The sequence below is a fragment of the Salmo salar genome, chromosome 01 (assembly GCF_965601325.2).
Source record: "Salmo salar chromosome 01, fSalSal1, whole genome shotgun sequence".
Lineage (NCBI taxonomy): Eukaryota > Metazoa > Chordata > Actinopteri > Salmoniformes > Salmonidae > Salmo > Salmo salar.
In genome coordinates, this window is record NC_138291.1 from 100548946 (window position 1) to 100621034 (window position 72089).

General features: G+C 43.5%; 2 protein-coding genes across 8 annotated transcripts in view; both read right to left on the reverse strand.

Moving 5' to 3' along the window:
- Nucleotides 1-3511: 3511 nt before the first annotated feature.
- Nucleotides 3512-50270, reverse strand: LOC106590975 (F-box only protein 11). 6 transcript variants are annotated; one of them, XM_045724859.2, is made up of 22 exons: nucleotides 49958-50270; nucleotides 33849-33960; nucleotides 32456-32586; nucleotides 31636-31717; nucleotides 31198-31339; nucleotides 28084-28213; nucleotides 27621-27704; nucleotides 26862-26994; nucleotides 25227-25333; nucleotides 18699-18810; nucleotides 18326-18432; nucleotides 18085-18222; nucleotides 12021-12238; nucleotides 11663-11843; nucleotides 11313-11435; nucleotides 10839-10924; nucleotides 10555-10631; nucleotides 10036-10290; nucleotides 6466-6573; nucleotides 6193-6301; nucleotides 5585-5683; nucleotides 3512-5296 (listed from the first exon to the last, which is right to left on the reverse strand). In XM_045724859.2, exons 3-22 carry the CDS (start codon nucleotides 32564-32566, stop codon nucleotides 5167-5169), a joined length of 2532 nt encoding a protein of 843 aa, XP_045580815.1. In that variant the 5' UTR covers nucleotides 32567-32586; nucleotides 33849-33960; nucleotides 49958-50270; the 3' UTR covers nucleotides 3512-5166. The 6 variants fall into 6 exon arrangements, 5 of the variants coding, with proteins under 5 accessions (XP_045580815.1, XP_045580804.1, XP_045580798.1 ...); XM_045724848.2 differs by having other exon boundaries at nucleotides 31198-31342; XR_006771243.2 differs by lacking the exon at nucleotides 33849-33960 and having other exon boundaries at nucleotides 6251-6301; nucleotides 31198-31342.
- A 6715-nt stretch (nucleotides 50271-56985) lies between these two features.
- Nucleotides 56986-72089, reverse strand: part of LOC106611131 (forkhead box protein N2) — a 57085-nt gene continuing 41981 nt past the window's right edge. For both annotated transcript variants that reach the window (XM_082978390.1, XM_082978393.1), the window contains exons 3-5: nucleotides 66988-67177; nucleotides 64896-64967; nucleotides 56986-61050 (exon numbers count right to left, since the gene is read on the reverse strand). In XM_082978390.1, the coding sequence (XP_082834516.1) occupies nucleotides 60584-61050; nucleotides 64896-64967; nucleotides 66988-67177 (729 nt within the window). In that variant the 3' untranslated portion in view covers nucleotides 56986-60583. The remainder of the gene's footprint in view (nucleotides 61051-64895; nucleotides 64968-66987; nucleotides 67178-72089) is intronic.

Here is a 72089-nt window from a genome sequence, read left to right on the forward strand (position 1 = left end):
GTAGGCTGCTAATGATAAGTCAGTTCACCAATGACAAGGCATGTTGAATGAATGGTAGTCAGACCTAACTTGATGGATGAGGTCAGGGATGGAGATTATAGGCCTAATCCACTTGTTTCATATTCCATAGTAAGAGGGGCTGCAGGTAGTCTAGTTGTTAGAGCGTTGGGCTAGTAACCTAAAGTGTTGCTGGATCGAATCCCAGAGCTGACAAGGTAATCTGTTGTTCTGCTCCTGAAAAAGGCAGTTAACCCACTGTTCCTAGGCCGTTATTGTAAATAAGAATTTGTTCTTAACTGACTTTCCTAGTTAAATAAAAAGATGAGACTACTACATTGCATCCAGTAATTGAATTATTCTGAATTTTCTCCCCAATCAAAATGAAGCCAGTTTATACACTGCTCAAAAAAATAAAGGGAACACTTAAACAACACATCCTACATCTGAATGAAATAAATAATCTTATTAAATACTTTTTTCTTTACATAGTTGAATGTGCTGACAACAAAATCACACAAAAATAATCAATGGAAATCCAATTTATCAACCCATGGAGGTCTGGATTTGTAGTCACACTCAAAATTAAAGTGGAAAACCACACTACAGGCTGATCCAACTTTGATGTAATGTCCTTAAAACAAGTCAAAATGAGGCTCAGTAGTGTGTGTGGCCTCCACGTGCCTGTATGACCTCCCTACAACACCTGGGCATGCTCCTGATGCGGTGGTGGATGATCTCCTGAGGGATCTCCTCCCAGACCTGGACTAAAGCATCCGCCAACTCCTGGACAGTCTGTGGTGCAACGTGGCATTGGTGGATGGAGCGAGACATGATGTCCCAGATGTGCTCAATTGGATTCAGGTCTGGGGAACAGGTGGGCCAGTCCATAGCATCAATGCCTTCCTCTTGCAGGAACTGCTGACACACTCCAGCCACATGAGGTCTAGCATTGTCTTGCATTAGGAGGAACCCAGGGCCAACCGCACCAGCATATGGTCTCACAAGGGGTCTGAGGATCTCATCTCGGTACCTAATGGCAGTCAGGCTATCTCTGGCGAGCACATGGAGGGCTGTGCAGCCCCCCAAAGAAATGCCACCCCACACCATGACTGACCCACCGCCAAACCGGTCATGCTGGAGGATGTTGCAGGCAGCAGAACGTTCTCCACGGCGTCTCCAGACTCTGTCACGTCTGTCACATGTGCTCAGTGTGAACCTGCTTCATCTGTGAAGAGCACAGGGCGCCAGTGGCGAATTTGCCAATCTTGGTGTTCTCTGGCAAATGCCAAACATCCTGCACGGTGTTGGGCTGTAACCCCCACCTGTGGACGTCGGGCCCTCATACCACCCTCATGGAGTCTGTTTCTGACCGTTTGAGCAGACACATGCACATTTGTGGCCTGCTGGAGGTAATTTTGCAGGGCTCTGGCAGTGCCCCTCCTGCTCCTCCTTGCACAAAGGTGGAGGTAGCAGTCCTGCTGCTGGGTTGTTGCCCTCTTACGGCCTCCTCCACGTCTCCTGATGTACTGGCCTGTCTCCTGGTAGTGCCTCCATGCTCTGGACACTACGCTGACAGACACAGCAAACCTTCTTGCCACAGCTCGCATTGATGCGCCATCCTGGATGAGCTGCACTACCTGAGCAACTTGTGTGGGTTGTAGACTCCATCTCATGCTACCACTAGAGTGAAAGCACCGCCAGCATTCAAAAGTGACCAAAACATCAGCCAGGAAGCATAAGAACTGAGAAGTGGTCTGTGGTCACCACCTGCCGAACCACTTCTTTATTGGGGGTGTCTTGCTAATTTCCTATAATTTCCACCTGTTGTCTATTCCATTTGCACAACAGCATGTGGAATTTATTGTTAATCGGTATTGCTTCCTAAGTGGACAGTTTGATTTCACAGAAGTGTGATTGACTTGGAGTTACATTGTGTTGTTTAAGTGTTCCCTTTATTTTTTTCAGCAGTATATTTTCACTAGACTATCCAAATAAAGACACCTAATAATCATTACGCCTAAATTAAACCTAGAAACACCTGTTTCATTTAGGATCCAACACCAGACTTCTGTTTTGGCTACATTGATATCATTTGTGACTCTAGGTTTCTGGAAATGACAGTCACATGTTTTTTTTTTTAAATGCTCCAACTTCCTGGAGGGGGAAGTTGACTACATCAGCACCACCTTGTCAGAAAATACAAGGGTTGTACATTTAAATTTGTTTTTAGTTAGCTACTGAAGAGCAGCAAATTATTACTAAGTATCCGTAAGTCTATAGCCTTCCATTCCTGCAGAGGCAGTCTTCTGCCAACGTTAGGCAAATGCAACATGTTTAGCCTATGGTTTGAGCATTGCATGCGCGCCGTCACGCTGAACTGGTACTCAAAAATTCAGTTGGCAGGTCTGCGTTAGTTGCTCAACATAACGCTTGCAGAGCTGTCGATCTTTTACTCCCGTTACAGCCGGTATGTGCTTAAGTCAAAATAGAAATCTGCATGCTTTCGGTTGCTTGTCTATTCGGCACCTCCCAATGTAAATCACTCATTACTGCCATGCACAGGTCAAGTCTACGACTGCACAATACATCGGAGGTGCCAAAAATATATATATATTTTTTCAGTTGCTTGTAAATTTCTACTTAGAACTTTTTTTTTTGGAAGCACATACTGGCCGTAATGACGATAGTTGCTCAGCTAAACTGCACATTTGATGTAACCAACGTACAGAGTATACCGCACATTTAGAACACCTTGCTAATATTGAGTTGCGCGACCCCCCCCCCCCCCCCCAAAATCCAACTCAAGGCTTAAAAACCCTTTAACCAGTGTCCTCCCCATCATCTACACTGATTGAAGTGGATTTAACAGGTGACATCAATAAGTTATCATAGCTTTTATCTGGATTCACCTGGTCAGTCTGTCCTTAATGTTTTGTACACTATTGATACTTGCAGAGCTGTTCTACCCATGAGCAAATATTAAGGCAGTCCCCCGAACCTCTGATGGTGGGGTAAATGCAATTTTGTAAAACTGACTAGGTATCCCCCTTTCAAATAGTTAGACGGTATACTTCCAGGGTGTTCAGACTTGTCAGCATCTCTAACACATACTGTGGTGCACTCGCTGTACAGGAATAAAATAATCAATTGAATTGATATGGTGTCATAAACAAAATAGTTGTATTTTTTTTTTTTTTCACAGGAAGCTGTGTTTGTATGCTGAAGACCCTGGCATATAGTTTGCCTTGCTCGTCCAGATGATCGGCAACCTGTGAAGATGCTCCGTTTTGTTGTTGGGGCCTGTTTAGGACATAACTTTAGAAAACGTTTAGATACTGTGTTCTATACAATGCATTTGTCAAAGTATTCATTCTATCTGCAACATTAAACCTTTCCCATCCCTGAATACACCCTTTTCCTTCTCTTTGTAGTTTCTGCTCTTTTCCACAAGTCACTAATGTATTATCATCTAATAAAGTTAATTTTAAAAAAATCACCAGTTTTCTCTATCTAGGAAAGTAAACCCTTTTAATTCACTAGCATCTACATAATGGTTATTGAATACTCAACAATATATTAAGTCTGGGTGTTATGGTACATGCATACAATTCAAGCTGTTTGAGAGCCCACAGTCACCAATAAACATGGATGGGGTGGAGGGGAACGTAATAAACCATTTACTGCTGTGTGGATACTTAGTCTCATTCCGTAGAGCTCTAGTGTTACTAAAAAAAAGCTCCACTCCCCTGGTCGGTCCCAGATCTGTTCGTGTGGCGTTGACAACTCCTGTGGTCATTATGGGAAACGGCACAAACAGATCTGGGACCAGACTAGGAAAGCACTACAGTACACCCTGGAGCCTAAATGAAGAGAGCTGTGATTTCACAAGACTGAGGGCTGGATTCAATCCGTATTACAGAAGATCTGCGTTATAGAATGTCTTTAAATCAATGTTCCTGCTTTCACAGTGAAAGTTGCATGTGTCGGCTCAATCGGAAATTACCCTAAATTTAGGTCAGATTTCCCACAATACGAATTGAATCCAGCGCTTATACTTTGACAATAATACTGAGGTTTACCTGCAGTATGGTCCAAATAGGAAATATGTAGAGAAGCATTCATGGCTCCTTGAACTCCATATTGCAGACAAAAAGAAAAGGTGTTCAGACTCGAAACAGCCACAACCAGTTCTAGATCAATTCTAAAAGTCTCACATTTGAAAGTCAACATTTTTTTTTCTTTTTTTTTTCTCTTTCACAGAAAGAACGTAGATACTGCGACATGAGTACACTTACAGCAAGTCTATGGTTGAATAACCCAAAAAAACTATTATATTTAATAAAATAAGACATTCAAGTACAGTAACATTTTTGCATGAAAATACAAAGCTACAGGGGAAAAAAGCATTTAAAATCAAAAACTTTGTTTTCATCCAAAAAATTAAAAGCGGAAGTGCTAGGTCATTAATATTTCATTTGTTGTATCCATACCAACGCCACGGGGGTTTGCTGCCTGGAGACATAGGCAGTGTGTGGCGAGGAACTGGTTCCTTTTATGGCTCTGAGCGTTGCTGTGCTGTCCTGCCATCATTCATGGCTCTGTACAATAACTACAGTCTGACTTGACCACTTCGCAAAGGCGGCGGGGGGGGGGGGCATGAAGATGGCTAGCGTCCATCCACCTCTCCCCAGCTCCGTTATAAAACTGCAATGCTTCCCATTCATTCTCCTTCAACCTGAGTCAATATCTCCGAGTCCGAAATGGCATCCTATTCCCTTCATAGGGCACTACTTTCGACCAGGTCCTCTCCTCTCCGCCAATACGTCGCTGGGAAGGAAAACAAGGGGGGGCGGTGTATCCACAGCAGAACATTTTTCAGTATATAAATGTATGTCTCCTTTCAGCTTGTCTTTATCCACCACAACATCCATTTTTACATATTTTCATGTGTGAAACAATTGAAATATTTATAACAGTTTGTATTGTATTTTTCCTCCTTCCCATGCATTAGTGGACAAGTTAGCTGAACAAAGAGGAGTTTCTGTGACGGTCCAAAATGGCACCCTATTCCCTACATAGTGGACCACTTTTGACCTGGCCAGCATAGGGTCCTAGTCAAAAGTAGTGCACTATATAGGGAATAGATCCGGAGGTGGGAGGTCCAGCTCAGTTGTGTTGCAGCGTATTGGACTCTATAGGAGGGGCGGAGTCGTACAGTGTGTCTGTGTCGTGCGTAGGCTCTCCGGCTAGCGTGCAGGGGTTTGACAAGGTTCCGGCTCCACAGTCACAGAAGAATCTACAGAGAAGGTACAGAATATTATATTGAACATGACTGAAGTGGAAGACAGGGAGGAAATATCAACTGATCAAGTAGCCACTGAAATACTTTCACATCTCCAGTCAGCTCTTTAGATTTCTCACATTTCTTAAAGTCAATTACTGTACACAAACAGATTTGAATGTGAGATATAATTTGGCACAGGAGGGAGAGGTTTTGCACAATATAAAACCAGATATAATTAAAAGTAATTTAGCGTGAAATATCGCTGTCATTAAAAAGGCATTAAACAGAACAGTAACGTACCTATCATGCCTAATGAACTCAACGTCGTGCCCCTGGTGGCACTTCTTGATGCAGTTCACACAGATGGCGTTGCGGTCTGTTGTGTTACAGGTGTGACACCTGACCACACGAAGGGACAGAACAAAGAAACAGGTGACGAGCCAAATGAGTTTCATCCATTAAAGTGGACAGATGGATCAATGAGTCCAACATTGCTTAAAATAACTTCATCTTTTTGAGAAATACAGACTTAGCATTCTCAATAAACCAGAAAATCAAGAGTTGTATGTGGCTGTTTATCCAAGTTTGCTGACTAACTTCATAATCCTGCTTTCTGGAATACCCCACTGCATGACGATCTCTATCTATAAATCCAGATGTGTGTGGAGATCTCTCTATCTATATATCCAGATGTGTGTGGAGATCTCTCCATCTATATATCCAGATGTGTGGAGATCTAACTCTCTCTCGCTCGCTCTATATATATATATATATATATATCCAGATGTGTAAAGATATCTCTAACGCTCTCTATCTATATATCCAGATAGGTGTAGAGATCTCTCTCTCTATCTATATATCCAGATATGTGTAGAGATATCTATACACACAGGGTAAGAAATTATTACCTGTAAAAATCGTGCATTGGATAGCTGGTGTAACTGGAAATCTTGTACAGGCACTGACCTCTGCTCACAGCTTTTTCAATGGCATCTTGATTGTTCATTATTTTGTTATCTGGGGGGGATACAGGAGAACGGGAGGGGGGGTTGGATCAGACCAGGTACAGATAAAAAAAGTAATTTAGAGGCAATTTCAGAGAATTCAAAACCACCATTTTGCCAAAGAGACTGAGCATAAGTAGTTCCTATAGATTCTAGTAACAATACGTTCACTTTTACCTTTCATTGTAACGTTGACACCCGATGCGAGAAACAACCCTCCAAAGCGGTTGTTGAAGATCTGATTGCCCTCTAGGGTTGCCGTGGCATGATTGGTGATCTCAATACCTGGTGGACATAGAAACAGAGACAGGTCAGGATCAGCATGGGGGAAGTGGAGATTCAGGACCCCCTAAGCACCTGTGCAGATCTGAGAGGATTTCATTAGTATAATATAGTTAAACTATAATGACAAAGCAAAAACAGGTTTTTAGAAATTCACATCAGTATTCAGACCCTTTACTCAGTACTTTGTCAAAGCACCTTTGGCAGCAAATACAGCCTCGAGTCTTCTTGGGTATGACGCTACAAGCTTGGCACACCTGTATTTGGGGAGTTTCTCCCTTTCTCTGCAGATCCTCTCAAGCTCTGTCAGGTTGGATGGGAAGTGTTGCTGCACAGTTATTTTCAGGTCTCTCCGGTGATGTTCGATCGGGTTCAAGTCCGGGCTCTGGCTGGGCCACTCAAGGACATTCAGAGACTTGACCCGAAGCCACTCCTGCGTTGTCTTGGCTGTGTGCTTGGGGTCGTTGTCCTGTTGGAAGGTGAACCTTCGCCCCAGTATGAGGTCCTGAGCGCTCTGGAGCAGGTTTTCATCAAGGACCTCTCTGTAATTTGCTCAGTTCATCTTTGCTTCAATCCTGACTAGTCCCTGCAGCTGAGAAAACACCCCCACAGCATGATGCTGCAACTACCATGCTTCACCGTAGGGATGGTGCCAGGTTTCTTCCAGGCGTGATGCTTGGCATTCAGGCCAAAGAGTTCAATCTTGGTTTCATCAGACCAGATAATCTTGTTTCTTAAGGTGCCTTCTGGCAAACTCTCCCATCTCCACAGAGGAACTTCTAGAGCTCTGTCAGAGTGACCATGGTCACCTCCCTGACCAAGGCCCTTCTCCCCCGATTGCTCAGTTTGGCCGGGCAGCCAGCTCTATAAAGAGTCTTGGTGGTTTCAAACTTCTTCCATTTAAGAATGGAGGCCACTGTGTTCTTGGGGACATTCCATTTTGTTGGTACCTACAGACCTGCTCTGACCTTATATAGACAGGTGTGTGCCTTTCTAAATAAATGTAATTTACCACAGGTGAACTCCAATCAAGTTGTAGAAACATCTCAAGGGTGATAAATGGAAACAGGATGTAATGGAGCTCAATTTTCAGTCTCATAGCAAAAATAAAAAATAAACAGTTTTCACTTTGTCATTCTGGGTTATTGTGTGTAGATTGCTGAGGATTCTATTTAAATATAATGCACTTTAGAATAAGGCTGTGATGTAACAAAATGTGGAAAAGGTCAAGGGGTCTGAATACTTTGAAGGCACTGTAGATACAAAAGTATGTGGACACCCCTTCAAATTAGTGGATTCGGCTATTTCCGCCACACCAGTTGCTGACTGGTGTATAAAATTGAGCACACAGCCATGCAATCTCCATAGACAAACTTTGGCAGTAGAATGGTGTTACTGAAGAGCTCAGTGACTTTCAACATGGCACCATCATAGGATGCCACCTTTCCAACAAATCAGTTTGTCAAGTTTCTGCCCTGCTAGAGCTGACTCCGTCTAATATTGTGAAGAGGAAACGTGTAGGAGCAACAACGGGTCAGCCGCGAAACGGAAGGCCACAAGTTCACAGAACGGGACTGCCGAGTGCTAAAGGAGGTAAGAAAATAATAATAATAAAAAAATATATATATATATATAAAAATTAAAAAAAATCGCCTGTCCTCAGTTGAAACACTCACAACCGAGTTCCAAACTGCCTCTGGGATCAACGTCAGCACAATAACCGTTTGTCGGGAGCACCATGAAATGGGTTTCCGAGCAGCCGCACACAAGCCTAAGATTACCATGCACAATTCCAAGCCAATGCCACTCCAGCCGTCACTTGGCATTGCGCATGGTGATCTTAGGCTTGTGTGCTTGCCATCATTGGACTCTGGAGTAGTGGAAACGAGTTCTCTGGAGTGACGAATCACGCTTCACCATCTGGCAGTCCGACGGACGAATCGGGGTTTGGCGGATGTCAGGAGAACGCTACCTGCTGAATGCATAGTGCATTGGAGGAGGATTAATGGTCTGGGGCTGTTTTTCATGGTTCGGGCTAGGCGTGGCAGGTAGCCTAGTGGTTAGAGCGTTGGGCCAGTAACCGGTTGCTGGATCGAATCCCCAAGCTGACAAGGTAAAAATCTGTCTTTCTGTCCCTGGTAGGCCGTCATTGAAAATAAGAATTTGTTCTTAACTGACTTGCCTAGTTAAATAAAGGTCAAATAATTTAAAAAAATGTAGCTCCAGTGAAGGAAAATCGTAATGCTACAACATACAATTACATTCTAAATGATTCCGCTTCCAACTTTGTGGTAACAGTTTGGGCCCTTTCCTGCATGACAATGCACCCTTGCACAAAGCGAGGTCCATACAGAAATGGATTGTCGAGATCGGTGTGGAACGTAACTATCCCTGACTTCAACCCCATTGAACACCTTTGGGATGAATTGGAACGCCGACTGTGAGCCAGGCCTAATCATCAGTGCCCGACCTCACTAATATGTAAGAAAGTCCCCACAGCAATGTTCCACCATCTAGTGGAAAGCCTTTCCAGTAAGGGGAAGCAAAGGGGGGGGAGCAACTCGATATTAATGCCTATGATTTTGGACTGAGATGTTCGATGAGCAGATGTCCACATACGTTTGGTCATGTGTCCATTTGGGATTGGGCCTCACCTCTTCAATTAACCCACTGCAACCCTGGCGCAATTTGGAATTCTAACCCCATTTAAACATTGTGTTTGAGCTGTTTTGTGAGACAAGGGTGGATCCTGGGTCTTTTTACAAAAACGTCTGTAGAGTCAATGGTTTGAGCTACAAGTCATCTATGAAAAGCTGGGACTCGAGAAAAATGCACGTGACATGTATTTGCTCTACGTCGCTAACAAGCTACACAAGAATCGTTAGAAGGTAAGGGTTTCTTCTTGTGTGTATAATACATTGTGTGTATAATACTGTGATAAGCTCACATAGTTGCTGTCACAAACTCCACACAGTTGTTACTGACTAGTTGGATATTCATTTCCCAGGGAGAAAACAATGTCTGTGCTTACAGCATTCATACGAATTCATTTTGATCAGGTTTTTGCTTGAGAGGACCTTATTTATTTTTACAGTCTATAAAACTCATGAATGCAACTGTTAATGTGAAATTGTTTTGTGTTCAGCCCTGGTCATCCTGAAAATAAAATGGTAAAAAATTTAAGTCAGATAAACAAAAAGCCGATTTTAGCTGGAGTCTCGGGACTGATAGGGTTAACGTCTACCTATGACTGTCTATTAATCACATGGAGTCAAAGCTAAATACTGCCCGGTCATGCTTAATACGCACACAAAGTCAAATACATTTTTTGCAACAAAAGAAATTAACATTTCTTATTGGACCAATCCAAGTAGTCCCTCCCCCTTTCAGTCTGCTTTCCTTCATATGGTGCCTAATGAACACAACTCTGGACTGAACCCTGCTTTCTAGCATAGCGTCGCCCACCTGCAGCAAAGCCGTCAAATATCCTGTTCTTCCTCAGGATGGGGTGGCTGTTGGTGCTGATGAGGACCCCTGCCTGGGCGTTCCTGAAGATATCGTTCTCCTCCAGTAAACCTCGTCCTCCGTTGAATATACAGATCCCTCCGTCACGCCCGTCGTGGATCTTATTCCTCCGGAGGGTGGGGTTGCTGTCTGTCTTTATCCACACCCCCGCCATGGCGTTGTCAAATATCTCATTGTCCTCGATGAAGCCCAAACCTGAAACACAGTCAGGATATCAGCCAAGAGGTCATGTAGCATGGTTCCAGAGTTCATGAGGGAGCATCTGAGTGACACAGGAATATGATGGAGCCACTCCACTCAGACCCTGTGAATCCAGGGTGTCTTAACTGTTCTGCATCATGAATTTCATGTAGAAAAGGTACACTTTCTGAAGAAATTATGTGCTTGCTTCACCCCTCCCAAGACAAAATCAAGCTGAGAGGAGAATGGATGGATAGAGACTAACAGTTGGTTTCTCACCTGAGTTGTAAACCAGAATGCCTCCATTTTGACCTCCCCATATCTTGTTCCGTCTGATTTTGGGATTGCTTCCAGTTCTGTTACAGTGGGAAACATTAACCAACAAATCAATCAATGCATATAATTCAAATCAATAGTATGACAAAAGTGCATAGCAATGTGATAATAAAGGCATTTAACGGATGATTTAAAACAGCAACATGCACTATATTATTTACACAGGTTGTCAGTGGGTCCCACCGTGTGGTTGTCTATTCATTTTGAGTTCCAGCCCTTTCACTGACCTGATTTGAACTCCAGAGTACATGTGGTTGTAGATATCATTGTCCTCCAACACTCCATGGCCGTTGTCGTAGAAGTAGACACCAACCTGCATGACCCACAAGACAAGAGGGGAGGTGGGAGTGTTTAGTTTGCAGGTTATTGGCAAATTTCATTCGTTCATTCATCCATCCGTGGTAGATGAGTGGCCCATGGAGCCAACTGCCCCCCCATCTCTCTCTCTCCATCTATCTCTCTCCAGACACATGCATACACACACATTGTGATATTGTTGTATGGTGGTATTGAACATGTTGTATTGTGGATATGTGGTGGTGTAGGGATGTTATATGATGTACCGTTTTATCTTTAGCTCATTCAGTACAAACATAGTTCACTGTTTTACATGTAATGTGGGTGCTTTGGTATGTTTGGACCCCAGGAAGAGGGATCCCTAATAAATACAACTCTCCATCTACCTCCCTCTATGTGCATACCTGTTTCCCACTATGTATCCTGTTCCTCCTGAGGACAGGTGTGCTTCCTGTGGTCACCCAGACTCCTGCCAGCGTGTTGCTGTAGACCTCATTCTCCTCAATCACCCCCTGTCCCTTTTCATGCTACAGGGGAGACACACATGAATTACATTACTAACATCCTTATCCTCTGTCAGTCTGCTGCCTACTGTATGAAGGTTCATTTAACACTAATATGGCAGGCTAATACTGGTTAAATATCCTAAAGGGTTGCAGATAAACCACAGCTATAAGCTTCATAAGTACTAAACATGTGATTATGTGCTTTCTTTAAATACACATTTAAAAAGGTTCTAGAAAGCTCTACTTACCACATAGATGCCCCCGTGCTGTCCGTCGTGGATCTTGTTGTGTCGTACGATAGGGCAGCTGTTTGTCCTGATCTGGATCCCTGCCAAGGCGTTACCGTAGATATCATTCCCCTCAATGAGGCCTCGGCCGTCACCGAATATGTAAACGCCACCCTGGTTACCGTTGAAGATGGCGTTGCCCCTGTGATTGACACAACGTGGAGAAATGGTACCATTGACTATCCATTTACACATCAGCATCAATACAATGCAATATAGATTGCATAATGGACAAAGGGAGAGACAAGACAGCGAAAGAGAGCACGAAAGAGGATTTTTTTTGGAAAAAGAGAATGTATTTGACTGAAACCCCGCTGACCTTATTGTAGGATCGCTATTGGAGGTGACCCACACTCCAGCAAAGTTGTTTGCATAGATCTTGTTCTCGATGAACTGTCCTCTGCCCTTCTCGTGCACGTAGATCCCTCCCGTCTGTCCGTGGTGGATCTCACAGCGCACCACCGTGGGGTTGGCGTACGCCTTCACCTCAAAGCCAGCTATGCGGTTCCTGTGGATGTTGCAGCTCTCAAAGTAGCCCTGCAGGAGGAGACAGTCACGTCAGTAATAAATAAGAATACCATGGCTATTTCTCAATTCATATTTTCTCGATTCATCGGATCATCACTCCTCCTTTAAAAAGCATTGGGTAAGAACTTCACATGAAAGGAACCTTAGACCTTCTCCAAAATACATTTGAGAAGAGCAAGGTGTTAAAAAAAACCTTTTTCTTTCCTATTGAGAAAATGACCTCAATCCGATGTCTTGTGTAACCAAAAGTAGGAATACATTTCCATGTTTTTAGAAGCTGTGGATTAAGGTTTATGTAACTAAAACCAGTGGTGGGTCTTCAAAACCTACAGTCGGATGAAACCGGAAGGCAACACTTCTCTTTAAGAACAAGAACGGCTACAGAGTGAGTATTTACAGCAGAAAGACAGTTTTATACGCCAGCTACAGTAGAAACCAAGGTTCTTCCTCAATTCTTTCCGCATTACCTTGCATACGCACCTCAAAACACATTGAAGAATGTCAGATGAGAGGGACCTTAGACATTCTCCTACAATACGATAGAGAAGGAAGCAAGAAGATGCAAGGGCTGGAGGAAAAATGAGAAAGAGCCTCTAGTCACAACTGTAGTCCAGACCAAAATGGAGCGTCATCTCTCAGGTGTAGCCAGGCCAGACCAATATGGAGCGTCATCTCTCAGGGGTAGCCAGGCCAGACCAATATGGAGCGTCATCTCTCAGGGGTAGCCAGGCCAGACCAATATGGAGCGTCATCTCTCAGGGGTAGCCAGACCAGACCAATATGGAGCGTCATCTCTCAGGGGTAGCCAGACCAGACCAATATGGAGCGTCATCTCTCAGGGGTAGCCAGACCAGACCAATATGGAGCGTCATCTCTCAGGGGTAGCCAGACCAGACCAATATGGAGCGTCATCTCTCAGGGGTAGCCAGACCAGACCAATATGGAGCGTCATCTCTCAGGGGTAGCCAGACCAGACCAATATGGAGCGTCATCTCTCAGGGGTAGCCAGACCAGACCAATATGGAGCGTCATCTCTCAGGGGTAGCCAGACCAGACCAATATGGAGCGTCATCTCTCAGGGGTAGCCAGACCAGACCAATATGGAGCGTCATCTCTCAGGGGTAGCCAGACCAGACCAATATGGAGCGTCATCTCTCAGGGGTAGCCAGACCAGACCAATATGGAGCGTCATCTCTCAGGGGTAGCCAGACCAGACCAATATGGAGCGTCATCTCTCAGGGGTAGCCAGACCAGACCAATATGGAGCGTCATCTCTCAGGGGTAGCCAGACCAGACCAATATGGAGCGTCATCTCTCAGGGGTAGCCAGACCAGACCAATATGGAGCGTCATCTCTCAGGGGTAGCCAGACCAGACCAATATGGAGCGTCATCTCTCAGGGGTAGCCAGACCAGACCAATATGGAGCGTCATCTCTCAGGGGTAGCCAGACCAGACCAATATGGAGCGTCATCTCTCAGGGGTAGCCAGACCAGACCAATATGGAGCGTCATCTCTCAGGGGTAGCCAGACCAGACCAATATGGAGCGTCATATCTCAGGGGTAGCCAGACCAAACCAATATGGAGCGTAGGGTAGCACATTTTGGGGAATATTCAGAGGTGGAAACCTTCCGTGGGAATTAAAGGGAATATATGGAAATTAACGGAAATATATGCAAATGAATATTAATACCATTTAAATGTAGATTTTTTTTTTTGCATTGGATATATTTACCATATCATATGGAGACAGAAACAGAAACCTTTTAGCTTATCATAAGTAGACAATTGCAAATTACTAAATCCTTCCAATAGAAATAATAATTTTTAAAAAATTGTTACAAATCCAACTTTAATTGAGTTGGCTCTTCTCATGGGATGATTTCAATGAACGATCTCCAATGATCCATCGCATCTCCCAAAGACGTTTTCAACATACATCTGTAAAATGATAGTCTAGAAACTAAAGCTTTGGTTGTCTTCCTCTCAAGCTTCCATGTCGACTCCCTGGACTTCCTCAATGTCCACCTCTTGAACATCAGATTGAGGCCTCATCTTCACTGTAACTTCCCAAGCTTGTTGAGGATGGCTTGTTGTCAGGCTCAAAAAGCCTCAAATTTGCCCGGATGGAGACCAATTTTTCAACCCTTGTATTGGTCAGCCTGTTGCGTGCTTTGATGTGTGTGTGTGCCAAACAAGGACCAGTTGCACTCCGAAGCAGCTGTTGTTGGGATTTGGAGGATAGAGGCATCAGGGGGAAAAAGTCCCTTCCACCAGGTGGCTGATGAGATATGTTGGCTCAACTGCCATATTGCATCTCCATCCCAAAGCCCTTACTTGGAAGTGTACTTCGCCAGACTGCCAAGAACCTTGCCCTCATCCAGGCCAAGGTGGCGAGACACGGTTGTTCTCTGCACCAGACAGTATGCTCTTGCCAGCATATTTGGGGTCCAACATGTACGCTGCGGCGTGTATGGGCTTCAGGCAGAAGTCTTCACGCTTTTTGATGCATTTCAGAACTGCAGTTTCCTCTGCTTGGAGCAACAGTGAAGTGGGCAGGGCAGTACGGATTTCTTCTCTTACATCTGCAAGCAGAGTCTGAACATCAGACAGGATGGCATTGTCTCCCTCAATCCGTGCAATGGCTACTGCTATAGGTTTCAGGAATTTCAGGCTGCTTACTACTCTCTCCCAAAATACATCATCCAGGAGAATCCTTTTAATGGGGCTCTCCATATCAGCAGACTGTGATATGGCCATTTCTTGGAGAGACTCCTTCCCCTCCAGGAGACTGTCAAACATGATGACAACATCACCCCAACAGGTGTTGCTGGGCAGCTTCAATGTGGTGCTCTTATTCTTCTCACTTTGCTTGGTGAGGTATAACTTGATGACCCTTCACATACTGAACCATTTCCTTGGCTCTCTTGTAGAGTATATCCATTGTTTTCAGTGCCATGATGTCCTTGAGGAGCAGATTCAACGCATGAGCAGCACAGCCAATGGGTGTGATGTGAGGGTAGGACTCCTCCACTTTAAACCAAGCAGACTTCATGTTCACAGCATTGTCTGTCACCAGTGCAAATAAATACCTTATAGAGACTGGTGTGTCTGTTGTCCCTTCTGTCTGTGCTCTTGTAGAATACTGGTTGAGGGGTGGAGATGTAGTTAATTATTTCTTGCCCATGAACATTCAACAAACCATCAGAGATGATTGCAGAACAGTCTGCTTTCTCTATGATTTGCTTGACCTTCACTTGAACTTTCTGTTGAACTTTGCATCCAGCAAATTAGTAGATAAAACATGTCTGGTTGGAGGGGTGTATGCTGGGCGAAGAACATTCAGAAATCTCTTCCAATACACATTGCCTGTGAGCATCAGAGGTGAACCAGTTGCATACACAGCTCAAGCAAGACATTCATCAGCATGTCTCTGACTACGTTCTTCCATTGAGTCAAAAAAACGTATAATCGAGGTGAAAATGATGAAGCAGACACCTTATCGATAGCAGCAGCACCTGGAATCAGAAGTAGAGGGACTTTTGTCAGATGTTGCTTGTTGTGAGCGCTGAGGGAACTTTATGCACTTGACCAAATGATTCTGCAGCTTTGTTGCATTCTTCACATATGATTTGGCACAATATTTGCAAATGTACACAGCTTTTCCTTCTACATTAGCTGCAGTGAAATGTCTCCACACATCAGATAGTGCAGTGCCCGTGGCATTTTCCTGGAAAGATCAGAATTTTTTTTTTAAAATAAAAATACAATTCCATGTACAAATAAATAGTTAAGCAGTTAGATTAACCTCTCTGGGCTAGGCGGGACGAATTCGTCCCACCTACGTAACAGCCACTTGCAGCCTGTGGCGCGATTTTCAAAACCTTAAAAATCCTATTACTTCAATTTCTCAAACATATGACTATTTTACAGCTATTTAAAGACAAGACTCTCGTTAATCTAACCACACTGTCCGATTTCAAAAAGGCTTTACAACGAAAGCAAAACATTAGATTATGTCAGCAGAGTACCAAGCCAGAAATAATCAGACACCCATTTTTCAAGCCAGCATATAATGTCACCAAAACCCAGAAGACAGCTAAATGCAGCACTCACCTTTGATGATCTTCATCAGATGACAACCCTAGGACATTATGTTATACAATACATGCATGTTTTGTTCAATCAAGTTCATATTTATATCAAAAACCAGCTTTTTACATTAGCATGTGACGTTCAGAACTAGCATACCCCCCGCAAACTTCCGGGGAATTCACTAACATTTTACTAAATTACTCACGATAAACGTTCACAAAAAGCATAACAATTATTTTAAGAATTATAGATACAGACCTCCTCTATGCACTCGATATGTCCGATTTTAAAATAGCTTTTTGGTGAAAGCACATTTTGCAATATTCTAAGTACATAGCCCAGGCATCACGGGCTCGCTATTTAGACACCCGGCAAGTTTAGCACTCACCATAATCATATTTACTATTATAAAAGTTTGATTACCTTTTGTTGTCTTCGTCAGAATGCACACCCAGGACTGCTACTTCAATAACAAATGTTGGTTTGGTCCAAAATAATCCATCGTTATATCCGAATAGCGGCGTTTTGTTCGTGCGTTCCAGACACTATCCGAAAGAGTAAAGAAGTGTCGCGCGCATGGCGCAATTCGTGACAATAAAATTCTAAATATTCCATTACCGTACTTCGAAGCATGTCAACCGCTGTTTAAAATCAATTTTTACGCCATTTTTCTCATAGAAAAGCGCTAATATTCCGACAGGGAATCTCCTTTTCGGCAAACAGAGGAAAAAATCCCAAAGGCGGGGGCGGTCGGGTCACGCGCCTAAGCCCAGTGTCCCTTGATCGGCCACTTGAGAAAGGCGATAATGTGTTTCAGCCTGGGGCTGGAATGACGACATTCTGTTTTTTCCCGGGCTCTGAGCGCCTATGGACGACGTGGGAAGTGTCACGTTAGAGCAGAGATCCTTAGTAAATGATAGAGATGGAAAAGAAGTTCAAGAAATGGTCAGACAGGCCACTTCCTGTAAAGGAATCTCTCAGGTTTTGACCTGCCATTTGAGTTCTGTTATACTCACAGACACCATTCAAACAGTTTTAGAAAATGTAGGGTGTTTTCTATCCATATGTAATAAGTATATACATATTCTAGTTACTGGGTAGGAGTGGTAACCAGATTAAATCGGGTATGTTTTTTATCCAGCCGTGTCAATACTGCCCCCTAGCCCTAACAGGTTAAACAACTCCTTTGTAAGATAAATATTTGAAAATGAAACATGTATGGAAACAGGTGAATTAACACGCCTCAGTTAGCAGGCTCAAGCAAGCTAAAACCCACATGGTAGCAAAAACTAACTAGCAGAAACTGTTAACAAGTTAGAAATGATTTGAACACACTTTGCTGTAGGCTACTATTTGCTAATTAACAACAACAAAAAATTACGTCATATGAAATATATTCACCCCACCCAGTAGTGTAATCAAAACTTACCAGAAAGCATGTAGTCCTTGGCTCAGACAGTGTAGTAGTGTGGGCTCTATAGCATCTCATTAGTGTGCAAGATCTTGAGAATCAGCTGTACATGTGATGGAAGAATGCACTGTGCATGCAGAGAGTTGCAATTCCATTGAATTGGGGATAGTTTAACCAAAATATGCCACAAGACCCAGAATTACCTTGTGTATCACACAAAAAAAGGTTCACTGTTATAAGCTAACTTTTTTGATGAATTTAAGCAAAATTCCTCAAAATCCCAACCCTTTGCAACCCCAATGAAGCATCATCTCAGTGGTAACCAGACCAGAACAATAGTGTCATCTCACCATGCCGTGGTCGAAGGTAAAGACGCCCACGTCTCTGCCATGGTGGATGTGGTTCCGTCTGATGATAGGGTTGCCATGGTTTTTCACCCAGATCCCTGCCAGAGCGTTGTTGGAGATCTCATTGTCCTCGTAGATTCCCTGGGAACGAAGAATGAGTTGCAGAGTTTCACAGCACAGTCTTGGAAATGGGATGATTTGAGTAATCAAGTGCCATATGGAAAGAGTGGTGTGCGTTACCTACCTGTGCATGGTCGGTGATGTAAAGCCCCACGTTCTCACAGTCGCTGATGTTGCAGTGTTTGATGGTGGGACAAGCGCCTTGGCCGCTCACACAGACCGCTGAGCCCACTGAAACCAACAGGTGTAGAGCCAGCCAGGTGAGCATGGTAGAGCCCGGTGTGTCCACTACACTTCTCAGACAGATACCCACCCACTGTCTCAATTCCATGTGTGGAAGACACTGCCAAAATATCGCCCTATGAGCTATGATCACTATAATACATTTAGGTGTCATGAAAATTAGATTGCACTAGGTAGGTCTGAGATGCTAAAACTATGCTTAGTGAAAGGCAGATAGGTCTGTGGAGAGATGGAGACATTGTGTTGTAAGGTACCTGTGCAAGTGCTGCGTATGATACAGTGGTCAATGATGGGACTGCAGTTGACTGTAATCTCCAGACAGTGGTGGGCATTGTGGTGCTGGGCAGACTTATCATCAGGATTAAACTAAGAGAGGCAGACAAACATAAGGGAGTTAGTTTATTACATAGGACTACGATAGGAATCATTCATAACATATGACTAACATCCACAACTGATATCATGTCAACAGTTCCCTTTGTATGCTGAGGACCACTGTACAGAGTCAATATGACAACACGGTGATGCCGACTACACAGAGTCAATATGACCGCCCCCAGGTGGCATGGGTAGGTAACAACACATCTGCCACGCTGATCCTCAACACAGGGGCCCCTCAGGGGTGGGTGCTCAGTCCCCTCCTGTACTCCCTGTTCACTCATGACTGCACGGCCAGGCACGACTCCAACACCATTAAATTTGCCGATGACAAGAGTGGTAGGCCTGATCACCGACAACAACGAGACAGCCTATAGGGAGGTCAGAGACCTGGTCGTGTGGTGCCAAGACAACAACCTCGCCCTCAACGTGATCAAGACAAAGGAGATGATTGTGGACTACAGGAAAAAGAGGACCGAGCACGCCCCCATTCTCATCGACGGGGCTGCAGTGGAGCAAGTTGAGAGATTCAAGTACCTTGGTCTCCACACCACCACCAAACTACCATGGTCCAAGCATACCAAGTGTCATGACGTTGCCCTCTTTGAGTACAGTAAGGACAGTTGACCCCCTCCCCCTTCCACCATCCCCCAACCTACCTCCCCACACCCAGGCCCTGTGTGAAGGGGTGGTAAAATTCTAGAGGAGAATCTCCTGCCGCATGGCCCAGTTGAGACACAGAGGGGTTTCATAGAGAGACAGAGGAAATTCTTCCAACTCACAGAATTGGGGAACCGAACGACATTTATGTTCTGGAGAAGGTATAAAAGATTGGTGAAGAATCCAGCTACGAACTGGTCCGCTTGGTACAATTTTGTGATACTCAGAAGAGACAATATAGCCATATTACCATAATACTGTTTATATAATAGCCTCAGTTATGGGACTTGCATCTAAATGGTTGTATAAAATGTATTAATAAGGATAAAGCTATTTGGAATACGTTGAGATGCTATGTACTGATGTTAATGTGATAGAATGTATTTCTGTTCAATGTATTTCTGTTCAAAGCTTAAATCAATCATCGGCACACCCCCAGGGACACAGACAGGACCAGGCGTCATGTGACAAGCCTGTTCTATGTTCACGTATAAAACCCCACCCTGATTTACTTTCTTCAGACCAGGCTTCCACTCCATGACGAGTTGGCCAATAGGTTTGACCACCCAATTCCTCTACTGAAAGTTAACTTTTAGACTACCGATACCGACAGAATAAGAACAAGTCTTTGATATTAATTAATAGTCTGCAGCTAGAAATTATATCATTGAACGTGAAGACCGACGAAACATCCATTCTATAACGACATTAATGAATGTCGCTTTGAAAGATCCATTCTAACCGAGAGAGAACAGGACAAAACTCTCCAACAAGGATCCCGACACACACTGAGCGTAAATATACTGCTCAAAAAAATAAAGGGAACACTTAAACAACACATCCTAGACCTGAATGAAAGAAATAATCTTATTAAATACTTTTTTCTTTACATAGTTGAATGTGCTGACAACAAAATCACACAAAAATAATCAATGGAAATCCAATTTATCAACCCATGGAGGTCTGGATTTGGAGTCACACTCAAAATTAAAGTGGAAAACCACACTACAGGCTGATCCAACTTTGATGTAATGTCCTTAAAACAAGTCAAAATGAGGCTCAGTAGTGTGTATGGCCTCCACGTGCCTGTATGACCTCCCTACAATGCCTGGGCATGCTCCTGATGACGTGGCGGATAGTCTCCTGAGGGATCTCCTCACCGACCTGGACTAAAGCATCCGCCAACTCCTGGACAGTCTGTGGTGCAACATGGCGTTGGTGGATGGAGCGAGACATGATGTCCCAGATGTGCTAAATTGGATTCAGGTCTGGGGAACGGGCGGGCCAGTCCATAGCATCAATGCCTTCCTCTTGCAGGAACTGCTGACACACTCCAGCCACATGAGGTCTAGCATTGTCTTGCATTAGGAGGAACCCAGGGCCAACCGCACCAGCATATGGTCTCACAAGGGGTCTGAGGATCTCATCCCGGTACCTAATGGCAGTCAGGCTACCTCTGGCGAGCACATGGAGGGCTGTGCGGCCCCCCAATGAAATGCCACCCCACACCATGACTGACCCACTGCCAAACCGGTCATGCTGAAGGATGTTGCAGGCAGCAGAACGTTCTCCACGGCATCTCCAGACTCTGTCATGTCTGTCACGTGCTCAGTGTGAACCTGCTTTCATCTGTGAAGAGCACGGGGCGCCAGTGGCGAATTTGCCAATCTTGGTGTTCTCTGGCAAATGCCAAACGTCCTGCACGGTGTTGGGCTGTAAGCACAACCCCCACCTGTGGACGTCGGGCCCTCATACCACCCTCATGGAGTCTGTTTCTGACCGTTTGAGCAGACACATGCACATTTGTGGCCTGCTGGAGGTAATTTTGCAGGGCTCTGGCAGTGCTCCTCCTTGCACAAAGGCGGAAGTAGCGGTCCTGCTGCTGGGTTGTTGCCCTCCTACGACCTCCTCCACGTCTCCTGATGTACTGGCCTGTCTCCTGGTAGCGCCTCCATGCTTTAGACACTACGCTGACAGACACAGCAAACCTTCTTGCCACAGCTAGCATTGATGTGCCATCCTGGATGAGCTGCACTACCTGAGCCACTTGTGTGGGTTGTAGACTCCGTCTCATGCTACCACAAGAGTGAAAGCACTGCCAGCATTCAAAAGTAACCAAAACATCAGCCAGGAAGCATAGGAACTGAGAAGTGGTCTGTGGTCCCCACCTACAGAACCACTCCTTTATTGGGGGTGTCTTGCTAATTGCCTATAATTTCCACCTGTTGTCTATTCCATTTGCACAACAGCATGTGAAATGTATTGTCAATCAGTGTTGCTTCCTAAGTGGATTGTTTGATTTCACAGAAGTGTGATTGACTTGGAGCTACACTGTGTTGTTTAAGTGTTCCCTTTATTTTTTTGAGCAGTGTATATACATATTGATTGCAATTGTTCCCGAATGAGTGAGCGTTCATGTGCAAAGGATTAGCATATCAATTGTTAATATTTATCAACTCTGTAGTGTCTTCTCAGCTGCCCTTTATGACCCTTTGTTTAACAGGCCGCCATGCCTGTTTAGCCCACAAGGGCACATTCCTCTACCATTTCTTTGTAACGATAACTACTGTTTGTATGCCTTCTGTGAATTACTTAGTTTAGTAAATAAATGATTTTAAGACAATTGATGTATGGATGACTTTAGTAAAGGCTGGATTTGTGCAGATACAACAATTTACGACGTTTGGAATGAGACTGGACGTGAGGTAAAATACACCATTTAAACCAGAAGATAATTGGCCTATACTACAATATAATATAGTGTTATAATATAGGAAAGTTATATTAGGAAAATTATAACTTTGTAATCTGAATATTTTCCTTGGTGCCCCGATCTCCTAGTTGATTACAGTTAAACGATTAATCAGTTTAATTGCGTAATAATTATAAAAATAACTCCCTGTTATTATTATTAACAAGTCTTCAGTTTAATGGTGCCCCAAAGACACGACACAAGACAGTGAAGAGCGCTTGACAAAACCTATTCCCCCTCAGGAGACTGAAAGGATTTGGCCTGGGTCATCAGATCCTCAAAGGGTTCTACAGCTGCACCATCGAGAGCATCCTGACCGGTTGAATCACTGCCTGGTATGGCAACTGCTCGGCCTCCGACCGCAAGGCACTACAGAGGGTAGTGTGAATGGCCCAGTACATCACTGGGGCCAAGCTTCCTGCCATCCAGGACCTCTATATCAGGAGGTGTCAGAGGAAGGCCCCAAAAATTGTCAGACTCCAGCCACCCTAGTCATAGACTGTTCTCTCTGCTACCGCACGGCAAGTGCTACCGGAGCGCCAAGTCTAGGTCGAAGAGGCTTCTAAACAGCTTCTACCCCCAAGCCATAAGACTCCTGAACATCTAGTCAAATGGCTACCCGGACTATTTGCATTGCCCCCCCCTCTCCACACCGCTGCTACTCTCTGTTGTTATCATCTATGCATAGTCACTTTAATAACTCTACCTACATGTACATACTACCTCAACTAACCGGTGCCCCCGCACATTGACTGTGTATCAGTACCCCCCTGTATATAGTCTCGCTATTGTTATTTTACTGCTGCTCTTTAATTACTTGTTACTTTCATCTCTAATTCTTATCCATATTTTTTGGAAACCTCATTATTGGTTAAGGGCTCGTAAGTAAGCATTTCACTAAGGTCTACACCTGTTGTATTCAGCGCATGTGACTAATAACATTTGATTACGAGGACCACCGTACAGAGTCAATTTGACGAGAACCACCGTACAGAGTCAATTTGACGAGAACCACCGTGCAGAGTCAATTTGACAATATCATGAGGACTACAGTACAGTGCCAATATGACAATGAGGACCACTGTACAGAGTCAATATGACGAGGTCCACTGTACAGAGTCAATATGACGAGGTCCACTGTACAGAGTGAATATGACGAGGTCCACTGTACAGAGCCAATATGACAACATGATGAGGACCACTGTAGAGTCAATGTGATGAGGACCACTGTACAGAGTCAATGTGATGAGGACCACGGTACAGAGTCAATGTGATGAGGACCACGGTACAGAGTCAATGTGATGAGGACCACGGTACAGAGTCAATGTGATGAGGACCACGGTACAGAGTCAATGTGATGAGGACCACGGTACAGAGTCAATGTGATGAGGACCACGGTACAGAGTCAATGTGATGAGGACCACGGTACAGAGTCAATGTGATGAGGACCACGGTACAGAGTCAATGTGATGAGGACCACGGTACAGAGTCAATGTGATGAGGACCACGGTACAGAGTCAATATGATGAGGACCACGGTACAGAGTCAATATGATGAGGACCACGGTACAGAGTCAATATGATGAGGACCACGGTACAGAGTCAACATGATGAGGACCACAGTACAGAGTCAACATGATGAGGACCACAGTACAGAGTCAATATGACAATATGATGAGGACCACTATACAGAGTGAATATGACAATATGATGAGGACCACTGTACAGAGTCAATAAGATGAGGACCACAGTAAAGAGTCAATATGACAACATTATGAGGACCACTGTACAGAGTCAATATGACAATATGAGGACCACAGTACAGAGTCAATAAGATGAGGACCACAGTAAAGAGTCAATATGACAACATTATGAGGACCACTGTACAGAGTCAATATGACAATATGAGGACCACAGTACAGAGTCAATATGACAATATGAGGACCACAGTACAGAGTCAATATGACAATATGAGGACCACAGTACAGAGTCAATATGACAATATGAGGACCACAGTACAGAGTCAATATGACAATATGAGGACCACAGTACAGAGCCAATAAGACAATATGACGAGGTCCACTGTACAGAGTGAATATGACGAGGTCCACTGTACAGAGCCAATATGACAACATGATGAGGACCACTGTAGAGTCAATGTGACAACATTATGAGGACCACTGTACAGAGTCAATATGACAATATGAGGACCACAGTACAGAGTCAATAAGATGAGGACCACAGTAAAGAGTCAATATGACAACATTATGAGGACCACTGTACAGAGTCAATATGACAATATGAGGACCACAGTACAGAGTCAATATGACAATATGAGGACCACAGTACAGAGTCAATATGACAATATGAGGACCACAGTACAGAGTCAATATGACAATATGAGGACCACAGTACAGAGCCAATAAGACAATATGACGAGGTCCACTGTACAGAGTGAATATGACGAGGTCCACTGTACAGAGCCAATATGACAACATGATGAGGACCACTGTAGAGTCAATGTGATGAGGACCACGGTACAGAGTCAATGTGATGAGGACCATGGTACAGAGTCAATGTGACAATATGATGAGGACCACTATACAGAGTGAATATGACAATATGATGAGGACCACTGTACAGAGTCAATAAGATGAGGACCACAGTAAAGAGTCAATATGACAACATTATGAGGACCACTGTACAGAGTCAATATGACAATATGAGGACCACAGTACAGAGTCAATAAGATGAGGACCACAGTAAAGAGTCAATATGACAATATGAGGACCACAGTACAGAGTCAATATGACAATATGAGGACCACAGTACAGAGCCAATAAGACAATATGATGAGGACCACTGTACAGAGTGAATATGACAACATGATGAGGACCACTGTAGAGTCAATATGATTTGGACCACTGTTGAGTCCAGGCATACACCAACAGTCAGCTAGGCCCATATTATGTAAGTCGTGGATAAGACCTCACCTTGATGGTCATGTAGCCAACGTATGCATCCTCTGAGCCCTCCATAAAGACAAACGTTGAGTCTCTGGTGTTCTCAATGATCACTTTGTCTGCTACTTTACCAGATGCTGTTGAAAAAAATACAGCATTGGGGGTTAAAAGGGCAGGGCAAAAGACAACACTGGGCTAAAAGTGTCCAGCAAAGATAGTCAATGAACCATGCTGCAAGGTCAAGTGGGGTAGATAGTAGAGGTCGACCGATTAATCGGAATGGCCAATTAATTAGGGCTGATTTCAATCGGTAATCGGCATTTTTGGTCACCGATTGTGGCCAATTTTTTTTATACACCTTTATTTAACAAGGCAAGTCGGTTAAGAACACATTCTTATTTTCAATGACGGTCTAGGAACGGTGGGTTAACTGTCTTGTTCAGGGGCAGAACGACAGATTTTTACCTTGTCTGCTCGGGGATTCGATCTTGCAACCTTCCGATTATTAGTCCAACGCTCTAACCACCTGCCTTACATCACACTCCACGAGGAGCCTGCGTGGCAGGCTGACTACGCGAGTGCAGCAAGAAGCCAAGGTAAGTTGCTAGCTAGCATTAAACTTATCTTATAAAAAACAATCATTCTTAACATAATCACTAGTTAACTACACATGGTTGATGATATTACTAGTTTATCTAGCGTGTCCTGCGTTGCATATAATCGATGCGGTGCCTGTTAAATTCTCATCGAATAACAGTCTACTTCGCCAAACGGGTGATGATTTAACAAGCGCATTCGCAAAAAAAGCACTGTCGTTGCACCAATGTGTACCTAAATATAAACATCAATGCCTTTCTTTAAAATCAATACACAAGTATATATTTTTAAACCTGCATATTTAGTTAATATTGCCTGCTAACATGAATTTCTTTTAACTAGGGAAATTGTGTCACTTCTCTTGCGTTCCGTGCAAGCAGTCAAGGTATATGCAGCAGTTTGGGCCGCCTGGCTCGTTGCGAACTGTGTGAAGTAGAGGTCGACCGATAATGATTTTTCAACGCCGCTACCGATTATTGGAGGACAAAAAAAAAAAAAAATACCGATTAATCGGCCGATTATTTTTTCCTTTTTTTTTGTGGATGAACTGAATGAACACTTATTTTAACTTAATATAATACATCAATAAAATCAATTTAGCCTCAAATAAATAATGAAACATGTTCAATTTGGTTTAAATAATGCAAAACAAAGTGTTGGAGAAGAAAGTAAAAGTGCAATATGTGCCATGTAAGAAAGCTAATGTTTAAGTGCCTTGCTCAGAACATGGGAACATATGAAAGCTGGTGGTTCCTTTTAACATGAGTCTTCAATATTCCCAGGTAAGAAGTTTTAGGTTGTAGTTATTATAGGAATTATAGGACTATTTCTCTCTATACGATTTGTATTTCATATACCTTTGACTATTGGATGTTCTTATAGGCACTTTAGTATTGCCAGTGTAAGAGTATAGGTTCCGTCCCTCTCCTCGCTCCTACCTGGGCTCAAACCAGGAACACATCGACAAGAGCCACCCTATCGAAAAATCATAGTCGGTCGACTTCTAGTAGATAGACGGGGAACAGACAGTGTACAGTACAGAAAACAATGAACAGAATTAATACGTACCAGCTCCGATCATTGTGATGGGCGATTCGATGTAAATCCACTCATCAGTGTAGACCCCAGAGTGTACGAATATGAGGCCGTCAAAGTGGGCCTCCTGAACACCTCCCAGGGCATCCTCGATGGTGTCATAGTACTGAGGAAGAGGCAGCATAGAGAAGTGTGTTACAGTGAACTCATGATGACCAATCACTCAATAACAACCCACAGATTAAAAAGCCTAGTCCTGAACTAAAACGTTATGCCTATATCAATACAAATAAATTACATTTCTATAGCGCTTTTCATAGAATATGGAAGTGTTTCAAGAGCAAAAAACAAACAATCAATATATTATGACAGGTCAACCAGTAGAGGCCAGGTCAACCAATAGAGGCCAGGTCTTTGAAAGCTGCATCTTCTGAAGATGGAGAGGGTCAGTTAATGTCTTGAGTGGAGAAAGCTGGTCAGAGGATAGCGATGGAGTCTGCTGATGATCTTGTTGAGGGCAAGTCTGGTAACCAGCCTGACTTACAGCCACTGGACTTTCTCTTCCACTCTGTGAAGCACCCACTTGGGTGACACCTCAGCAGCGCTGGGTGCCAGAAAGCTCACCATAATAAGTTCAGAATAGTAGCCAATCGTCCTCTCTACAACCACTTCCATTACTCTAAAGCTTAGGCAATGGAGATTCTTCATTCAGTGTACATTTTAGTACAGGACTAGGCTTAAATCGGTGTCAAGGAAACTGGCCCTTAAACTCTCTCAAACAAACACACTTACAAGCATGTTCTCTCTTCCTTTGTATCTGGCAGGATTACTGTAGAAGTGTTCTGCGAAGCCTGGCTTCACGTGTGCTCCTTTATACTGTAAACAAAAACACATCAATGAATCTGGCCATTATTATAGCACAGTAATGCTAAATGACGTAAATGTAAAACTAATGGTGGGATTGCTTCTAGAATCACAGCAATCAAGTTATGTCACTCCACTGGAACTTCACTTGCCAAGTTAAATAAAGGTTAAATAATAAAATAAATAAATAAACAAATAGAATTACTGGGACTCCACAGTGATCTTGCATTCATGTGTCTGTACAAGCTGTTGACTGTTTTAGCAGCAGTAGTAGTATCTGTATGGTTGAGTAACAGTAACTGTTAGGACAGTGAGGGTTTCCATAGGTCAGAGGTCAGTGAGTAACAGTAAGGACAGTGTGGGAAAAGAGGTCATGGGGTCATAGTCCTACCAGCTGCTGAAAGCTCTCCTTCCACGGGTTGGGCTGCTCGTACTCTTCTGGGTTAATCTGAAAGAACTTCCCCGCCTCAGGATGCATCATGGGACGCGTGTACTCAAACACCTCCATGTACAGCCTCTTCCTGTGAAGCACAGCCAGACAGGACACCATAAGACAGGGTAACTTCAAGCGATAACACACTGTGGGGCGCAGGAGGGGAAAGACAGTGTGTGTTCCAGATTGGATCCATTACATTTGGTTGAAGATACCCAAATTAGGACAACCTAACAATTCCATGCAGAAGCTTTTGAAAATAAACAGAGTCGTGGGTTCAGTGCTAACTAGCATTGCTGGTCCCATCCTAATTTATGTAAAGCATTACGGGACATTAGAAACCTCGTCTTAACCTTTTATCTTCAACCTAACTTTGCACCTATGGGTACACTCGGAATAGCTAACAGTCCACCTATTATGCCATCGACTTAAAAGGTGAAGTCCAATCAATAGATTAGATTTATATGGTCTCACCATCCAGACAGACAGAATGACAGACAGAATGAGACAGTGTCTCACCAGCCAGCCAAGCAGCCAGCCAGACAAGCAACTAGCCAGCCAACTAGCAAGCAGCCAGCCAAGCAGCCAACCAGACTGCCAGCCAACCAAAAGGCCGGCCGGCCAGCCAGCCAGCCAACCAACCAAAAGGCCGGCCAGCCAGCCAGCCAACCAACCAAAAGGCCGGCCAGCCAGCCAACCAAGCAGCCAACCAACCAAATGGCCAGCCAGCCAAGAAGCAAGCCAACCAAATGGCCAGCCAGCCAAGCAGCCAGCCAACCAACCAAATGGCCAGCCAGCCAAGCAGCCAGCCAGCATAGCAAAAGGCCAACCAAAAGGCCGGCCAGCCAGCATAGCAAAAGGCCAACCAAAAGGCCAGCCAGCCAGCATAGCAAAAGGACAACCAAAAGGCCAGCCAGCCAGCATAGCAAAAGGCCGGCCAGCCAACCAAAAGGCCAGCCAACCAAAAGGCCAGCCAACCAAAAGGCCAGCCAGCCTAGCAAGCAACCATACAGCCAAGCTCCCAGCGAGCCAGCCAACTAACCAGGCAACTAGCCAGCCAGCCAGCCAACCAAAAGGCCAGCCAGCCAACTAACTAGCCAGCCAGGAAGCTAACTTGCCTGCCAACTAGCCAGCCAGCCAATCAACTAGCCAAGCAGCCAGCCAACTAGCCAAACAGCCAGCCAAGCAGACAACCAAAAGGCCAGCCAGCCAAATGAGCAGCCAACCCACCAAATGGCCAGCCAGCCAACCAAGCAGCCAACCCACCAAATGGCCAGCCAGCCAAGCAGTCAGCCAGACTAGCAAAAGGCCAGCCAAGTAAGCAGCCAGCCAGCCAAGCAACCAGCCAGCCAAGCAAACCGACAGCCATCCAAGCAGCCATACAACCAAGCACCCAGCGAGCCAGCCAAAAGGCCAGCCAGCCAGCCAAAAGGCCAGCCAAGCAGCCTGCCAGCCAGCCAGCCAGCCTAGCAAGCAGCCAGCCAGCCAAGCAAAAGGACAGCCAGCCAGCCAAGCAAAAGGACAGCCAGCCAAGCAGCCGCCCAGCGAGCCAGCCAACTAGCCAGCCAGCCAACCAACCAACCAAAAGGCCAGCCAACCAAAAGGCCAGCCAGCCAGGCAGCCAACCAAAAGGCCAGCCAGCCAAAAGGCTAGCTAACCAACCAAGCAGCCAGCCAAGCAAAACACCAGCCAGCCAACTAACTAGCCAGCCAGGAAGCTAACTAGCCTGCCAGCCAACCAAAAAGCCAGCCAGCCAACCAAAAAGCCAGCCAGCCAACTAACTAACTAGCCAACCAACTAGCCAAGCAGCCAGCCAACTAGTCAAGCAGCCAGCCAAGCAGACAGCCAACCAGCCAAGCAGACAGCCAGCCAAAAGGCCAGCCAGCCAGCAAAATAACCAACCAACCAAAAAGCCAGCCAGCCAAACAACCAAATGGCCAGCCAGCCAGCCAAGCAGCCAGCCAGCCAGCAAAGCAAAGGGCCAACCAAAAGGCCGGCCAACCAGCCAGCCAGCCAAGCAAAAGGCCAGCCAGCCAGCCAAGCAAAAGGCCAGCCAGCCAGCCAAGCAGCCAGCCAGCCAGCAAAGCAAAAGGCCAGCCAGCCAGCCAAGCAGCCAGCCAGCCAGCAAAGCAAAGGGCCAACCAAAAGGCCGGCCAACCAGCCAGCCAGCCAAGCAAAAGGCCAGCCAAGCAAAAGGCCAGCCAGCTAGCCAAGCAAAAGGCCAGCCAGCCAGCCAAGCAAAAGGCCAGCCAGCCAAGCAAAAGGCCAGCCAGCCAAGCAGCCATACAGCCAAGCGCCCAGCAAGCAGGTCAGCCAACTAACAAGCCAGCCAGCCAACCAGCCGGCCAGCCAGCCAGACAAGCAACCAACCAACTAGACAGCCAGCCAGCCAAGCAACCAACCAGACAGACAGACAGCCAGCCAGCCAAGCAACCAACCAGACAGAGACAGCCAGCCAAGCAACCAACCCAGCAGAAAGCCAGCCAAGCAACCAACCAACAAACCAACTGGCCAAGCAGACAACCAAGCAGACAGCCAGCCAACCAAGCAGACAGCCAGCCAACCAAGCAGACAGCCAGCCGGCCAGACAAGCAACCAACCAGCCGGCCAGACAAGCAACCAACCAACAAACCAACTGGCCAAGCAGACAACCAAGCAGACAGCCAGCCAACCAAGCAGACAGCCAGCCAACCAAGCAGAGAGCCAGCCAACCAAGCAGAGAGCCAGCCAACCAAGCAGAGAGCCAGCCAACCAGCCGGCCAGACAAGCAACCAACCAGACAGCCAGTCAAGCAACCAACCAACCAACCAGACAGCCAGCCAAGCAACCAACCAGAGAGCCAGCCAGCCAGACAACCAACCAACCAGAGAGCAAGCCAACCCAGTCAACCAACCAACCAACCAACCAGAGAGCCAGCCAACCCAGTCAAGCAGCCAGCCAGCCAACCCAGTCAAGCAGCCAGCCAGCCAACCCAGTCAAGCAGCCAGCCAGCCAACCCAGTCAAGCAGCCAGCCAGCCAGCCAGCCAACCAACCAAGCAACCAGACAGACAGCCAACCAACCAGCCACTCACCAGAGGATGGGGTCATTGGCCAGTTCGCTGAAGCGTTTGCAGACACATGCTGCGCGACACAGGTCCTGCTCCAGCAGGTAGGAGAAGATCTTCAGAACCACCTCGTCTGGCAGCTTCTCCTGGAGGTAGTGCTCTGCGGGAGCTGCTAGTGATGAACACAACCAAAGGGACACTTTATTAATGGAGGAGGTATTCACACATCCAAAATAATAACAGGAGATGGACAGAAACAAGGTCCAATACAGAGAGTAGGGGTATTTACAACCTCCAATTCTCATAACATGTTAATCACCAAAACATTTGTCCTTGGTTTTACTATACTGTGTACGTCATTGTTGTCTTTTAAAGACTTTTGGACGATTATCCTGGGATGGGCTAAAAGAGATTCTAATAAATACAAATTAAATAACAACAGACTGTTAGAAAGTTATATCTTACCTGTTAAATCTTGAGACTTTCCTGACACTCTGGCACGCTTTGCCCGATGGCCAAAGTCTTCTGTGGCTGAAGTGGAAGCACCCTGCGTATAGAAAGAAAAATAGATTGTTATAAGCCTTGACAGCTCACACGTTTTGATGGAACAGACCATGGTCATCTGCTTAAAAACAACCGTATTAATATTTCAGCATTGTTTTTAATAAATCAAGTTCTTCAATTAATCACCACCGCTAGCGAAATACTTATCAATTATGCAAAGAGGAAAGATGAATTATCAAATTCAGCCCATGGGTAAAAGGGAGCCTCATGCTTAAGAAGACACCATTGTGGGTGGAATGCTGATATTGCTCACTAGTCTAGGTCAGAGTACAGCTTTTTGCAATATTTATTTATAACCAGCAGCACTCAGTCCAAGTTAGGTGAGCTGATTCATTATGGCAGATCCATTTTCAGCAGGCAAACGGATAGATATGTAATGAGTAGAGCTGACATGATACATTATTTTATGTCAGAGATGCATCATGTTTATTCTACATAACAGATTTCTATCTGAACATTCCACAATGCTGTGTCTAGTTGAAGGTGCAGCAGAAGCCCATCATACACCTTTTACCCAGGACCCTACCGAGGACACAGAATGACCCACCACCTCTCGGTGACTCAGGCATGTAGCCACTTAAATATTATGTAAAGTCTTTCCACATACATCACACATAGGGTCTGTCCAAAACGGCACCCTATACTGTATAGTGCACTACTGGTCAAAAGTTCTTCACTATATAGGGAGCCATTTGGAACACATCCCATGCTTATGACTCACCTCCATGTTAGTCTTTGCTGGACACGCTGCTGTTCTCTTGGGTAGTAGAGACTTTCTTCGAAGTTGGTACGGACTATTCTGAGCTCCTGGACCGGATTCTTCTGCAACCATATCTGCAGGAACGTCCTCATCTGGAGAGGAAGAGAGGACAGTCAAAACAACCATTTTCTGCAGGGACGTCTTCATCTGGACAGGAAGAGAGGACAGTCAAAACAACCATTTTCTGCAGGGACGTCTTCATCTGGACAGGAAGAGAGGACAGTCAAAACAACCATTTTCTGCAGGGACGTCTTCATCTGGACAGGAAGAGAGGACAGTCAAAACAACCATTTTCTGCAGGGACGTCTTCATCTGGACAGGAAGAGAGGACAGTCAAAACAACCATTTTCTGCAGGGACGTCTTCATCTGGACAGGAAGAGAGGACAGTCAAAACAACCATATCTCAGGTTTCGATACTGTGAACAAAACATAGCTTTTGCAACCGTTTGACTTGGCAGTGCAACACACATTTTTAAAAATACAAAAGGCAGGGGAATGCCCGTGTGTGGGGTGCGTGTAGGGCCTATATGTCTACCACTGTGTAGCCGTTAGCGATGCTAATGCCAGCCTCGTGTCTTCGGGTAGATGGTAATGCAATTAAAGTTAACTACAAAGTAGCCTCTGCCTACCTGGCAGAATCAGGATTATTTGTATCAATCCAGTGGCCATTTGTTTTGAAAACTCCATAAGTGCGATACAGACATAGGTGGTAAATTGTATAACAATCACCTAAATTGTATAGCCGTATTTGCCTACTCCTATCTATACAGAAGTAAATAAAATCATTCAAAATAGGCTACGACACCAGAAAGCATGCTTTGGCCACAGATGAGCATTAGCTTATTTTAAAAGAAAAAGCTGTAAATGTGAGATTTATTTCATCACATAGCATGCAGTCGGAATGGCACACAATTTGGGTAGCACGCATGGCAAATACCAAAGATGATTGTTGAGTTGCGACCGTCAACGAAAAGTAGAGACCCAGCCAAGCATTTTGCAATATGACATAGTTTGGAAAGCAAATGGCTATTACTGTAAAGAGAAGACAATGAAAAGACTAATCTGTATTTTATAGTTAGCAAAATTCTCAACTTAATTGAACAGCATAAGCCCCCGCTAACTCAACTCTAGACCTCGAAGCCAGTTCCATTGCATTTTTTTAATTGCTTCCCTCCAATCAGGCACCAATTTAAAACCTGGAAAACCAGGTGTGTGCAAATCATTTTCAGGTAGAAAAGAAAACCAGCAGGCCCCGGACCTCATAGTGTAAGAGTTGAGTACCCATGATATAGCCCATCTTATTGGCTCCAGCTGAGGGCATTGGCCATATCCCCGGTGAGTGCGCATATTCACCATCATTGTTGGGTCAGTTGCACTTGAAAGTTCGCTTTTGGACAATCATTTCCTCCTCCAGGTTAGATGGATGTCAGATTGTAGGCAATTTGTGGCTCACCTTCTTGTAGACCTATTATATTGATCAGACAACATTTTTATTGATCTGTTTGTCAGTAGAGTAGTCTACCCTGTAAAAAGACCCTGCTACTGTCTCCAGTAGAGATCGACCGATTAATCGGAATGGCAGATTAATTAGGGCCGATTTCAAGTTTTCGTAACAATCGGTAATCGGTATTTTTGGCCACCGATTTGCCGATTTTTATTTATTTATTTTTTTTTAAAAATAACTTGGCAAGTCAGTTAAGAACACATTCTTATTTTCAATGACGGCCTAGGAACGGTGGGTTAACTGCCTTGTTCAGGGGCAGAACGACAGAATTTTACCTTGTCAGCTTGGGGATTCAATCTTGCAACCTTACGGTTAACTAGTCCAACGCTCTAACCACCTGCTTTACATTGCACTCCACGAGGAGCCTGCCTGTTACGCGAATACAGTAAGAAGCCAAGGTAAGTTGCTAGCTAGCATTAAACTTATCTTATAAAAAACAATCAAAATCACTGGTTAACTACACATGGTTGATGATATTACTCGTTTATCTAGCCTGTCCTGCGTTGCATATAATCGATGCGGTGCACATTCGCGAAAAAGGCCTGTCGTTGCGCCAACGTGTACCTAACCATAAACATCAATGCCTTTCTTAAAATCAATACACAGAAATATATATTTTTAAACCTGCATATTTAGCTAAAAGAAATCCAGGTTAGCAGGCAATATTAACCAGGTGAAATTGTGTCATTTTGCGTTCATTGCACACTGAGTCTGGGTATATGCAACAGTTTGGGCCGCCTGGCTCGTTGCGAACTAATTTGCCCGAATTTTACGTAATTATGATATAACATTGAAGGTTGTGCAATGTAACAGGAATATTTAGACTTAGGGATGCCACCCGTTAGATAAATGCGGAACGGTTCCGTATTTCACCGAAAGGAAAAACGTTTTGTTTTCGAGATGATAGTTTCCGGATTCGACTATATTAATGACTTGTATTTCTGTGTGTTTATTATATTAAGTCTATGATTTGATAGAGCAGTCTGACTGAGCGGTGGTAGGCAGCAGCAGGCTCGTACGCATTCATTCAAACAGCACTTTGTGCGTTTTGCCAGCAGCTCTTCGCTGTGCTTCAAGCATTGCGCCGTTTATGACTTCAAGCCTATCAACTCCCAAGATTAGGCTGTGTAACCGATGTGAAATGGCTAGGTAGTTAGCGGGGTGCGCGCTAATAGCGTTTCAAACGTCACTCGCTCTGAGACTTGGAGTAGTTGTTCCCCTTGCTCTGCATGGGTAACGCTGCTTCGAGGGTGGCTGTTGTCGATGTGTTCCTGGTTCGAGCCCAGGTAGGAGCGAGAAGAGGGACGGAAGCTATACTTTTACAAATCGTATAGAGAGAAATAGTCCTAGAATAACTACAACCTAAAACTTCTTACCTGGGAATATTGAAGACTCATGTTAAAAGGAACCACCAGCTTTCATATGTTCCCATGTTCTGAGCAAGGCACTTAAACATTAGCTTTCTTACATGGCACATATTGCACTTTTACTTTCTTCTCCAACACTTTGTTTTGCATTATTTAAACCAAATTGAACATGTTTCATTATTTATTTGAGGCTAAATTGATTTTATTGATGCATTATATTAAGTTAAAATAAGTGTTCATTCAGTATTGTTGTAATTGTCATTATTACAAAAAAACGGCCGATTAAATCGGCGTCGGCTTATTTTTAAATCCTCCAATAATCGGTATCGGTGTTGAAAAATCATAATCGGTCAACCTTGTCTCCAGTAAAATAAAGTAATAGAATTGCATGAAATGTGTTTATCCTCTTGACGTTACCCTACGATAGGGGGCGCCACAGCGCATTTTGAAAAAAATTCGTGCCCATTTTCAACGGCCTACTAATCAGACTCAGAAGCTAGGATATGCATATAATTAATACCTGTGGATAGAAAACACCCTAAAGTTTCTAAAACTGTTTGAATGGTGTCTGTGAGTATAACAGAACTCATATGGCAGTCAAAACCCCGAGACCGATTGAACCAGGAAGTGGAATTCTGAATTGTGGACTCAACTTCACGCCGTTGCCTATTATTCACACCGTGAGATATCGTTCATTGAGCACTTCCTATTGCTTCCACAAGATGTCGCCAGTCTTTAAAGTGTTTTGAGCCTTCTACTGTCGAAACTCAGTGAATGAGACGCGTTGGAAATTGGTCACAGGGGGAGGGCCATCACCATTATGACGCCGGCGGCCCTGTCTACCCCCACCTTTGGAAACGTTTTGAAACACAATGAAATCATCCCCCTCGAATCTTATTGGCTCTCTTGTTGAAACAGGCCCTGAAGATTTATGTTATACAACGTTTGACATGTGTGAACGAACCTAAATGGGAAAAAAAAGTTTTATTTCGAAACTGCTGTGGCGCGCTCGGCAGAGTAGTTGGATACACCCTTCGGACGCGCTAACAACAGCAAGCTAATGGAACATAAAGGATGGACTTTTTCGACCGAAAATACATCTGTTGTGGACCTGGGATTCCTGGAAGTGCTTTCTGATGAAGACAACTAAAGGTAAGGGATTATTGACAATATTATACAACATTAGATGTGATATGCGATTGTTCCAAGATGGCGCCGAGCTGTATTTACTAGCTCATTTTCTGAGTATCGCATCCCCTTTTATCGCTAAGTGTGATTACCCAGTAAAGTTATTTTTAAATCTGGTATGACAGGTGCTTTCAAGAGATATTCATCTATAAATCTTAGAATGACAATATTACATTTTTAAAAAAGGCCAAGAAGCGTATCTGATAGAGCCTATAGGAGGAATGTGCAACTCCAGTCTTCGTGGGCCGGAGTGGTGTCACTTTCCCCCCCCATCCCTAGCAAACACAGCTGACTAAACTAATTGCATTCTAAACTGAAGACCACTATTAGTTGGTCATTGGAGTCAGGTGTGTTAGCTGGAGCAAAAGTGTGACACCAATCAGGCCACCGAGGACTGGAGTTGCCCATCCCAGGCCTATAGCCTAGCCCTACGCTACGCCACTATGCACTCAGCCATGCAGTCTTTTTTTGCGAACAGTGATTGAGTTATATTATTAGTCTAAATTATGAAGATCTGGAATAGTAGGCCATCTTACATAAGTCCGCAAATGCAATGATGCATGGAATGCTTTATCATAAAAAGTACATTTTTATGGTGAAAATTAGCTTCCACAAACATGAAATTCACACCACCCATGGCTACAGAAACACAGCTAGCCAAACAACAGTCAGGCGCCACCTCAATTAAAGATTAACTACACACCAGGAGGCTCCTCAGAGGAGGAAGGGGTGGACCATCCTCCTCAGTGAATTACATAAAAACAAAATACTTAAACATTTGTTTTAAAGTTATCCTTATTAGATAAACTATACTAAAGACATGTCACATATCAAATAATTTATTAAAAGACACACTGTTTTGCAATGAAGGTCTATAGTAATCTCAGCAGCACTCTGTAGGGTAGCATCATGGTGTAGCTGGAGGACAGCTACCTTCTCTCCTCCTCTGGGTACATTGACTTCAATATAAAACCTAGGAGGCTCATGGTTCTCACCCCCTTCCGTAGACATACACAGTAATTATGACAACTTCCAGAGGACGTCTTCCAACCTATCAGAGCTCTTGCAGCACGAACTGACATTGTCCACCTTATCAAAGGAACAGAGAATGAATCTAGAAAATAAAGCATAAGCTACAGCTAGCACTGCAGTGTATAACATGTGGTGAGTAGTTGACTCAAGAGAGAAAGACAATAGTTGAACAGTTCTGAACAAATTCATTTCTTCCAAAATTAAGGGAGAGAGCTATATTTGGTTGTATTATTATAATATTTTTTTTACTTTCACTTTGCTAGCAAATGCAGCTACCTACTTTAGCCTACTAAAACACCCGGCTCAAACAGAGTGGGATGCTATGTTAGCTAGTTGACTATCCAACACTGGACCTCTTCCAAGTCAGTTGGTATTATTCATTTATTGCCACCGGGGCCAGCCGGTGTAACACTGTACTGCATGATTGTAGCAGGTTTACTAACGCGTTAGTTCTAGTAGTTCTAGTTGACTGACGTGACAATGTAGGCTGTGTGTAGCGGTTAACGGTCATGATACAATATGAAGGTTTGGCTTGGAAAGGTTTTTTCGCCTCGTCACAGACAACTGATGTGTTGTGCACTGAGGCCCACAAGCGAAGGGAAAAGGTGAGGAGAGCACGTAGGTAGATGCGAGAAGGAATTATATACACACAAAACGAGCAAAGTGATTTGTGCTGTTTTTATGTGGCTGATATGAAAGTGAACTTTGCGTGCTCAGGGATGTATTCATTCCGCCGATTCTGTTGAAAAAAAAATCTTAAACGGAAGCAAACAGAATGGGGATAAACATACCTGAATTTGTCCAATATAAACTGTTGGACTAACAATTACACCCTAGATCAGCTAGATGCAAGCAAGATTGTGCAAAGCGGTATTGAATGTATCACTGTCAACTTGATTACTAACATTTCTCGACCTTGGCACCTTGTAAACTGTCATTCATAGGCTAGATTGTAGCAACCTAAAGATGGGTACAGGGAAAATGTGTGTATCAAGTCGTAGGCCTAAACCTAGCGAAGTTTTATTGAGCTGGGTGAAGGGAATATGAATGACAGTCAACCAATATGCTGTGACAGAAATAAGGCCATCCTCATGAAGCATTTTTATCATCGTCCCTCATCTTAAAAACGCCACTGACTGCCACACACACAAAAAAACAGCCATAACAATGACATGATGATAGTAAACCATTCACAGTCAATTCAATACAACAAAATGTTTCCTCTGACAATGTGTTAAGTAGCCTTGTTTATAAAAGAGAACAGGTAAATAAGAGGACAAGGCTAGAATAAAATGGAGGCTAGTCCTAAGAACTCTGCATAGGCTATGACTAGTAGAAATGCCAGACTACGGCTGCAATGCAGCGAGCCACATTTCCTTTCCACAGCTCAAAGATCTTTAACAGAGAGGAGTTCTATAAGCCGGCCTGCTTCTCAGATCTCTATGACTGACAGCAGAGTATTTGGCCACATTCCATTCCTCTGCAGTCAAGCTAGGAGTCCCTGCTGTGGATCCATACATGAAGCACCGAGTAATTTGACTTCCCTGTGCCTGATGGCACTCGAGTTCCCATTCACAGCTTCATTAAATAGTACCCGCAAAACACCAGTCTCAACGTCAACAGTGAAGAGGCGACACTGGGATGCTGGCCTTCTAGGCAGAGTTCCTCTGTCCAGTGTGTTCTTTTGCCCATCTTAATCTTTTCTTTTCATTGGCCAGTCTGAGATATGGCTTTTTCTTTGCAACTATGCCTAGAAGGCCAGCATCCCAGAGTCGCCTCTTCACTGTTGACATTGGGACTGGTGTTTTGCGGGTACTATTTAATGAAACTGCCAGTTGAGGACTTGTGGTTAGAGCCAGTTTGCGCTGTTCTGTGAAGGGAGTAGTACACAGCGTTGTACGAGATCTTCAGTTTCTTGGCAATTTCTCGCATGGAATAGCCTTCAATTCTCAGGACAAGAATAGACTGACGAGTTTCAGAAGAAAGGTCTTTGTTTCTGGCCATTTTGAGCCTGTAACAGAACCCAAAAATGCTGATGCGTCAGATACTCAACTAGTCTAAAGAAGGCCAGTTTTATTGCTGCTTTAATGAGCACAACAGTTTTCAGCTGTGCTAACATACTTGCGAAAGGCCTTTCTAATGATCAATTAGCCTTTTAAAATGATAAATGTGGATTAGCTATCACAACGTGCAATTGGAACACAGGAGTGATGGTTGTTGATAATGGGCCTCTGTACGCCTATGTAGATATTCCATTAAAAAAAAGCAATTTCCAGCTACAATAGTCATTTACAACGTCTACACTGTATTCCTGATCAATGTTATTTTAAATTAAGAAAAAAAAAGTTATTTTCTTTCAAAAACAAGGACATTTCTAAGTGACCCGAAACTTTTTAAAAGGTAGTGTACATACAAAAATACAAAATATGCATGTGCAAATATCTGCAAGAAACTGACGTTTTACCATCTGGCTTCATTCACACAGACCAGTGATCACAATGCTTAGCAGCCTACCTACTTAGGCTACCTAACAAAAGTAACCAATAGAAAATATCACTTGCATGGTTTATTACTTGAGATGGTGACTTTCATGAATCTGTCTGGGTGAAACCGTTGACTACCATGACCCCCTCCCACCCCCCTTCGAGTTCTCATAGGACATGTCATGCCAACTGAACGTGACCCAGTCTATTGAGTATCAACAGTTGCGTTGAACAGAGCAGGTGATCGAACCCAGGGGACCAGCAGAGCATGACCAGAGACACATGGATGGTGGTGTGTGCTGATCATAGAATTACTAGAAGGGGGAAAAAAGCCTTCTCAGTAATTCTAATTCTCCAGTCTAATCTCCCCTTTAACATGTGATAGCATTGGCTATCCTCCCCTTTAACTGTAGTCATTTCCCACTAACTTTACCACTGTGGTCTTCAATCTCTTTCTTCAGCACGATATGGGCCAAAAAAATCCAATAGCATTATTATATGTTTAACCAAATATTGCAATTGTGATTTGAATTGCAAAATAGATCAAAACACTGGGGTGAACTGTTGGAATCATGGAAATAAAACGATTTATAGTAAGTGGAAAGAAGCATTGTTCTTGATTGGAACAATCTGTTTTGACCTAACGGAACAGCATGGAAACTTCTCGTGAATATAACAGTGAGGAAGAACCACTGTTCGAGTGACAGGGGGCGGGGCTTGGTGTGTCTGGGAAGCAAACTACACAAATTACACATGGCTGAGAGGCCTTTCAGAATATTATAATTAGATGAGTTACAAAGAGCTCCCTTGAAGGTAGCAACAACAAAACCAGCCTCTATCCTATCATGTCTTTGCAAGCAGCAGCTTCATGACCAGGGCATAAAATTAAACACCCGACAAATGCGGGTAGGTTTTAGGTATTGGCGGGTAAGAAAGTCTACTTCACCAGCCACGTTGGCAGGTGGTCAATTTGCAGGGCTCTACAGTGCAAGCATAACATTCGCATTTGTGAAAAGTCAAGTATGGGCATATGTACGAGTTGCGATTTCTAGCAGAAAAATGCTTAAGTAGCTGTTTTCAAAGTATTTCTGCTGTTTTGTTTCATAGCTGCTTATAGCACAAATAAATACATATCCTACATTCCACCTTGCGCAGCAACAGCTTTGCGTACCAACAGCTTTGCGTACCGAGTGAAGCGCTGATAGATTCATTTTTGGAGGCGCTGGCACAGGCATAAACGTTGGTCTAATTTACTTAAGTCAGCAAAGTGTCATTGTTATGGCTGTTTTTTGTGCATGTTTCTTGGCTATTTACATTGTTTTGTTTAATGTTAGTTTGAATGTGCTGCTTCCACTGATGGCGAAGAGAAGCTGTCTACTACTAGTCACATTTTCTCTCACACACACCTCGTGGCCACATTACCACGGTAACCTCCCGCCCTTAAAGGAGCAGCTGAACATTTTTTCTCATCTGGTATTTTGGTTAAAATAACAAATGAAATGGAGCAATATGCCACATTACTTCTTACTTATACATTTCTTGTTCTGGAAACAATACAAAGCATGGTCATCAGTTTATGTAATTATGGGGGGGAAATTATTTTGGCTGGTAAACAATCTGAGTGGCTGATAGATTTTTTTAATCTACCTGCCACCGTGGTTGAATATAACAAAAAGTTAATTTAGGCCCTGTTCATGACTATTGAACTCTGAGACGAGATCAGATTCCAGGCCTGACGAACAGGAGCAGGCTGAGCAGCAATATAGAGTTGTTTGGGGGCGTAGGCTAATGGCAACAACAACAAAAAAATCAAGAACAGCAATGATTCCAGCCTAGTCCTTCCCACTACTAAACTTCTAATCCGTGACCTTCACTAGGTCCAAAGACCATTACATCATCAAAACCACATCGTAGTTTCAGAGGCAGCAGGTCAGAAAATTTCACCGGAAAAAGCCACGTCCTATGCCTGGAAGACATGGTACAAACGATTCACAACATGACAATGATCGAAGCCTGAACGGTCAGTTGTACAAACAAGATATGGCAAATCAGCTGGCTTAGTGAACTAGGCTACCCCTCAGGGTCAGAATGTCTATGTATGTCCCGTGTAGCTCAGTTGGTAGAGCATGGTGTTTGCAACGCCAGGGTTGTGGGTTCGATTCCCACGGGGGACCAGTACGGAGAAAAAAATTAATGACATGTATGCATTCACTACTGTAAGTCGCTCTGGATAAGAGCGTCTGCTAAATGACTAAAATGTAATGTAAATGTACATTGTGTAATTGGGTCACACAGACAGACCCTGTGAAACTTTCCCTGTCGGTTTGTATCAAGCCTAACCATAGACACACATAGGCTACACCACATGATAGGCCTATCAAGAGGCATATAGATAGATATATCTGTGGCTCTGGGCAAATATGCACTGTGGCCAGTTTATTAGGTACATCCATTCAAGGAAATGGTTTGCTCCTACAGACAGTCACGTGGCCGTGGTTTGCAACATAAAGCAAGCAGACAGGCATTCAGTCACTGTTCGATTGAACGTAAGAATGGCCAAAACGAGTGACCTAAGCGACTTTAACCTGTTAGGGCTAGTGGGCAGTATTTACACGTCCGGATAAAAAACATACCCGATTTAATCTGGTTATTACTACTGCCCAGAAACTAGAATATGCATATAATTATTGGCTTTGGATAGAAAACACCCTAAAGTTTCTAAAACTGTTTGAATGGTGTTTGTGAGTATAACAGAACTCATATGGCAGGCAAAAACCTGAGAAGATTCTGTACAGGAAGTGCCCCCTCTGACCATTCCTTGGGCTTCTTGACTCTCTTTATTGAAAACTTAGGATCTTTGCTGTAACGTGACACTTCCTACGGTTCCCATAGGCTCTCAGAACCCGGGAAAAAGCTGAATGATGTCTTTGCAGCCCCTGGCTGAAAAACATTAGCGCCTTTGGTAAGTGGTCTATCAGAGGACAATGAGACTGAGGTGCGTGCACGAGGCGACCCCATGTTTTTATTTTCTCTGTCTTTGAACTAAAACACAGTTTCCCGGTCGGAATATTATCGCTTTTTTATGAGAAAAATGGCATAAAAATTGATTTTAAACAGCGGTTGACATGCTTCGAAGTACGGTAATGGAATATTTAGATTTTTTTTTGTCACGAAACGCATCGGGCGCGTCACCCTTATTTACCCTTCGGATAGTGTCTTGAACGCACGAACAAAACAGAGGATATTTGAACATAACTATGGATTATTTTGAACCAAACCAACATTTGTTATTGAAGTAGAAGTCCTGGGAGTGCATTCTGACGAAGAACAGCAAAGGTAATAACATTTTTCTTATAGTAAATCTGACTTTGGTGAGGGCTAAACTTGGTGGGTGTCTAAATAGCTAGCCCTGTGATGCCTGGCTATCTACTTAGAATATTGCAAAATGTGCTTTCACCGAAAAGCTATTTTAAAATCGGACATAGCGAGTCCATAAAGGAGTTCTGTATCTATAATTCTTAAAATAATTGTTGTGTTTTTTGTGAACGTTTGTGAACGTTTCTGTCATTTTGTTTCATAGCTGGTAAATGCATCGCGCAAAGTCAAAGAACTATGAATCCTATACAGCCTATCCCACGTCGAGCTGCAACACTGCCAGGTTCGGGACTGTCCACAAGTGAAGAGCAGAGTTAACCTGTTAGGGCTAGGGGGCAGTATTGACACGGCTGGATAAAAAAACGTACCCGATTTAATCTGGTTACTACTCCTGCCCAGTAACTAGAATATGCATATAATTATTGGCTTTGGATAGAAAACACCCTAAAGTTTCTAAAACTGTTTGAATGGTGTCTGTGAGTATAACAGAACTCATATGGCAGGCAAAAACCTGAGAAGATTTCATGCAGGAAGTGGCCTGTCTGACAAGGTGTCGTTCTTCGTGTCTCTGTTTATTGAAGAGTGAGGATCTTAGCTGTCCCGTGACACTTCCTACGGCTGCCATAGGGTCTCAGAAGGCGGCAAAAAGCTGAATCGTGGCTTTGCAGGCTCTGGCTGAAACAAAGTAGCGCGTTTGGGTAGTGGCTGGTTACAGTACTGTGAGACTCAGGTTCGTGCCCGCGTCGACCGAAAGCTTTGTTTTCTTTGCTCTGTTTAGCTAAATGGACATTCCCGGTCGGAATATTATCGCTTTTTTACGAGAAAAATTGCATAAAAATTGATTTTAAACAGCGGTTGACATGCTTCGAAGTACGGTAATGGAATATTTAGAATTTTTTTGTCACGAATTGCGCCATGCGCGCGACCCTTATTTACCCTTTCCGATAGTGTCTTGAACGCACGAACAAAACGCCGCTATTCAGATATAACGATGGATTATTTTGGACCAAACCAACATTTGTTATTGAAGTAGAAGTCCTGGGAGTGCATTCTGACGAAGACAACAAAAGGTAATCAAAATTTTATAATAGTAAATCTGATATTGGTGAGTGCTAAACTTGCCAGGTGTCTAAATAGCTAACCCGTGATGGCTGGGCTATGTACTTAGAATATTGCAAAATGTGCTTTCACCAAAAAGCTATTTTAAAATTGGACATATCGAGTGCATAGAGGAGTTCTGTATCTATAATTCTTAAAATAATTGTTATGCTTTTTGTGAACGTTTATCGTGAGTAATTTAGTAAATTGTTAGCGAATTCGCCGGAAGTTTGCGGGGGGTATGCTAGTTCTGAACGTCACATGCTAATGTAAAAAGCTGGTTTTTGATATAAATATGAACTTGATTGAACAAAACATGCATGTATTGTATAACATAATGTCCTAGGGTTGTCATCTGATGAAGATCATCAAAGGTTAGTGCTGCATTTAGCTGTCTTCTGGGTTTTTGTGACATTATATGCTAGCTTGAAAAATGGGTGTCTGATTATTTCTGGCTTGGTACTCTGCTGACATAATCTAATGTTTTGCTTTCGTTGTAAAGCCTTTTTGAAACCGGACAGTGTGGTCAGATTAACGAGAGTCTTGTCTTTAAATAGCTGTAAAATAGTCATATGTTTGAGAAATTGAAGTAATCGGATGTTTAAGGTATTTGAAAATCGCGCCACTGGATTAGACTGGCTGTTGCGTAGGTGGGACGAATTCATCCCGCCTAGCCCAGAGAGGCTAAAGATTTGTTTTTAGAAGCGCTCTGCACAGGCATAAAAGTTGGTCTAATTTACTTCAAACTAAAGTGAGACTATTTACATAGTTTTGTTCACGAGCTAGGTTGTTTAACGTTTGAGTTTCAACTGCTAGGAAAGAGAAGACAACGCAGCTATTTGGCTCAATCTCACAGGCACATGACTTGAGTCACATTACCATGGTAACCTATCCCTACAGTGAAGCATGATGGTGGCAGCATCATGCTGGGAGACTAGTCAAGATCAAGGGAAAGATGAACAGAGCAAAGTAGAGAGATCCTTGATCAAAACCTGCTCCAGAGCGCTCAGGACCTCCTACTGGGACAAAGGTTCACCTTCCAACAGGACAACGACCCTAAGCACACAGGCAAGACAACGCAGGAGTGGCTTGGGGACAAGTCTCTGAATGTCCTTGAGTGGCCAAGCCAGACCCTAAACTTGAACCCCATCGATCATCTCTGGAGAGACCTGACAATAGCTGTGCAGCGACGCTCCCCATCCAACCTGACAGAGCTTGAGAGGATCTGCAGCAAAGAACGGGAGAAACTCCCCAAATACAGGTGTTCCAAGCTTGTGGCGTCATACCCACAAAGACTCAAGGCTGTAATCGCTGCCAAAGGTGCTTCAACAAAGTACTGAGTAAAGGGTCTGAAAACGTATGAAAATGCACTGCATATGGATGGCATAAAGCCAAGCACATTTAACAGTTAGGCTATTGCTTTATAGATCTAATCGAGTTGGGGTTTGCTCGATCCTCAATTTTCTTATACGACTAGGCTAAGCCCTAGTCGCACAGGACTAGTAATACTAGAGAATGTTGGTTATGGAATTATTACCGCATAATGTCCGTTATTCCAGATGATGACTAGGACGTGATTCGTATTTTTTTTTTTTTTCAAACTGCCCCCTGTAATTCCTTTTTTTTTTTAAATATAAATTGAGCCCAGGCGATAACTGGGCTACATTGATAATTAGAGCTTGGTTCCCAAGTTTCTAAACCATACCAAACCATCTTTGGTATAGTGTCACCATAATATTTGAATTGAGAAAGTATAATCATAAGGATATTTTAGCCATCCGGATTAGACGTCCTAAATGCCCCCCAGCCTTCAGATGTGAGCTAAACAGTGCACTTGCACTTAACATTTGTTTTAAGTCTGTGGATGCGAAAGCAAACTTTCCATTTCCAAATGTTTAGGCAGTTGTATGCTGCTTTGTGATACATTTACAGCAAGGGTTACATTAAATATGCGCAATATTTTTTACTGATGCATTTGCCAATATTCAATTAATACACACAAAACATATGAACAAAATGTGCAGCACTTCGTTCAATGTATCCAATCAGTTAGTTTTCTTACTCAAACCACGAGCAACACCTGTCAAACTCAGACATTTATCTCAAAATACAGGGATGTTGATTCGCATGGGACTAGTATTATCAGAGGACCTTGGAGTTTGCCAAAAAACAGTTGGTTATTCTGCCTGGATTTGTAACTCTTCTGCAAAGTACATATGATTGACATGGCAGATTCGGACGGGACAAAAATTACAGTTGTGATGTCTTGTGCCAGTAAAAGAAATCCCGTCAGAATAGGGCTTAAGGCAAGGACTTTTTCCTCGTCTCGTCTCTGCTGCCTCCGCCGCAATGTTCTCAATCCCAATACGCTGGCTAATTTTGCAATTATGCACATAGCAAGATTGGAAAAGGTGCCAATTCTACGCCGCACTGAAGATTACGTTTCAGAACCGTGGACAGCGACCATATCGAACGCGGGAGAAAGCGCATGTTATAAAATTATATTATATTTATTAGTGTTGCACCATCATTATTATATAATATAACCATATAAAATGTCAGTATCACATGTCTTAGAGTGATGGACTGTGCCATCCCTGTGGCCTCCGCAATGGATTAGTCCACTGAGTAAGGGGCGAATCAGATGGGTGTTTTATGCACCATGAAAAAATTGCGACTGCTCAACTAAAGAAATCTCGGTCGACTAACAGCCTATCGACCAAACAACCGATTAGTCGACTAAATGGGGTCAGCCCTACAAAGGACACGTAGTGTGTCGGGTTGTGCTCCACCTTTGTTTTAGCATCAACAATGTATCATTACTGGGGAACAAACCAAGACCAAAAATGGGATCCTGGGGGTGGTGGGGAGTAGACAGAATAAAGACCTCGATAGGAAGAAGCTGGGTTCACTTACTAAAGACAGCCAGGGTCAAGCTGCATTGTTCCTGTCATGGTTCCTGTGCCCCACTAGTTAATCATCCAACAGATCAATGGAAATTGGCAACAGAGGCGCATTTAAGATTTTGCCAACATCAGCTAAATGACATTTCAGGTTTTTAGGGTACAAAATTAAAGGAAGACCTAATATAATAGAATACCAGATACATGGATTGGAAACAGTTTAAGAGGTGGTAGTAACAAAAACAAAACAGTGTTTCAGGCCGATGAAGAATGCAAATGTCTATATGTAGGCCTGTAATCTGTAAATGTAGCCTAGGGCTAATCTCTATTCTAGTGTATGCCCTTCCACATCTGAAGTAGACCGAGCCCAGGTCACAAATGCCAGTCGCAAACATTCTTTTTCAACTTCATATGTTTCCCTAAGACTGCATTTAGACAGCAGTCAAATTCTGATCTTTATTTCACAAATTGTTTTTTTGACCCATCAGATCAGTTTGGAAAAAGATCTGATGTGAAGAGATCTGAGGCGAGTTTAACAAGGCTTCTGTTTGCGGTGAACATTTTGCCAGAGTAACAATTTCAGTTGAACGATTTGAATACACATTCCAAAATGTTAGTGAAACATCAAACTACTTTTTGTAAGGATTACTGACTTTTTAGCGACAATATTCTAACTGAAAATGACTTAGCAATTCCTACTAAATACAGTTGAAAGACCCAAAGCAGACACTTCCATTCGCGACATACTACCTCCTCAGACTGTTCGCAAACGTTTTCAAACTGTCGCGGCTAACACAAAACAAATGGAAAATGTTCGCTAATGTTAGGCAAAGTTCACTAATTATTTCCCTTGTTGAACGGATCTCTGATGTGACAGAGACCAATTAGTGGGAAAAATATAAGAATTGTCTGCATGTTTAAACGCAGCATAACTAATTAGGAGAAAATATTTTCTTACAATTGGAGGTATATTTTGACCAATTCGAGCAGCTAATAATTGCAATAACATATCTGTAGACTGGTTACTACATGCTGTGGCCACTGCTATTGAAGCTACTAGCGCTGTCTCTGCTCCACACTCCAGCACAATAAGTGGCGGTAATGCATCAACGTAGGATGCCAACAGCCCCCCCCCCCCCCCCCCATGTTGAAGCTGCCTCAGCTAACGTTATTTGTATGGCTTGGTCTATCCTGTACTACTAGTCCTGGCTATTTGTCACTTATCCAAAAAGTTAGCTAGTCACGTTAATTTATAGTCATTACAATAACGTAGCTGGCAAATTGACTGTAGTAAACCTAGTTTTATCAAGCCAACTGAAAATCACCTAACGTTAGCACTCACAAAAAGCTCTGCTGACGTGACGTTCGGTCCCTTCAGGTGAAATTCCCCTGCATTTAGAAATTAGTCATCTTTGTCTAAACATCAGCTGGCAAAGTACCGGTAGTGAGCCTATTTTTGGAGCTTGTCGCACATAGAACGTTTACCTTTGAAATGTTATCTTTCGAAAGATTGCCTGGTTACCACATTGCTAACACACTGTGCGCTTCCGGTGGGTGTCCGACCGTCAGATGTCAATCCCAACACAGCCAGACCTTGATGGTGGTGAAACGCCGCACATAGACAAAATGGAAAGGCTAGCTAGCAAATTTAGATGCGTCAAGCTAATTTAGCTTATGCGAGAGTAACGTTAACCACAGCTAAAACGTCATTTATTCAGCTACTATGTAGTTAATTGAACTATCCATGCTGAATATAATAACCAATATTATTCTCTACAACTGTTGATGTGACTAGATAGGCAACTACCTAATGACAACTGATTTAGCTAGGTGGCTAACGTTAATATTAGCTAGCCAACACAAAACCACAACTCGTCTCCAGACAAACGCAACTTTGGTTAAGTTAATAATAGGGGAAGGCGTAATTAAAATAAACTAAAATGTGCCGCCAATGTGCTAATTTAACAATTGTAAGTAAATATGCACTTTGATAATTTCCTAAGAGCTATTCAAACAAAGGCGTAGTTCCTGGCTAGTTGTCTACTGATAACGTCATCATGGGTTGCCAATTTGCTTCTTACGTTAGCGTACTAGCCAGCTGGCTAACTTTACATTCCAGTAAACACTAGCGAGACTACCAAGAAATAGAAAAAACAACCGCATGACAAACTCGTGGGCTAACCATTATTAGACGTGTATTACTATAGTCGTTGGTGCGTTTGAACAATCTAGCTAGTTAGCTGGCATTCGTCTACGACCTGTAGTCTAGTCAACATCCAAGGATTCGTTTAGGTCTAGGAACAAACCAAGCCAAACAAAGCGCGGCCTAAGAGATTGTCGACAGAACAAGAAGCCTCGGCGTTTCCTACCGTCTTCACCAAAAGGGAAAGACGTTTTCAACCCTAATTCTTTAAAAGCAACATACCTATGTCAACAAGTAACCGAACCAACGTATTTCTGAAAAGGTTTAAAATGCGCCCAGTTAGCTTCGCGGTGACGTTACATGCATTACCTCTTTCCTGGTTGTTCCTTTCCGGCTGTACCGGGCGCGGCCTCGACACTCGCCTGGGTCTTCTGCTGGTTGCTCTGACGGAGTTCATTTGCGGTGTTTAGAATAAAATAAATCAAACCCTTCTCTATCGTTGGAACGACGTCTAAGCACGCAATCTAAAATGTTTTTTTCTTCAACATTGCGCAATAAGTCACCCCTTTCCTGCGGCTCGAGAAAAATATATATTTTTGCGTTGCCCCTGCAACCCTTGCTCAGCTCCGTATCACTGTTGCAGGAGGAGCCATTAGCACACAGCGACCGTCCGACAACAAGAACATCACATGGGAAGACTATCCACCAATAGCACATCGAAGTAGGCCGTTTTTTCCTGCCACTGCAAATGGGAATGTGTGTCTGTAATGTCTGAAATTGACTGACTGAGAATGAAACAAGAAAGGCTATTATGGACTCACTTTACCTTCTGAACTATTGCTATTATTAGCCTACTGTAGCATAATCATCACGATTACCTGTGTGTTAGTACTGGTCTGGAACCAAACCCTGCACACCCCGTGGGTGTCCTGTGCAGAACAGTCAATTGAAACATAAAAGCCTGTGTCCTGTGTGGGGGGCTAGTAGCCCACAATAGGACTGAAGAACAAAGGCCTATATGGTTAATGAAGCCCAAGCCATGGTCTATAGGATTATATATGATTAATGAATCCCAAGCCATGGTCAATAGGCCTATATTTGGTTAATGAAGCCCAAGTCATGGGCTATAGGCCTATATATTTTTTTTTTTCCCCCCACCTTTATTTAACCAGGTAGGCCAGTTGAGAACAAGTTCTCATTTACAACTCCGACCTAGCCAAGATAAAGCAAAGCATTGCGACAAAAAACAACACAGTTACACATGGGATAAACAAAAGTACAGTCAATAACAATAGAAAAAAATCTATATAGAGTGTGTGCAAATGGAGTAAGGAGGTAAGGCAATATATAGGCCATAGTAGTGAAGTAATTACAATTTAGCAAATTAACACGAGTGATAGATGTGCAGATGATGATGTGCAAGTAGAAATACTAGTGTGAAAAAAAAGTAAATAAAAACAATATGGGGATGAGGTAGGTAGTTGGATTGGCTATTTACAGATGGGCTGTGTACAGCTGCAGCGATCGGTGAGCTGCTCAGATAGCTGATGCTTAAAGTTAGTGAGGGAGATATAAGTCTCCAACTTCAGCGATTTTTGCAATTCGTTCCAGTCATTGGCAGCAGAGAACTGGAAGGAAAGGCGGCCAAAGGACGTGTTGGCTTTGGGGATGACCAGTGAGATATATCTGCTGGAGCGCGTGCTACGGGTGGGTGTTGTTATGGTGAACAGTGAGCTGAGATAAGGCGGAGCTTTACCTAGAAAATACTTATAGATGACCTGGAGCCAGTGGGTCTGGCGAGGAATATGTAGCGAGGGCCAGCCAACGAGAGCATACAGGTCGCAGTGGTGGGTGGTATATGGGGCTTTGCTGACAAAATGGATGGCACTGTGATAAACTGCATTCAATTTGCTGAGTAGAGTGTTGGAGGCTATTTTGTAAATTACATCGCCGAAGTCGAGGATCGGTAGGATAGTCAGTTTTACGAGGGTATGTTTGGCAGCGTGAGTGAAGGAGGTTTTGTTGCGATATAGGAAGCCGATTCTAGATTTAATTTTGGATTGGAGATGCTTTATATGAGTCTGGAAGGAGAGTTCACAGTCTAGCCAGACACCTAGGTATTTGTAGTTGTCCACATATTCTAAGTCAGAACCGTCCAGAGTAGTGATGCTAGTCGGGAGGGCGGGTGTGGGCAGCGATTGTTTGAAAAGCATGCATTTAGTTTTACTAGCGTTTAAGAGCAGTTGGATGCCACGGAAGGAGTGTTGTATGGCATTGAAGCTTGTTTGTAGGTTTGTTAACACAGTGTCCAAAGAAGGGCCAGATGTATACAGAATGGTGTCGTCTGCGTAGAGGTGGATCAAGGAATCACCCGCCGCAAGAGCGACATCATTGATATATACAGAGAAAAGAGTCGGGTCCGAGAATTGAACACTGTGGTACCACCATAGAGACTGCCAGAGGTCCGGACAACAGCCCCTCCGATTTGACACACTGAACTCTATCTGAAAAGTAGTTAGTGAACCAGGCAAGGCAGTCATTAGAGAAACCAAGGCTGTTGAGTCTGTCGATAAGAATACGGTGATTGACAGAATCGAAAGCCTTGGCCAGGTCGATGAAGACTGCTGCACAGTATTGTCTTTTATTGATGGCAGTTATGATATCGTTTAGTACCTTGAGCGTGGCTGAGGTGCACCCGTGGCCAGCTCGGAAACCGGATTGCACAGCGGAGAAGGTACGGTGGGATTCAAAATGGTCGGTGATCTGTTTATTAACTTGACTTTCAAAGACTTTGGAAAGGCAGGACAGGATGGATATAGGTCTTTAACAGTTTGGGTCTAGAGTGTCACCCCCTTTGAAGAGGGGGATGACTGCGGCAGCTTTCCAATCTTTAGGAATCTCGGACGATACGAAAGAGAGGTTGAACAGACTAGTAACAGGAGTCGCAACAATGGCAGCAGATAATTTTAGAAAGAGAGGGTCCAGATTGTCTAGCCCAGCTGATTTGTACGGGTCCAAGTTTTGCAGCTCTTTCAGGACATCTGCTATCAGGATCTGGCTATATGGTTAATTATGGTTAATGAAGCCCAAGCCGTGGGGTATAGACCTATATGGTTAATGAAGCCCAAGCCATGGGGTATAGGCCTATACGGTTAATGAAGCCCAAGCCATGGGCTATAGGCCTATATGGTTCATGCCTATAGGGACAAGGTCAGAGACCTGGCAGTGGTGCGAGGATAACCACCTCTCCCTCAATGTGATGATGACAAAGGAGATTATTGTGGACTACAGAAAAAGGAGGACCGAGCACGCCCCCATTCTCATCGACAGGGCTGTAGTGGAGCAGGTTGAGAGCTTCAAGTTCCTTGGTGTGCACATCACCAACAAACTATCATGGTCCAAACACACCAAAACAGTTGTGAAGAGGACACGACAACACCTATTCCCCCTCAGGAGATGGAATAGATTTGGTATGGGTCCTCAGATCCTCAAGAAGTTCTACAGCTGCACCATCAAGAACATCCTGACTGGTTGCATCACCGCCTGGTATGGCAACTGCTTGGCCTCGATCGAGACAGTACAGAGGGTAGTGCGTACGGCCCAGTACATCACTGGGGCCAAGCTTCCTGCCATCCAAGACCTCTATACCAGGCAGTGTCACAGGAAGGTCCAAAAAATTGCCAAGGACTCCAGCCACCCTAGTCATAGACTGTTCTCTCTGCTACCGCACAGCAAGCGGTACCGGAGCGCCAAGTCTAGGTCAAAAAGGCTTCTTAACAGCTTCTACCCCCAAGCCATAAGACTCTTGAACAGTTTATCAAATGGCTACCCAGACTATTTGCATTGTCCCCACCAACCCATTTTTACCCAACCCATTACCTAAATTACCTTGACTAACCGGTGCCCCCGCACATTGACTCTGTACCGGAACCCCCTGTATATAGCCTCGCTACTGTTATTTTATTGTTGCTCCTTAATTATTAGTTATATTTATTTCATTTTTTTCTTAACTGCATTGTTGGTTAAGGGCTTGTAAGTAAGCATTTCACTGTAAGGTCTACACCTGTTGTATTCAGCGCATGCAACAAAGATTTGATTTGAAGCCCAAGCCATGCGCTATAGGCCTACTCCATTTCGAAGTAGATCTAGGTAATTTGTCAATTCATCTGATATTGGGGAAATATATTTGGTCAATGTGGTTTCTTTGTGTTGTCTGAAGTATTAGATGGCATAGGTTTATTATTACAGTCTTCCTGACATATCTGACAACCGATTGCCTGCTGTAGGATAGACAGGATGACCCTTTTCTTTCCCCCTGACACACATGATTGTGTACAGGGTTCGGATTACGGGGGGGCTAGAGGGGGCATCAAAACAGGGCCCCCATGAGAATTGAAATATCAATACGGCCCCCCTCAACGATATTGACATCTGGCACCCATAAGACACGTCAGGCACCCCAAGAGTCACTGTGATTCGAACCATGAGTTGATCTGCCAATGCCAGTCAAATAATCCTACAGACAGACAGCAGTACTCCTGTACATGGCTTTTATCACAGCTCCGCTGTCTATGTAAATCGGTGTAATAAAAACATACTTCTTTATCAATCACAAGTGCGAACTTATCAGCAGAGGTCTCCTCCTTTGTGTTCAGCTGTCGTGATGCTTAGTTCCTGACTGACAGCTGTATAGAGCACATGTTGTGAGGTTGATGGCAAACTGATTGTGTATGCGCTCAAATGACACCCTATTCCCTATTTAGTGTACTACTTTTGAACAGGGCCCAAAGGTCATTTGGGACACAGTCACTTTGCAATTGTCAGGCAAAAATACTGACAGTCAGATAGTGAGGTTCAATGCCTTCATGTATGGATCATTGATCTGTGAAATTGCTGAGCCCAGCTCATTCATGATTCAACATGTCAGTGAAATAGAGGGAAGAAGCTTTCATGTATGGGACCTTGGATGGCATCATGGGTAATAGACTACCTCCTCTCAGTCAAATGTCTGTCTATTCATGCACTCCAGTCTGGTGAATGTTCACCCACAGATGGACCTATACTCTACTCTGAGGCACCAGGCTCTGCTTTCCTTGAGTCCAGTTGGTGGAAGGATCATTGTGAAGGACTAGTAATGTCACGTAGGAAAGGACACCATCTGTTGTGAGTTGGCCTAATGGTGACGTAAACCTCAAACCAGAGATGGAAGAGAAAGTGAGACTTCTCACAAGCAAATCTTTTTCTGGTTGGGCGAGGGTGGGTGGGTGGGGGGATAAGTATACCAGAGCCAGCTGATATTCGGCAGTTTCCCACTGAAAACATCCTGTCTTTGTATGTGAGAGTTCCATCTCTCGAGTGAGCATGCCAGAGATTATGGAGGAACCGTGAGAGAGGGAACACACACTTGACCATTTTGTCCAATAGTCAGGGGCACAACTTTCACTGGGGACGGGAGGGACATGCCCCCACAGTTTTGTCATTGGAATATGATACAAAACAAGGCAACGGTATGCTTTTAGACCATGCTGATGCCTCTGAGTGTTGGGTAGGCTGTTTGGAGTGTTTATCCAACTGGATAAAAATAATAATTATGTCCCCCCACTTCTAAAACCAAGTTGCTCCCATGCCAATGGTAAATTGCTTTTATGAGACATCTTCATTATCCACCATCTTTGCCTCAAACCAAGGATTGCCCAGGCATGAGGTCGATTGCATTTGAATTCAGAAACTGAAAACAATTCCTCTGATCCCAATTGCTTATGAATGAGGAGAATTTGAAATTCAGTTTACTTCTTAAATTGAAATGGAATTGACCCCAACCCTAATGCACTAGTATAGTTTTTTTTCCCCCTTTCAGCAACTATCTTGGTGTCTCTCTGTCATATCAGATGTCATCTCTAATGAAGAGGGACAAATCAGATGGATGCAAATATTCTACTGATTCATTGTTTGTAACTGTTCAGTCACGCTCAGCTGTAGGAAGAGACTACTAACTGTTCAGTCACGCTCAGCTGTAGGAAGAGACTACTAACTGTTCAGTCACGCTCAGCTGTAGGAAGAGACTACTAACTGTTCAGTCACGCTCAGCTGTAGGAAGAGACTACTAACTGTTCCACTGTCTGTCAGCTCCTTCTTTGACAACATCACCATCAACAGCCCTGTCAACAAACTACTGAAGCAGTGAGATTCCCTTTCATCTCAATCACCCTTACCATCAAATGCACATCACACTATCAACCACCAGTCAGTGTGTATCGCTGCTCTGTGTTTCTTACATCAGCTTAGCTCTGTGCTGTAGTGTAGAACCATGAATGGCTACTGTAAGAGATGGCATCCCATCATTCCTTGCATGTTTCCTGGGGTTGTGTGTGTGGCTCAGTTGGTAGAGCATGGTGTGTGCAACGCCAGGGTTGTGGGTTCAATTCCCACGGGGGCCAGTACAATTATTATTATTTTTTTTAAATGTATGCATTCACTACTGTAAGTCGCTCTGGATAAGAGCGTCTGCTAAATGACTAAAATGTAAATGTACAAAGCCAATCAATACACATCCTTTAGAACACAATGTGTCAGTATTGCAATACAATTTTACAAACTCATCCTTAAGGCTTAATACATTTTTACACGAGGGCCTAATGCTGGACATGATAGCATTTTTCTGTTATCTAGTTGCTAATAAAACAGATTGATCTTAGAAGTAAACTCACTGATATAGTGGTTCACCACTAGAGGATGCTGTATTATATAGGACTATAATGGCATACCAAGAGGAACTCTTGGATGTAGGATATGCTTTATTTTATAATTGTAAAGAATTCCTTGCAGAAGTTTATTTTTTGCCTTAAATTGGCAGTCATGAGCAATGCACTGCCTGATGTGTAACTATCACAAGAAAGGGCTGAGTTCCTTATTGTAGAAATTCATTATTTGGACAATTTTAACATAGTTAGCACTGAGTGGTCAAATGGGGTAAAGCTTTGAAGTATGAAATAAAATATGTTACAAAGACATTTGTCCCTTGGGACAATGGGACCTATAATTATTTGCATTACAAGTCACTTCTGACCTCCCTTACATTTAAGGTTAGTCATTACCTGCTCTAAACAGCAGGTGGGGATGTTAATCAACATTTTATTAATAAAGCATGATCCCTTGACTTTTGGGATTTCATAACCAAGGACTTTGTCACACATTTTTGGTTGTTCAAACGTGTAGGTTTTTGAATGCATAATAATTTCCCCAAATGCACCCATGTCATTTAGGATTTTTGGTCAGTGGTAATGCGGAAATTAGATTTATCTTGATACTGTATATCCTTTTATTAGACAGATGTCTTTATAATTTGACCATTTCATCGAAGTAAACGTTAACAATTGAAAAACAAACAGACCCAAAAATGATAAAACAAGATTTTATTTTGTAATACCATATATAATGCAAATTGCATATCTTTGGTGAAAATAAACTTTATAAACATTTTTATTAGAGGTTAGCATACAAAAACCAAAAAGTCTGTCTAACAGACATGGCAGACGACTGACGGTTACTGGGTCGGCAGCTTTAGTTAGTTCAATGTGACAAAACGCTTTATCATAGTCAATAAATTGCAACTGAATGAAAAAATAAAAACGCATTATCAATACTCAACACATTTTCAAACAATGAAGCATCCTATGTTTGTAGCTTTGAGTTTAGCATAATCTGTCACTGTGTCAAGTGAACATTATTGGTGACGATACAGACCCCTAGGGTGCCTCATCGTGTTTATTAGTCTGAGGAGTATTTCTGTCTGTAATAAAGCCCTTTTGTGGAGGAAAACTCATTCGGATTGGCTGGGCCTGGCTCCCAGGCTCACCCATGGCTGTACCCTTGTGAAATCCATAGATAAGCCTAATTTATTTATTTTAATTAACTGATTTCCTTATAAACGAACTCAGTAAAAATGCATATTGCATTATTTTTGTTCAGTATAAAAAAACGAACTTACTGAGAGACTCAGGATCATCTTCATGTTGAGTCTGATAAGAGCTTTCTTCTGGCAACAGCATGAACAAGTTACTGGAAGTTGCCCTCAACTATCTAAGTTTAAACACAAGTCCATGGGGTACCAAGACTAACACCAGGGCAACCCTCAGAAATGTGGGTTTTTAGTTTCAGTAAGTGTAGGTGACATCTATGGTGGCAGGATCCTAACATGGAGAGGGGGTGCCAACTAATATCTATGGTCTGACTACTTAGCGCAGTCAGAATATTATCTAAACATAAACAGTACAAATTCAGATACACTTCAACGCCTTTATGATGATTAAATCAACTTTCCCTATCAAGATAGGGAATGCCATCTGAAATGTCTACCTGTGATTCTCTGTACAACATCACTGTTGGCAAAAAAAATGGTTCAGAATCAATGTTAATCAATAGTCTTTTATCCAACAACAAAACATTGGAAAACTTGTCAGTCATGGTTAAATTGAAAAACACCCGCTCGAAAGACAATATACATTGTCAATATACAGTACTTTCTCAGACACACTATAAAACAGTGAAAATAGTGGTCTATGGCAGTAAAATATCATTTAGAAAATAAAACTAAATAAGTCTCAACAGGATTTTCCAGAGGGGAGAGAGGAAGTAACCATTCCACTCACTTCAAATTACCTTTATTTGATAGAAGTTCCTTTCAATAGTCCATTATAAATTAATTATAAATAAATGTAATGGTCACCATTAATTTGTTCTTCGTTTATTCACAGCCAGATAAGACCAGTGTATTCCATGTCCATCTTATTTAGGAGAACTGCAGTTTAGTTCTAAGAACAAAATTCCCATTCAAAGAATACGGTGATTCCCTTTTCAGAACCACCTAAATAAACTGAATATCAGACTAGGTCAGAGTTCTCCTACATTTCCTGTTGGCAGGCTTCTAAAAAACAGGGGCAACAACGTTACTGTCAGTCACAAATGCTGTGAGAAGAGGAAGATGGTTGCAATGGCCTTGGTAGTTCCACTTCTGTGACACAAATTCATGTTTGGCACTGAATACAATCTATACTTACCAACGTGACTTAATTTAACATTATTTCCTGTGATACAACACAAGTGGAAAGCTAACTTGCACTTAAGTTGGCTCATGACAGAGGACAGTACACTGTACTGCAGTGCACCAACTAAAAGCTATTCTAATCATATGGGCATATTGGCATTTTGCTTACTAATGCAGGTTAACACATTCAAGCCCCAAAGAGCACCAGTCTGGCCTCATCACTTCACAAGTTCTGTTTCCACATCCTGTACTTTCCGTCACTGAACTCGATATAATCAAATGGCCCTAAACAAATTACTGTACAGCGGAGAGAAGAGTGGTGCACTTCCTGAATTTGCCCTCCATGTTTCCTTAATGGGGAACAAGACGAAGCAAAGCCTCTTTCTGTCACCACGGTCTGAACTCTGCCACAGGGTCAGCCAACAACATTCAGGAGGGGCAGTAGTACAATAACAGTCTCTCACATTGTCCATCTAACCTCACGACAACATTATTATAACATCTTTGTTTTAACTTCCCTTTGGCCTGAATACAAATATTCGAGTATGTGTGACTAGTATTACATGATTGAAAACTGAGCAGCACATCTGCCAGTGAGTGCCCTCATGCCAAGCGCATTGTCTTGGTATCACTATGGTTACAACATTTGCTTAGTTTCAGCCAGATTAGTCTACACTAAACCTTGCATAGGATAAGATAGAATAGGACAAGACAGGATAGAATATATTAAATGTAATTTCTCAGTTTACACACTAAACACAAATAATTAATGTATGACAGATATAGAGGGGTCAGCAGAGGAAGAGCGATGAAGTGGAGTAGGTTCTAATGCAATGAAGATGTAATTCTGTTTCTCTCAGAGTAGGACTAGAGTGGACTCTTCCAGATCTCGATGTAATTCTGTTTCTCAGAGTAGGACTAGAGTGGACTCTTCCTGATCTCGATGTAATTCTGTTTCTCAGAGTAGGACTAGAGTGGACTCTTCCAGATCTCCATGCAATTCTGTTTCTCTCAGAGTAGGACTAGAGTGGACTCTTCCAGATCTCGATGTAATTCTGTTTCTCAGAGTAGGACTAGAGTGGACTCTTCCTGATCGAGCAGTCGGCCACCTTTATGTTATTCCCCGGCCCACCATGGCAGTAGCAGAGTTCCAACATTCCCTTGGTTACGTTTCCACTCTCTGGTATTAAATCCTGACATGGACCCAGTCCAGCATTCTACTCCGTGTAAGGATGTTTACGATCAGCCGCACTACTTTAATCTGTTGTTTTTAGACAGCAGTAGCGTCATCAACCCAGGAAAAATACCAACAGTGAAAAATAATATAAAAAGTGGTTTAAGTTATTGCATCTCTCTTTGGAAGATATTCCAGACCAAGGTTGTCACCTATCAAAAAATAGTGGTATCTTCAGCACGGAGAAAGTGACTTCAACATGAGGAGAGGTTAGTTTGTTAGACATGCACTCATTCTCTTAGAAATAGGTTCACTTGGAAGAGGATACAGGTTGAGGAAGCATGCAATGCTTTGAGTTATAAAAACTTTCAGCCTTTTCCCCGTCTTTCATCCCCCAAAACATTATTTGATAAGTGAAGATCTGCAGCGAAGCCATCAGAAACAAGCAGTTTTGTGATGGTTCTTCTCAGTAGTCCTCAAACACCCCAGTTTTACCCTGACCCACCCACCTGATACACCCCAGTTACAAAAGTCTCAATATGGCTTTGTTCTCCTGTGTCAATGATACTATTGCCATTTGTTGTGTTGGATAGTGAGGGATATCCCATCTCATCATGTGTCAAACCAAAAACAGGCTTAAAAATCAGCAACCAGAAAAGGAGGAGGCACAACCAAGACCAAGGGGCCTCCATCGTCAACCAAGACCACGTGATCAGATCAGGGGTCAGGGGTTACAGGGGCAGAAGTCTGACGACAAGGGCAGGAAAGTATGACAACCTCATTTCCTGTTCAGTTTTTTGCTCTTGGCACTGCGTTTGTTAAGGTCCATGGAGGTACGGATCCCAGCCAGGTGGAGCAGAGACCCGGCCGCCTCCTTCAGCTCCTCATCCAGCTCTGGGTTGACTGTCAGCTCCCTACGGGCCCTCTTACCCGCCGGGTGCTTCACCGAAGAGGAGGAGCGGCGAGGAGCAGGCCGGGGGCGGCCGCCTCTCTCGTCCCGGTCCCCGAGGTCGGAGTCGTCCTCGTCACTATGGAAACCCTCACTGCCGGCGCGGCATGTACGGGGCCTGTGGCGGGCATGGCCGGGGGAGGGGCCTCCATCGTCGAGGGAGGAGGAAGAGGAGGAGGAGGAGCGGGAGGAGCAGCGCTGCAGGGCCATACTGCTGTAGTTGTGGTCCTGGTTAGGATCGCTGCTCACCAGGACCAAGTCTGGCTGGGTCAGGTCCAGGGGACTCTCTGGATCACCTGGGACAGGGAGGGAAAGAAGAGAGGAGAGGGGGAGAGCGAGATTTAGAGGGAGGAGAACATCCTGACACTAAAGAAAGAGCGTTTCAGGATGCAACAGGGCAGTAGGAGTAGGTTGTGATAAAGACAAACGTTTTTTTAATCAAATAAGCGGCGGGCTAGGCAGTGTCTCTGTTCAGCAGACAACAGTAATTAACATTCATAACAATTGATGGCAACAGCAGTGGCAGAAGTGTCTAGTCGAATGAACACCATGAGAAGACATGGGAGAAAATACAACAAATCAAATTTTATTGGTCACATACACATGGTTAGCAGATGTTAATGCGAGTGTAGCGAAATGCTTGTGCTTCTAGTTCCAACAATGCAGTAATATCTAACAAGTAATCTAACAAATTCACAACAGCTACCTTATACACACACGTAAATGGATGAATAAGAATATGTACATATAAATATATGGATGAGCAATGGCCGTGCAGCATACGCAAGATGCAGTAGATGGTATAGAATACAGTATATACATATGAGATGAGTAATGTAGGATATGTAGACATTATTAAAGTGGCGTTATTTAAAGTGACACCTTTATTAAATACATTTATTGAAGAAGTGGCCAGAGATTTGAGTCTGTTAGTGATGGCTGTTTAACAGGTCTTGAGATAGAAGCTGTTTTTCAGTCTCTTGGTCCCAGCTTTGATGCATCTGTACTGACCTCGCCTTCTGGAAGATTCTGGGGTGAACAGGCAGTGGCGCGGGTGGTTATAGTCCTTTATTATCTTTTTTTGCCTTCCTGTGACATCGGGTGCTGTAGGTGTCCTGGAGGGCAGGTAGTTTGCCCCCGGTGATGCGTTGTGCAGACCGCACCACCCTCTGGTGAGCCTTGTGGTTTAGGGCGGCACAGTTGCCGTACCTGGCAGTGATACAGCCCCGACAGGATGCTCTCAATTGTGCATCTGTTAAAGTTTGAGCGTTAGGTGACAAGCCAAATTTCTTCAGCCTCCAGAGGTTAAAGAGGCACTGTTGCGCCTTCTTCACCACACTGTGTGAGTGGACCATTTCAGTTTGTCCGTGATGTGTACACCGAGGAACTTCACTTTCCACCTTGTCCACTACTGTCCCGTCGATGTGGATGGGGGGGCTGCTCCCTCTGCTGTTTCCTGAAGTCCACGATCATCTCCTTTGTTTTGTTGACGTTGAGTGAGAGGTTTTCCTGACACCACACTGATGGCCCTCACCTCCTTCCCTGTAGGCCGTCTTGTCGTTGTTGGTAATCAAGCCTACTACTGTAGTGTCGTCTGCAAACTTGATGATTGAGTTGGAGGTGTTCATGGCCACGCAGTACAGGAGAAGGCTGAGAACGCTCCCTTGTGGGGCCCCAGAGTTGAGGATTAGCGGGATGGAGATGTTGTTTCCTACCCTCACCACCGGGGGGCGGCCCGCCAGAAAGTCCAGGACCCAGTTGCACAGGGCGGGGTCGAGACCCTGGGTCTCGAGCTTAATGACGAGTTTGGAGGGTACTATGGTGTTGAATGCTGAGCTGTAGTCAATGAACAGCATTCTTACATAGATATTCCTCTTGTCCAGATGGGATTGTGCAGGGTGATGGCGATTGCGTCGTCAGTGGACCTATTGGGGCGGTAAGCAAATTGAAGTGGGTCTAGGTTGGAGGTGATATGATCCTTGACTAGTCTCTCGAAGCACTTCAAGATGACGGAAGTGAGTGCTACGGGGCAAGTCATTTAGTTAAGTTACCTTAGCTTTCTTGGGAACAGGAACAATGGTGGCCATCTTGAAGAATGTGGGCACAGCAGACTGGGATAGGGATTGATTATGTCCGTAAACACACCAGCCAGCTGGTCTGCGCATGCTCTGAGGACGCGGCTAGGGATGCCGTCTGGGCCGGCAGCCTCGCGAGGGTTAACACGTTTAAATGTTTTTCTCACGTTGGCCACGGTGAAGGAGAGCCCACAGGCTTTGGTAGCGGGCCGTGTCAGTGGCAATGTATTGTCTTCAAAGCGAGCAAATAAGTTGTTTAATTTGTCTGGGAGCAAGACGTCGATGTCCATGACGGGGCTGGTTTTCTTTTTGTAATCCGTGATTGACTGTAGACCCTGCCACATACGTCTCGGGTTTGAGCCGTTGAATTGCGACTCTACTTTGTCTCTATACTGACGCTTTGCTTGTTTGATTGCCTTGCGGAGGGAATAGCTTCACTGTTTGTATTCGGTCATGTTTCCAGTCGCCTTGCCAAGCAGTGGTTTGCGCTTTCAGTTTTGCGCAAATGCTGCCATCAATCCACGGTTTCTGGCTAGGGAAGGCTTTAATAGCCACAGTGGGTACAACATCACCGATGCACTTGCTAATAAACTCGCACACCGAGTCATGTTATACGTCAATGTTGTTGTCGGAGGCTACCTGGAACATATCCCAGTCCACGTGATCGAAGCAATCTTGAAGCGTGGAATCCGATTGGTCAGACCAGTGTTGGATAGACCATACACGGGCGTTTCCTGTTTTAAGTTCTGTCTATAGGCTGGGAGCAACAAAATGGAGTCATTGTTAGATTTGCCTAAGGGAGGGCTTTATATGCGTCGTGGAAGTTAGAGTAGCAATGATCTAGAATGCTACCAGCTCGTGTCACGCATTCGATATGTTGATAGAATTTAGGAAGCGTTGTTCTCAGATTAGCTTTGTTAAAATCCCCAGCTACAATAAATACAGCCTCAGGATGTATGGTTTCCAGTTTACATAGAGTCCAGTGAAGTTATTTCAGGGCCGTCGAGGTATCTGCTTTGGGGGAATATACATGGATGTGACTATAATCGAAGAGAATTCTCTTGGTAGATAATGCGGTCGGCATTTGATTGTAAGGAATTCAAGGTCAGGTGAACAAAAGGACTTGAGTTCCTGTATGTTGTTATGATTACACCATGAGTCGTTAATCATAAGGCATACATCCCTGCCCTTCTTACCAGAGAGATGTTTGTTTCTGTCGGCGCGATGCGTGAAGAAACTGGGTGGCTGTACCGACCCTGACAACATATCCTGAGTGAGCCATGTTTCCGTGAAACAGAGAATGTTACAATCTCTGAAAGGCAATTTGTGCCCTAATTTCATCCACCTTGTTGTCTGGACATTGGCGAGTAATATGCTCGGAAGCGGTGGATGGTGTGCTCTCCTTCTAAGTCTTCCGGTTATTCACAGGAATGGAATTCTATATGCAACCTTGTCTGGCTTAGAATGACAATATGTGAGTGGGACTTCAACTGTGCTTTGAGTGCATATATGAATCAATGGAGAGACAAGGATGTGTGTTACAAGGGTGGATAGATGCTGAGTGAGGGATGCAAAAGCAACAAAAAGAAAGATGAAAGTGTGAAAACGGTTGGGTGACACACAGAGAGACAGAGAAAGATTCCACAGTGTGCCATCACAGCAGTAAGATTTGTGACCTGTTGCCACAAGAAAAGGGCAACCAGTGAAGAACAAACACCATTGTAAATACCACACATATTTATGTTTATTTATTTTCCCTTTTGTCCTATTTGCACATCCTTACACCGTATGTAGACATAATGACATTTGAAATGTCTTTATTCTTTTTGGAACTTCTGTGAGTGTAATGTTTACTCTTAATAAACAAAAGTGAAACAAACAATAACAATTATCTACTTCACTTGCTTTGACAATGTTAACATGTGTTTCCCATGCCGATAAAGCCCTTAAACTGAGAGAGAAGTAGTTAGGTGTAGAGAGAGAGAGAGAAGGGGGTTGAGTAGTAGTTAAAAGGTGTAGACAGAGAGAGAAGTGGAAGAGACATGGTGTGGGGTGGAGTCTCTTACATGGATTGGCGTGGTGATGGCCAGGGGCGGCGTTTAAGAGCATCATGGCAGTGGCAGCATCTATGTCAGACTCTGGAAGAGGAGAGAACATGCATGGAGGTCAGTGAAATAGCCAGTGTGTGTGTGTGTGGCCAGTCAAGGAGGGGCTAGAGGGACGTTTCCTAGCTCTCGCCATACCACACTTCAGGTTCTCTAAATGACTTCTAATCACCGAGAGGATTGGAGAATTATCAGCAGGGCATCTGTAGTCAAGGTTACCAAACAAGAGGCTAGGGGGGAGAAAGAAGAGGATTCAGATCAGAATAATCTACATTGAGGCCTCTGGTTTGAAATCAAACGATGACTAAAATGACAATTAACCCTTTAGACCCCAATAGAATTCTAGAAGGCTGCTGTAGATTACTGAGTTCAAGATAAAGCAACGTAAAACACCAAATAATGCATGCAGAGCAGAATTAGGCCGATACCTGCTAATTATCAAAATTCTACAACTACTTCTCTCTCTAGGTGGTTGTAGAATTTAATGTCTCTTTTCTAGATGTTGATAATTAGCGGGTATTGGCCTAATTCTGCTCTGCATGCATTATTTGGTGTTTTACGTTGTACACAGAGGATATTTTTGCAGAATTCTGCATGCAGAGTCTCAATTTGGTGTTTGTCCCATTTTGTGAATTCTTGGTTGGTGAGCGGACCCCAGACCTCACAACCATAAAGGGCAATGGGTTCTAAAAACTGATTCAAGTATTTTTTAGCCAGATCCTAATTGGTATGTCGAATTTTATGTTCCTTTCGATGGCATAGGCCCTTCTTGCCTTGTCTCTTAGCTCGTTCACCTCTCCGTCTCTTTCTCTAATGTTAGCTGATTAGTTACAAAGCTGGGACAGTTTCCAAATTAATTGCATCAGGGAAACAGGACAAAACAAGCAACTTGTTAGCTGGCTATGTAAACGTATATCCAACTCATCAAATGAGCTCCACTGCGCTGGCATCCACTACCCTAACACGACCGCTAAGCTGTCAAATAATAGGAAAATGAGGCAATGTCAACCTAACAAACCATAACCTAAACCCAACAGATAAACAAAAACTACTCTAGCCAACATTTCAGTGGCTAGTTAGCTGGTTGTCTGTATGGCTAGCTCATGAAAATGACAGCTGAGGTTGACGCTTTGTGAGCGCTGCCAAAATGTACCACTACACAACTTTTCTTGTCTGACAGACTAACTAGTTAGCTAGCTATAGCAAGCAGCTTGGGCTTTCTCCATATGAATTACAACAAAACAACCAACTAGTTAGCAGAATATATACAGCTAAACACTGCAACTATCCATGAGACAGAGCAATCATTCGAGCTTCACCGCTGATGTGCTTGCCTGTACCAACCAAGTTAAAATGATATGACAGGACTTTCACAGCATCAAACATTGACTGCACCAAACATATATCTGTCGTTGACTTATTTCACTCACCTTGACATCTGGTTGATGACAGCCACGCAAATACGACAACAGGTTGTTAGCAAGTACATTTTGCGATATTGACACAGATAATATTGTTAGAAAAACAAGACTATTCACGGCCGCTATAGTAACTTAAAGAAAGGCCTTCGATGGCCGCTATGGATTCAAATTATTAAAGATGAGAGGATGGTTATGTTGAATGTCTTGTCGGCCAAAGTTGCATGACGAAAATGTGCAGAGGCAACAACCATGTGAATTTGAAATGACATGCAGGAAGACAGCTGAAACTGGATCTAATTTAATATTAATCACATTTCTAGAGAATCTGAGGTGTGATCACCAGCAGAGATTATGTGTAACTCTGTGTTTATTTTTGTCGCACTGCTTTGCTTTATCTTGGCCAGGTCGCAGTTGTAAATGAGAACTTGTTCTCAACTGGCCTACCTGGTGAAATAAAGGTGAAATATATATAATTTTTTTGAAAGAGTTGTGTGTTGTGTAAAGGGTCGCTGGTTTTCGCTGCACCTACTCCTTGTCCACTGTCACACTGGAGCCTCTGTTAGAGCCTCACAAGAACAACAGATGAGTGCTAAAAGTGTTCTTGCAAGTTGAGTTGGGGGGGTAGGACTCACCTTTGAGAGAGCAGCCCTGCAGGAAGAGATGTCTATGGGGTGAGGTGGCAGGCGGTGTGGAGGCAGGCGGTGGGGAGGCAGGCGGTGTGCAGAAGGCATGTGCTGCAGGGAAGTGCTGCTTCTTCAGGGCCTGGATCAGGTTAGGCCTGTACTCTGGGTCCACACACCACAGAGAACCCTTACCATTCAGCTGAAATAAACATCACACACTACATTAGAAAATACAGTAAGTCTGACCTGGGTGGTGTTCATTTGTGGAACACCGTAGCTAAAAGTTTCAACTGAGCATTTCTTAGTGGATATATTCATATACCGTAATTTCCGGACTATTAAGCGCACCTGAATATAAGCCGCACCAACTGAATTTAAAAAATATTATTATTTTGAACATAAATAAGCCGCACATGTCTATAAACCGCAGGTGCCTACCGGTACATTGAAACAAATGAACTTTATACAGGCTTTAACGAAACACAGCTTGTAACAAAAATAAATAGGCTTTAACGAAACACGGCTTGTCATCGACTCATTAAGACCAAGCTCCCGTGCAGCAGCTCTATTTCCTTTTCCAACAGCCAGATCAATCCCCTTCAACTTGAAAGCTGCATCATATGCATTTCTCCGTGTCTTTGCCATGAGGAGGGTGACAAAATGACTACCGTAATCAGAATGATGGGAAGTTTGAGAGCGCTCAATTTAATCTAAACAGTAAACAAAAAAGTTGTTTGACCTTAACCCGTTCGGCAATTTCATTGGTCTAATGAAAGCTTCATGCCGCCAAAAAACTGAGCACGTCACAGAATGTGTTTTATTGGAGAGAAAAAAAAAATTGAAAGCGGGAAAAAAATCCATATATTTGCCACGTCATTGTTTAAGCCGTGAGGTTCAAATTGTGTGAAAAAAGTTGCGGCTTATAGTCCGGAATTTACGGTAGTATCTCATTGTAATACCACAAGACTCTGGCAAAGCTTTCATGACTGAGCGTTCGTTTCCCACGGGGGGCCAGCACAGAAAAAAAAATAAAAATGTATGAAATGTATGCATTCACTACTGTAAGTCGCTCTGGATAAGAGCGTCTGCTAAATGACTAAAATGTAAAATGTAAATGTAATGACTAAGCTTAACAATAATAATAAATACCATTTTGCACACGCTTTTAATCAAAGCAACTATTTTCCAAAGTCTTATCCAAAGCGACTTACAGTCATGCATGCACACATGCGTGGCCCGGGAATAAAACCCACAATCCTGACGTTGCTAGTGCCATGCTCTATAAACTAAGCCATACAGGACCTCTTGATAGGCAGCAGCAGACAGCTGTTTTGCCTGCATGGCTGACTCTCACTGTAGCCTCACCAGGGCTTTAGTTTCTCTAGCTGCCATAATGACTCATAATGCAGTCACCAATCCAGGCCCTGCTGGGTGAACTGCATGATGGGAGGAAAACTGTCAATAAACATTCCATGCCGTCCTTAAATGGCTTATTATAGGGTTGGACTGAGTTGAGCTTTTTATACGTACTGGGAAAGTCCTTTTCATGTGACTTGCATTTGTAGAACCTCCCTACTGTAGCCAAGACGTTGTTATATATCCCATATGCAGGTTCATGAACTACCACTGAGACAACACACATCTCCATGATGTAAAACAATATGTTCACATTTGTACATCTGTACGTCTGTGCGTGTGTGTGTGTGTGAGAGAGAGAGAAAGTGTGTAAACGGTTCTTTTTCAGCCCAGGAGGAGGAAGCGAGAGGAGTAGGGATATAACCTTGACTCAGATTACCAGCCGGCACGCAGACAGGAAGGAGGAAATGTCACCATGGCAACGCAAACCACCAGGTAGTGTATCATCTGAAACCAGTGCTGATCGCTCTGCTGTGCTCTCAGCTCAGCAGACAGGTGGGCTCACACTGTGATGCACCGTGCCACAGTACTGTTGGTGCCATTGATACACCGTGCCGTTGATTGCAAATACAGAGTGAGCACATTATCAATGTTACACTACTGCCTCTGCCACTATACAATATCAGTATAGCACTCCAATGATTCTTCATGACACTTTCACACAGCCAAGAATCTCAGAGGCAGGATACTATCAGCTAATTTGAACACAATTTTAATGTTTATTTTTTTGTCATTTAGCAGATCCTCTTATCCAGAGCGACTTACAGTACTGGCCACGTGGGAATCACACCCACAACCCTGGCGTTGCCAGCGCCATGCTCAACCAACTGAGCCACAAGGGACAACTTTAAACCCACTGGATGACGTCCATCGTCTCAATCTCACCCTGCAGTATCAGCATTAGGGATTGGCATTTTACTTTTTTTGACAGTTCGAGTACCTCACATGATTTATTTGAGTAAACAAATTTTAAAAAGTATATACAGTACTTTGCAAAAGTATTCACCCCCTTGGCGTTTTGTAGGTGTGTAATTTAAATGGATTTTTATTTGGATTTCATGTAATGGACATACACAAAAAAATAGTCCAAATTGGTGAAGTGAAATGAAAAATATAACTTCTTTCAAAAAATGTGAAAGAATTTAAAACAGAAAAGTGATGCGTGCATATGTATTCACCCCTTTACTATGAAGCTCCTAAATAAGATCTGGTGCAACCAATTACCTTCAGAAGTCACATTATTAGTTAAATAAAGTCCACCTGTGTGCAATCTAAGTGTCACATGATCTCAGTATATATAATAAATAAATAATTAATACATACACACCATACATACATACATACACACACACACACACACCACACACACACACTAGTGGGGGGGACGGAAAGTATTTGATCCCCTGCTGATTTTGTACGTTTGCCCACTGATAAAGAAAGGATAAGTCTATAATTTTAAATGGTAGGTTTATTTGAACAGTGAGAGACAGAATAACAAAAATATCCAGAAAAACGCATGTCAAAAATGTTATAAATTGATTTGCATTTTAATGAGGGAAATAAGTATTTGACCCCTCTCAATCAGAAAGATTTCTAGCTCCCAGGTGTCTTTTATACATGTAACAAGCTGAGATTAGGAGCACACTCTTAAAGGGAGTGCTCCTAATCTCAGCTTGTTACCTGTATAAAAGACACCTGTCCACAAAAGCAATCAATCAGATTCCAAACTCTCCACCATGGCCAAGACCAAAGAGCACTCCAAGGATGTCAGGGACAAGATTGTAGACCTACACAAGGCTGGAATGGGCTACAAGACCATCGCCAAGCAGCTTGGTGAGAAGGTGACAACATTTGGTGCGATTATTCGCAAATGGAAGAAACACAAAAGAACTGTCAATATCCCTCGGCCTGGGGCTCCATGCAAGATCTCACCTCGTGGGGTTGCAATGATCATGAGAACGGTGAGGAATCAGCCCAGAACTGCACGGGAGGATCTTGTCAATGATCTCAAGGCAGCTGGGACCATAGTCACCAAGAAAACAATTGGTAACACACTACGCCGTGAAGGACTGAAATCCTGCAGCGCCCGCAAGGTCCCCCTGCTCAAGAATACATATACATGCCCGTCTGAAGTTTGCCAATAAACATCTGAATGATTCAGAGGACAACTGGTGAAAGTGTCCTAGTCAGATGAGACCAAAATGGAGCTCTTTGGCATCAACTCAACTCAGTGGGTTTGGAGGAGGAGGAATGCTGCCTATGACCCCAAAAACACCATCTCCACCGTCAAACATGGAGGTGGAAACATTATGCTTTGGGGGTGTTTTTCTGCTAAGGGGACAGGACAACTTCACCGCATCAAAGGGACGATGGACGGGGCCATGTACCGTCAAATCTTGGATGTAAACATCCTTCCCTCAGCCAGGGCATTGAAAATGGGTCGTGGATGGGTATTCCAGCATGACAATGACCCAAAACACACGGCCAAGGCAACAAAGGAGCGGCTCAAGAAGAAGCACATTAAGGTCCTGGAGTGGCCTAGCCAGTCTCCAGACCTTAATCCCATAGAGAATCTGTGGAGGGAGCTGAAGGTTCGAGTTGCCAAACGTCAGCCTCGAAACCTTAATGACTTGGAGAAGATCTGCAAAGAGGAGTGGGACAAAATCCCTCCTGAGATGTGTGCAAACCTGGTGGCCAACGACAAGAAACGTCTGACCTCTGTGATTGCCAACAAGGGTTTTGCCACCAAGTACTAAGTCATGTTTTGCAGAGGGGTCAAATACTTACTTCCCTCATTAAAATGCAAATCATTTTATACAATTTTTGACATGCGTTTTTCTGGATTTTTTTGTTGCTATTCTGTCTCTCACTGTTCAAATAAACCTACCATTAAAATTATAGACTTATCATTTCTTTGTAAGTGGGCAAACATACAAAATCAGCAGGGGATCAAATACTTTTTCCCCCCACTGCGTGTGTGTGTGTGTACACACACACACGTTTTGAAAAGCCCCAGAGTCTGCAACACCACTAAGCAAGAGGCACCACCAAGCAAGCAGCACCATGAAGACCAAGGAGCTCGCCAAACAGGTCAGGGACAAAATTGTGGAGAAGTACAGATCAGGATTGGGTTATACAAAAATATCAAACTTTGAACATTCCACGGCGCACCATTAAATCCATTATAGAGGTCGACAGATTATGATTTTTCAACGCAGATGCCGATTATTGGACGACCAAATAATTAATAAATCACTCAATCTATCTATCTATCTATCTATATATATATATATATATATATACATATACACACACACACACACACACACACACACACACACACACACACACACACACACACACACAATAAATGACAATTACAACAATACTGAATAAACAATGAACACTTAACTTAATACAAAAATAAAATCCATTTAGTCTCATAATGAAACATGTTCAACTTGGTTTAAATAATGCAAAGACACAGTATTGGAGAAGAAAGTAAAAGTGCAATATGTGCCATGTAAAAAAAGCTAACGTTTAAGTTCCTTGCTCAGAACATATGAAAGCTGGTGGTTCCTTTTCATATGAGTCTTCAATATTCCCAGTTAATAACTACAACCTAAAACTTCTTATAGGACTATTTCTCTCTATACCATTTGTATTTCATATACCTTTGACTATTGGATGTTCTT

Bases quoted from the DNA above. Each gene is read 5' to 3' on its own strand.
- LOC106590975 (XM_045724836.2), bottom strand. From the start codon at position 50,045: ATGAACTCCGTCAGAGCAACCAGCAGAAGACCCAGGCGAGTGTCGAGG. The intron at 18,223-18,325 runs GTAGGTAACGCA...CTTCGTTCCCAG, and splicing joins ACATCACCGACCATGCACAG to GGAATCTACGAGGACAATGA. The intron at 10,291-10,554 runs GTGAGAAACCAA...ACTGTGTTTCAG, and splicing joins CATTCTGGTTTACAACTCAG to GTTTGGGCTTCATCGAGGAC.